The sequence below is a fragment of the Simochromis diagramma genome, unplaced genomic scaffold, assembly GCF_900408965.1.
Source record: "Simochromis diagramma unplaced genomic scaffold, fSimDia1.1 OVJJ01000362.1, whole genome shotgun sequence".
NCBI lineage: Eukaryota > Metazoa > Chordata > Actinopteri > Cichliformes > Cichlidae > Simochromis > Simochromis diagramma.
Window position 1 is genome coordinate 723,520 of NW_024386815.1, and position 59,142 is coordinate 782,661.

Below are 59,142 nucleotides of genomic sequence, written 5' to 3' on the forward strand. Positions count from 1 at the left end.
TCCTGACTCTCTGACCTGATAATCTCCTTCTACTCTGCAAACCACCGCATACCCTGCTTTCAGTCCTCCTTCGTCTCGGTGGCAACATCCATCGGTGAACCAGTCCTCAGCTCCCGGTATGGGTTCGGCCTTCAGGTCCTCTCTAATCTTTTCCTCAATCTGTGCTCTTTTGGCGCAGTCATGTGGTTCCCCTACACCCATTAAATCTGCCATGTTAATTCCTTCATGTGTAAATATCAAATTTGGGCCTCTAAGACTTTGCTCAGTCTCTGTTGTGCCCGTGGTGACATACAAAATGCTTGTGAATTGACGTATGCCACTATACTATGTGTAGTAAGTATTTTTAGTGGGTGTTCTCTCACTACATGTGCTGTTTTTTGAATAATTTTAGCGACCCCTGCTGCATATTGTGTGCATGTAGGATGCTTTGCTTCTGTTGGATGTAGTTTTACACTAACATACATGAGCACATCTCTACCCCCCCCTTTTTTCTGAAACAACACTCCATTTACAACTGAGTTTGTTTCAGAAACATCCAAATAGAATGGCTCATCATAATTGGGTGTGGCTAAATCTGAGGCCCTTGACAAATCCTGTTTTACCCTAATAAATGTGGCCTCGGCTTCAGGCGTCCGAGGCAGCTCAGCCTTAAGGTTTCGAACGCCAACTTGCTTCATTAGGCCCCTTAAAGGGGCAGTTTTGCCTGCATAATCCGGAATGAACTGCCTGCTGTAACCTGTTAAACCAAGAAAAGAAAGCATTTCTCTCACAGTCCGCGGTTTTGGGTGTGTCAGAATCTGGTCTCTGTGTGTGTTCATCAAACCCACTGATTTGTGTGCGATTACCCGGCCCAAAAAGGTCACTTCAGGCCGAACTAACTGCAGCTTGTCTTTACTTACTTTAAAGCCGCATTCTGCCAACCTATTCAATACAACGAGCGACGCCGCTGTACAATCCGCTGCTGACGGGGCTGCAATGAGAAGATCATCAACATACTGTATTAATGTACAATCATCAGGCAACTTACATGACGATAGGGTTTCTTTAAGCACCTGATTGAAAATGCCTGGAGAAAGTGCAAAGCCTTGTGGCAACCGTGTGTATCTGAGTTGTCGGCCTCTATATGTGAATGAAAAAATGTCTCTGAGTGACTCATGCAGAGGAAGACAAAAGAATGCATTTGCCAGGTCAATGCACGTGAACCACTTTTGGTCACATGTGATAGCTGATAAAGCTGTGTACGGGTTGGTACCGGTGCAGTAGTAGAGAGCAATATTTCATTAATGGCTCTCAAATCATGTGTCATGCGATATTTTCCTGTTCCATGTTTCTCCACTGGTAGAATTGGTGTGTTCCACAGCGAGTGAGAGGGCTCTAACACCCCGGCCCTTAACAGGCCTTCTATTGTTTCTGTAATTCCTTCCTCTGCTTCAGGTTTGTGTTTATACTGTGGTCTATTGATTGGTATGTTTGACTTGAGCTGGAACACGACAGGAGGACACTTAGCTAGGCCAACATCCGTGGGCCCTTTTGACCACAGACTGTCAGGCAGATTCGACAATCTAGCAACTGCATCAGAATGGTCTACTCTCTCCTCACCATGTGTTTTTGAAATTTCTTTATGTTCCAAAATCACTGTATCCTCACAGGCACAAGTTATGCGATAGGTTTTACAATTTGGAGCATAAGATAAGTTAGGAATTTGGGTTCTTTGCCACCCTGTGTCGTCCAGTGCTCGCCTGACCATTGGCCATTGACCATTGAACAGATCAAAACACTGACAGAATCCATGGATGGCAGGCTTTTGAGTGTCCTTGCAAAGAAAGGTGGCTATATTGGTCGCTGATTTGTTTTTGTTTTGTTTTTGAATGTCAGAAATGTATATTTGTGAATGTGGAGATGTTATATTGGTTTCACTGGTAAAAATAGATAATTGAAATGGGTATATATTTGTTTTTTGTTAAGTTGCCTAATAATTATGCACAGTAATAGTCACCTGCACACACAGATATCCCCCTAAAATAGCTAAAACTAAAAACAAACTAAAAACTACTTCCAAAAACATTCAGCTTTGATATTAATGAGTTTTTTGGGTTCATTGAGAACATGGTTGTTGTTCAGTAATAAAATTATTCCTCAAAAATACAACTTGCCTAATAATTCTGCACTCCCTGTATATCATGGCTAAAGCACCTTCTGGCTGGATGCAAACTGCAATTCTTTGCCTTGTACTTGTACGTGACATTCTATTTCTATTCTATTCTATCAACATACGATACAATGGAGTTTCTTTTCTTAACACAGTTACAAAAAGTGTGTGAATATTTATAATGATTTGATCAGATCCTGAGAGTTTATAGCTCACCTGCTAAAGCAAACAGATGTAGGGTGCAGTAATGACATCTTCTGCTGTTCTTGGCTTCACAATAATAACTCTCACTGTACTGATGTGTTTGGTAAGTCTGAGTTATCGGTGTGTGCTATCAAACAGAAATATGTCCATACGGAACCTGGTGCTTGTAGATAACAATAATTATCCTGTGATGCAGTTTAATAAGTAGAACAGGAACAGACTGTTAATGCATTTGTTAGTTTCCACTCTGATCACACTGCAGTCAGGTTCATGTCGAGTTTCTGTCAGTGTGAAAACCACAGGAAACCAATAATAGACTTAAGGCGTGACAAACTATTTACAGCAATGGAATAGGTTACAAAAATGTCACCTCTGGTGCATGTTTATACAATTAATTAAACTGTTCACATTTCCTTCATTTCTGAAGCTAAATGCAGACATACAGCACTCGATACAGAGAGAAGGACCAAAACAAATCCTCCCACTGCACCCAGTTAAACTCATAATGCTCTGGTCATCTGTCTATGTGACTTCAGAAGCAGTAAAACATGGCAGCAAGTAAATAATGTAACCACATGTACACACTAATAAACAATTCTACTTTGGGCGATCGTGGCTCAAGAGTTGGGAGTTCGTATTGTAATCGGAAGGTTGCCGGTTCGAGCCCCGCCTCGGACAGTCTCGGTCGTTGTATCCTTGGGCAAGACACACCACCTACTGGTGGTGGTCGTGGCGCCAGTGTCCGGCAGCCTCACCTCTGTCAGTGTGCCCCAGGGTGGCTCCAATGTAGCTTGCCATCACCTGTGTGTGAATAGGTTGATTACTGAATGTGTAAAGCGCTTTGGGGTCCTTAGGGTCTAAGTAAAGCGCTACACAAATACAGGCCATTTACCATTTCAAAGGCGAAGGGAAGATCATCATTTCTAAAGAGTCGTTTACTCTCTGGTGTGCAGGCAAAAGACAGAAATCACACTTCTGAAATATGTCAGCTTACTTCCTCTTCACAGCTTTCATGCGCACAATGAGCCAATACAAGAAAAAATGAACTTCCTGATTTAATCTGTACTGTTGAGTTGGTGATAAATATCTGATGTTTATCACCAACACAACAGTTTCAGCTTCTTTTAAGCTGCCTTGTTGATGCAGCTCTTTGGTCTTTGATCCACATTTGAAAACCACACACACAGTTTATAGTACCATTATCATACTAGTGATCTGTTGCATTGTGAACTGAAGCGCCTGCTGCTACAGGTGATCATCATACAATAAAAATAATGAAGTTATTGTGGTGAGTAAACAGTTATCTCAATCTTTATTTGCAGTCCCGCTGTTTCATTAACTGCTCAACTACAGGAATGCAGCTCTATTAGCATAACACCCCCAATCAGCAACAGTGACCACAGATCATTAAATGGCACAGCAGTCTCAGTCATGATGGCCATTACTCAGTACTAAACAAACAGCTGCAATTCACATGACAAATTAACAATAGCAATGAGAAATGCACACAGGATAACTGAAATAGCTCTTATTAACACTGTGACTCAACTCATGAATGTCTGCATGAACGTCCCATGAGACTTTGGGTTAGTGGCCCCCCTCCCTCAGCCACTACAATGTTCTATAAAGAAAACTAAATAATAATAAAAACATAAAAAATAAGAAAACAAGAAAAACAGGTTTTCTAACTAACAATCACATTCATGCTCTGATAAAGACATCAGGGAGTAACCTGAGGTTCAGTATCATGCCCAAGGATACTTTGGCATGCAGACTGGAGAAGCCAGGGAACCAAAAACAATCTTCTCATTGTCAAATGACCTGCTCTACCTTCTGAGCAACCAAAGAGGCTTGCCTGGGATAACACATTGGACTACCTATGAAACACATTGGACTACTGAAGACTGGAAGAAGGTATTATGGACTAATGAATGAAAATTCAAAATCTTTGGTTCATCATGCAGGATCTTGGTATGCTGCTGAGTAGAAGAAAGGATGGTTCCACAGTGGCTGTGTCCAAATTCAGCGGCATCCTTCGGAAACTGCATTTGTAGGCTGATTAAATCACAGTCAGGTGATGAAGGCTGTCCAAATTCGAAGGCTGATCCAAATGCGGCCCACAAACGCATCCACCATTTCCCTGGATTTGAAGGATGGTTTGGGTGTATCCTTTATGGCCCACCCTATCCCAGGATTCATTGCAATCCATACTGGAGAATTTTGTTCTTGTAACAATGGCGGTCGAAGTGAGAGATAAAGTGAAAGAGGAGTACAATTTTAACTGTAAGTATTAAAATCTGGTGGGATAAAAGTTAAATTCCTAAAGCAGTTGTGTTGTTATAGTTTGGGAGTTTGCATAGACATGTTTTTTGTGTTATTAATCTTTGTAAGAATTACCTCTAAACTAGCTTGTATGATGGGTCCTGTGGTTTTTCATTTATTGCCGCTTACATACAGCTAATTTAGATTTTCTCAAATTAACCTTTTTGTGATATGTTGATCACAATGATCACCTCTTCATCAGCCACTGTGGCATATAGCTACAAGACCCATTTATACATCTTATGCTTATGAGTAGTTTTAACCCTCATGCACTACAGAACAGCATGACCCTCTCAGACCTCTCAGTGAAGCCTTCTAAAGAGAGCTACTGTAAAAAGTCTTTTAAAGACATAAATTGGCTTAAAACAAAGACAGAAGAGGAAGCCCACACACAGGCTGTATGGTTTTACTGAATTGTTTTGGTCACATGCATTTCTGCAGTGTTGGTTGTTCAAAGTAAAAAAATAACTCAACTAAACCGGATGTGATGGTGGGTGCTAGTCGCTACATGTTGTGGCTTTTATTAGTGACTTAGAGAGCAGAAACCCACAAAGGTATCTGAGTGCAAAAAAACAGAAAACACTAAATAAATAATAATTTTAAAAAGCTGTTTTATTATTAGTTTACTCCTAACAAACCAGAAACTTGAACTTTTATTATGTTCTCACACATATTATAAATTAGGATTGAATTGTGACAATGAAAAACTGATACATTTGCATCACTGTGTGTATTAGAGGTGTGAAAAGGAAGGAAGGGCGCTTTTACTAACCTGAACTTAGTTTTCTGCCTGCAGACCACATCAGAAAGGCATCTTAAGAGACAGTGTGAGAATTGTTTTTTGATGTGTCTAATTCCTGGATACATTATTTACCTGCTAACATTTCTTTTCTTCTCTGAAGTCACACAGACAGATGACAGGAGCGGCTATGAGTTTAACTGCAGCACTCAGAGGAGTTTTTATCGTTCTGCTTTCTGTGTCAGGTACTGTATGTCTACAGATAAGACCATTTGATCTTTTTGCTCTGAAAACAAACAGGTGGTTGAAATGACAAGTGAGTCAGTGATATAATAACACAAAATGTTGATCAACAGATGCAAAACCATTTTGGAATTCTGCTGTCATTGCACTAAAACAAATTCATTTACTCCAGATACAATAGCACATGTGTTATTGTGTTTTCTGATGTGCTCTGTGTTACAGTGGTACGGAGTCAGAATGGCTGGGGAGTGACTTACACTTCTACTCAGATCTGTGCTGTAAAAGGATCATCAGTGGAGATACGCTGCACCTACACATACCCACCCAGAATAAATAATGAAACTATTGAAGTTCAGAAAAGATTATGGTTTACTAAATTGAAACAAGATGTACCTGTGGATCTAAAAACTGATCCAAACTATGACGCTCGAGTGGAGTATTATTTTTTTCGGAACAACAGCACTCTGAGAATCACAGACCTGAGAGAGAGCGACTCAGCTCAATACAAGTTCAGGTTTGAGACAAACAATCGTAGTGGACGTTATACTGGCTCTCCTGGAGTCACTTTGCTTGTTGCAGGTAAAAAAAAAAAATAACATTGATGTTTCTATGTATCTGTAACTGTTGCATTACACGTGTTTATGGTTTTTTTTCTTCCTCCAGATGCTCCAATACACCACTCTGTGTCAGTGACTCTCTCGGGTGAGATAGTGGAGGGCAGCTCTGTGACTCTGACCTGTAGCAGTGATGCTAACCCAGCAGCTAATTACACCTGGTACAAGGAGGATGATCAGAAACCTCTCAGTAAAGACTCCCAGCTCATCTTCAGCTCCATTCAGTCTTCTGATGCTGGAGAGTATTACTGCATAGCTGTAAACGACCTGGGGACAAAAAGGACTGGTAACAACATCATCATTGTGAATTGTGAGTAAAAGACCATTAATATTTTAAAAAATACATTTCTTCATATATTGATATTCTGGTACTGTAGTTCATTCAGTAGCTTCAGTAGATTATTATTTTATTCACTTTATTCTATTGGCTTCCAGACATGTACTGCTCAATGAACACAAAGTCAAACTGCAGGGACTTTGGTACATTTAGGAAAAAGCAACCTCTGTGAATCCTTCATGTTAGTGTTCTCGTATCTGATGGATGCATGAGATGAAGGTGATAAAAGAGCATCAAAGAGTGTCTGGAGGAAGAGGAACAACATTGCCAGAGAGCTATAAAACGAACCTGAGTGAACTACTCATGTGCATGTTTATGTAACGGACAAACTGTCAGAAACAGACTGCATCAGGGTGGAGTAGGAAATCCTTTAGTCAGACTTGTAATCACAGCCTAGCACTGTGCAGATGCACTGGCTTTAATAAGATAACACCAGAACTGGCAGGTCCACCACTGGTGATGAGACCTGATGAGAATTCACACTGAGCACATGTGACAGAGTTTGGATTTGCTGCTTGTAATATTTATGTAAAATATCTGCCTCCTTGATTTCTTAGTTTTTTGCATTTTTGCCACTTGTTTGTTTGTGGTCATCAAACACATTTTACCATTAGACGAATGCAAAATGCAGCTTTTAAATAGTGTTTTAATTGATTTCATTTCATTTAACCCTTTAACCATCTGAATCAGCTGTGTTAGATCAAGACTACAATTAAAACATGCAGGACACTGGTCCTCGAGGCCTGGAGTTGCCCACCCCTGGTTTAGGTCAGGGTTTAAAGGGTTATTAAGAGAAAAAGCTATCCAGCTATCGATTTAAGTGGTATCTTTATTCAAAAGTTCTAGAGGTGTGATAAATTAGTAACATTTTTAAAAAGAAATCTGTAAGGGGGGAAATACTTTTTCATAGTACTGTGCCTGATCTCCACGTGTTAGCGAATGACATATTCACTGCTGGATAAAATCGTCAGACCCATTTTCAAACCTAACTCTGGGGCTCATAAATCAGGAGATTCAGACCATCTTTGGTCTAAAGAAAGCATTAAAGAATGACCCATGAGTGTTTGTTTAATGTGAGCTGTAGTGTTATTGGCGGGGCATGTAGTTTTATCTTCTACTATGAAAACTCAATGATAATGTGTAATTAAACATTAAATATGTTCATGTTTCCTCCTCCAGATGCTCCAAAGCTTCCCTCTGTGTCAGTGAGTCCCTCTGCTGAGATAGTGGAGGGCAGTTCAGTGACTCTGACCTGTAGCAGTGATGCTAACCCAGCAGCTAAATATACCTGGTACAAGAACAATGATCGCAAACCTCTCAGTGAGAGCTTCCAGCTTGGGTTCAGCTCCATTCAGTCCTCTGACTCTGGAGAGTATTACTGTAAAGCCAGAAACAAGCTGGGGATGAAGACGTCTAGGAACAAACTTCTTGATGTAAAATGTAAGTAAAAACATGGCTAGTTGTTCACTGTGCAGCTTCAGTAAAGCACTCTGGATTCCAAATGGCTTCTGGATATACATCCCTGAGATGTAAACCATCAGTAAGACATGCAGTTAGTGGGGTTGGGTTAATTGGTCATTCTAAATTGTCCATAGGTGTGATTGTGAGTGTGAATGGCTATCAGTCTGTCCCTGCAACACCTGCCTCCTGCCCTATGGCAGCTGGCATAGGCTCCAGCCCCTCCGTGACCCTTACAAAGATAAGAGGATGGATAGATGGATGGATGGATGGATGGATGGATAGATGGGTGGTACTGTAATTGTCTGAATGCCACAAAACCCTCCACAACAGCACAGATTTGTTTCTGCTTTGAACATATTTTTTGTGATTCTGGTTGAATCTGTAGGTTTCTTTTGGTTGGGTTTGGTTTCATTTGACTTTCAGAATGATAAGTAGAAGACTTTCCTATATTTACATCCTTTGTATTGATTTGAGTGGTTGAAGGACAGAAATTAGACTCTTACATGTCATGAGAGAGACCTGATTGGCAACCAAAGGATTATATAAATCCAATTACCTAATCCAACGATCACACTACATGAACATGCTTAAGTCATCAATGGACAGGCAAACTCTCTGTGTCTTTACCTTCTCTTTCAGATGCTCCAAAGTTTCTGTCTCTATCAGTGAGTCCCTCTGATGAGATAGTGGAAGGCAGCCCTGTAAATCTGATCTGCAGCAGTGATGCTAACCCAGCAGCTAATTACACCTGGTACAAAGACAACAAAGTACTGTCAGTAGGACAACAGGGTGTTTATCACTTTATCTCCATCAGGTTGGAGGACAGTGGGGATTATTCCTGCAAGTCTGAGAATGTGCATGGAGAGGCCAACTCTACCTCTCTATCAGTGGATGTACAATGTGAGTGTTTTTTGTCAGTCTAAACGTTCAAAATACTTTTTAAGAATCTTAACAGAATTTGAATATAAATTTACATAGTTTTTAATTTACTGTTTGCTAGATCCTCCGAGACTTCCCTCTGTGTCAGTGAGTCCCTCTGCTGAGATAGTGGAGGGCAGTTCAGTCACTCTGACCTGTAGCAGTGATGCTAACCCAGCAGCTAACTACACCTGGTACAAGGAGGATGATGAGTCACCAAAGGCATCAGGACAGAACTTCACCATCACTGACATCCAACCTGAACACAGTGGGAGTTATTACTGTGTTGCCCAGAACTCAAGAGGACATCAGAACTCCATCTTACAGCTGGATGTTGTGGCAGGTCAGTCTGATGCTCCTCACAGTTGAATGATCTGTGAAACTAGATGTGCAACTCAGACTTGCATCCTGTTTGTTTGTCTTCTTTTTAGTGAAATCAGTAATAATCGCGAATATCATCAGGTTGAGTCTGGTGGTTCTGATGCTGATTCCTTTGTTTTTGTTGAGTATACAGATAAGGTAATATATATGTATATATAAAATCATCAGTTCCATTACTTTTCTTTTTCCCCCAACTTTATCTTTAAAGCTGCTGATTAAGTTTCAATAAAAATTGATTTGTTATAGGAATTTATCCAGGAAGAAGAAACGGGCAAACTTACATACTGGAGCAGATGGAACTGCTGATATGATCCAGGTAAGAAGTGCTACACAACAGACAGTTTTTGCAATATGAATTAGAGCCAGTAATAATTTTACCACAATGCAATACATGTTTAAAGAAGCTCTTTTAGTCTTATCATTATTTTAATCTCTCTCCATCAGTTAGATTCTCCTTCTGTTTATGAGAACCTTTCAGCCTTGAAGGCCTTCGCAGCAAGCACAGACAGACAAGAAGGTGCAGGAAGATCTGGAGTGAAGTCCAACTAGCTGAGAGTCCTGCATGGAAGAAACAAAATGAACTGAAATCACGTACCTCGTAAATATTATTTACTTGTTGAACCAGATTAAAAATGATTTAAAGAGAGAATTGTCATCCTTAAAGTAGTACAGGAGACTGAGGTGAGGCGGGAATGAAGTGGACACATTAAACTTAAGCTTTTTTCTTTTTCTTAAATTTAGCAAGACATTTCAAAAAAAAATTTGTATTAATTTTATTGCTACCGCATGATGATGTGATGCTTCAAAGAGCTAATGAGATATTTGTAAGACGTTTTGCTTTCTACTTTATTTGCCCTTTAGATCAGTGAGCTTTTGTTTGCTGTTAAACTGTGAGATAAACTGTGGGAAACAGTTTCAGCCTTCTGTTGTATACTTCTGATGTTTTTGTAAATACAAAATGTAAAGTCTTCTTTACATCAAACTCACACCATGTATCTCCCCTCCTTCTAAACAACAGCAACTTCTTCAACTGAAGTTGTAGCATCATTTCGGTTTTCTCTAAGTGCAGGGTGAAGGTTTGTAGAAAGTTTTCTTTTTTTCAATTTAGCTTTAGATTGTTTTAACGTTTATTTTCAGATTGCATTCTCCTATATTAAAGACAAATACAGTTTACATGTATTTTTTTTCTTCTGAATCCTTCTATTTTGTCAACAGAAAGATTAATTTATCCAGAGACACTGTGTGTTATGTACATCTTTGAAACCAGCGAGGCTTTGTGCAGATGTAAATTATAAACTCATATACATTTGTTGCATAAAATAGTTGATGTCAATCAGAAGAGAGGTGATAACCTAATGCTGTAGCAGGTATAGTCATCCAGCTCTGATGTTTATCTGACCACTCTATTTGCATTAAATCACATATATTTGTATATTTCCTCCATAAGCACTTCTTGAATAAAATCTCTGATATATCTTTGATATATTAAACAGGGCTAAACATGTAAAATAAAAATGGTTCCAAAGAAATAATATTAAGATGAAGCTCCTGTCTCCTCACATCTCAACACTGTCACCAGTGCTGTTTTTTTTTCAGTTCTCAGCTATTTTTGTCATGGTCCTGAGTCTGACAACTTAGTGTTTTGTGTTTCTTTATATTTCTTGTTCTTGTTTATTCTGTTATGTCTTTTGTTTAGGTTTGCTATGTGTTAGGGTTTTGTTTCATGCCTGCCTGTGTCCCCTCTGTCTGTCCATGGTGTCACTGTGTCTGCTCGTGAATCTGTCTAAGTTCAGTGTCTTGTCTGGTTCTCTGTGTCTGCTAGTTTCCTGTTTTATTCTGAAGGTCTCTATCTCATGTGAGTGTGTTCAGTTTACGTTTCCCCTGTCTCGTCAGCTGTGATTTCTCCCAGGCGTGTCCCCCCGTCTCCCATCCCTTGATTACTGCTGTGTGTTCTTCTGCATGTTGCCGGTTCGTCTGCGTTAATCTCCCTGTTGGTGTCATTTTGCCACTTTGAAAATAAACATTCACTCATATCATCTGTTCTTTGCCTGCGTTTTGGGTCCTTTAATAAGTCCACATGGCTCATTAGTGTTAATTCCTCCCTGAGGGTGTCCTTTCCTCTTCATTCATGTTTCATTTGTCTTCCTCATTTAGTTATGTAACTCCCTGTTTTGCTTTGAGAGTCGTTGTCCTTGTGCTTTGCTTTGTTTGTCTCATCTCTTGTGATTTAGTCCACCTGTGTCTTGTTCTCTCCAGCTCTTTTCACTTCCCCTAATTAGCCGTCTGTGTATACATTTTCGCTGTCCCCCATATCTTATGTCAGAATGCCTGTGTATCTTCTCCAGGGCACCTTATGCTGAATGTGGGTTCAAGTTTTGGTTTTAGTAGTTAATAGTTTTCATTTTTTCATGTATATATTTGTGCAATCAGCCAAATAAATGACTTGCTTTTAGTTCATTCCAGTCAGCCTTTGTGTATCTGCCTTTAGATCATCATACTTATTGGACTCAACCCATGACAGGATGAAATCATTAGATCTATTTTCATAGCATTGTCCATTTTAGAACTTTTAAAGGCTTAAATCCCATGTACACTCTACCTAGCAGAAAAACACCATCCCTAACAATGATCCCAAAACTATATGACACAGAACGTGCATTATGGCAAGACAGGGTGAAAAAACTTCCATCAGTTTGCCTGACAACTGACTGCTGGACCTCTAGAACCACCTGCTCTTTCATGCCTGTCACTTGCCACTTTATTGAAATTTACAAGATGACATCTTTCCAGCTGGACTGCTTTGACTTCACTGACAGAAACACTGCAGAAAACCTGGTACAGGAGCTATTAAGAGTGGCAAATGAGTGGCAAGACAGGACAAAGTGGTGTACTGTTATGATAATGCTGCAAACATCACCAAAGCCATAAAAATTCTGAAGCGGACTCACCACCCGTGTCTGGCACATACATTAAACCTGATGATTTAAAGATTGCCTGAAGGTAGTGAAAACAACCGTGGACAAGGTAAAGGCTATTGTGGAGTTTTTCCACAGAAGAACAGTAGCGATGCCTATGAGACTGTCCTGAGGTTTCCAGTTGTGTATAAAAGCTGCCACCTCTCCATGCTCTGTTTTGTTCCTTGTCTTGTCAAAGTCTGTTGTTATGTAAAATCCTTTCGAGAGTACAGGGAGTGCAGAATTTTTTGGCAAATGAGTATTTTGTCCACATCATCCTCTTCATGCATGTTGTCTTACTCCAAGCTGTATAGGCTCGAAAGCCTACTACCAATTAAGCATATTAGGTGATGTGCATCTCTGTAATGAGAAGGGGTGTGGTCTAATGACATCAACACCCTATATCAGGTGTGCATAATTATTAGGCAACGTCCTTTCCTTTGGCAAAATGGGTCAAAAGAAGGACTTGACAGGCTCAGAAAAGTCAAAAATAGTGAGATATCTTGCAGAGGGATTCAGTAGTGATGGGCAGATGAAGCTTCATGAAGCACTGAAGCTTTTCATCCAATTGGTTCATCCCAGCACAAAGCTTCTTGAAGCTTCATTTGCTCTAGTAGGACACCTACTGGATAAATATGTAAAAATATTAGTTGGCATGAATTTGAAGAGTGTGGCCTTTTGCACACAGCCTGTAAATGTCAACAACAAAAGGAGTGTGTAAAACATCTATATTGTAGTGATGCAGTATACTTTGTATATTTATACTGGCAGTATGGAAAATGATCATTTGGAAATGCTTAAAATGGAAATGATCATTTACTGTGAGGTGAGGTGTGGTTGGGGTGTGGACAGTGGTTGTGCTTTTGTAACGTTGAGGTATGGACAGCTACACACTGAGGCGTCAGTCCTGCCTGTTCACATTTTATTCTGTAAAAACTAAATTTTCACTGCTTTTATGACCTTTTTAGTGGGGAGAACATAGCTAGGATTTAATGATTTAACAAATCTTTTAAATCCTTTGTCCTCCACAACACTAAATGGCTGTGAGTCCTCAATCACCATGCTAACCAGGTCTTCATCTATTTGAGATTGTTCTCCTGAGGAAAGACAATAAATCAAAGCACAAATATAAATATCACACACGTAACTTATAACAGTTGTATAATATTGTTATATCATTTAGTAACATTACTGCATCCTATATTATCATTGCATTTGATGCTCACCTGGTCTTGCTCCACAATCGGTGTTCCCCTTATTCTCATGCAAAGCTCTGTAGTGCCTAAGCATGGATGAGGTGTTGTTGTTATATCCCAGCTCCCTGGCACATAGCAAACACTTCACCTTGTACAAAAGTACAGACAGCTTAACATAAATTGTATTGCACCATCAGTATTATGAAATACATCTTCTGTAGAAATTTACATATCTTGTTGGGAGGAAAAAGATCAAAATGTTCCCACACAGGGGAGGACATCCTCCTCTTCTTAGCTGGCTCCATTCTCTCCTGACTTTCTCTCCTCACTCTCATAAACCTCCAAACTGTCTCCAAACTCTCACTAACCGCAACTCTCCATCAAACACCCACATTTTTGAATGAAGTCTGAGGGGTTTATATCGCTGTCATATCTCACGGCAAAGTTCGAACCACTTCATGAACCAGTCACGTGGTACAGCCGGGCAGCGAGGCTTCGGACGTCATCATTTTCAGCTCCTCCCATAAATGAAGCAAGCCTCGATACGCGCATCGCGGAAACGCCCCCTCCATTACTCGACACAAGCTTCGAAGCCTCGATACATAACGTCACATCACTAGGATTCAGCAGTCTCAAAATTGCAAAGCTTCTGGAGCGTGATCATCGAACAATCAAGCATTTCATTCAAAATAGTCAACAGGGTCGCAAGAAGCGTGTGGAAAAACCAAGGCGCAAAATAACTGCCCATGAACTGAGAAAAGTCAAGCGTGCAGCTGCCAAGATGCCACTTGCCACCAGTTTGGCCATATTTCAGAGCTGCAACATCACTGGAGTGCCCAAAAGCACAAGGTGTGCAATACTCAGAGACATGGCCAAGGTAAGAAAGGCTGAAAGACGACCACCACTGAACAAGACACACAAGCTGAAACGTCAAGACTGGGCCAAGAAACATCTCAAGACTGGTTTTTCTAAGGTTTTATGGACTGATGAAATGAGAGTGAGTCTTGATGGGCCAGATGGATGGGCCCGTGGCTGGATTGGTAAAGGGCAGAGAGCTCCAGTCCGACTCAGACGCCAGCAAGGTGGAGGTGGAGTACTGGTTTGGGCTGGTATCATCAAAGATGAGCTTGTGGGGCCTTTTCGGGTTGAGGATGGAGTCAAGCTCAACTCCCAGTCCTACTGCCAGTTTCTGGAAGACACCTTCTTCAAGCAGTGGTACAGGAAGAAGTCTGCATCCTTCAAGAAAAACATGATTTTCATGCAGGACAATGCTCCATCACACGCGTCCAAGTACTCCACAGCGTGGCTGGCAAGAAAGGGTATAAAAGAAGAAAAACTAATGACATGGCCATCCTTGTTCACCTGATCTGAACCCCATTGAGAACCTGTGGTCCATCATCAAATGTGAGATTTACAAGGAGGGAAAACAGTACACCTCTCTGAACATTGTCTGGGAGGCTGTGGTTGCTGCTGCACGCAATGTTGATGGTGAACAGATCAAAACACTGACAGAATCCATGGATGGCAGGCTTTTGAGTGTCCTTGCAAAGAAAGGTGGCTATATTGGTCGCTGATTTGTTTTTGTTTTGTTTTTGAATGTCAGAAATGTATATTTGTGAATGTGGAGATGTTATATTGGTGTCACTGGTAAAAAAAAATAATAATAATTGAAATGGGTATATATTTGTTTTTTGTTAAGTTGCCTAATAATTATGCACAGTAATAGTCACCTGCACACACAGATATCCCCCCAAAATAGCTAAAACTAAAAACAAACTAAAAACTACTTCCAAAAACATTCAGCTTTGATATTAATGAGTTTTTTGGGTTCATTGAGAACATGGTTGTTGTTCAATAATAACATTATTCCTCAAAAATACAACTTGCCTAATAATTCTGCACTCCCTGTAGTTTCACCTTCTTCTAATTCAGGAGAATAATGTAAACTAAAACTACATAATAGCTTCACAATCATTAATCAGGGGCATAACGTGGCATAAGATAATATAATAACCTCACAGTCCCCCTTGATCTCTTTTAAAAGAGATCACTTACACCCTAGAATCCAGGTTTGCGAGGTCCATTTCTTCTTCTTAGTCCTGAGGCCCTGTGTCCCCGTTTAACGAGTGGACCATATTGGATGACCTCTGTGATTGTTCAGTTCAGATGCAAGAAAAACTATGATTACAACAACAATAGTAGTTACAGATGACACTCCCATCGCTCTCCAATTCTCCCACAGCTTTATCTTGGTGCTCCAGTTTCCCCAACCTCATTTTGGTGCCACCTTGTACCTTTCAAACGTACTCAGACTAGAACCTCTGTCCAAGGAGCTTTTAACCTTTACTTTATTGCTGCAGCTATCAGTGTCTTCCAGTCGGGTGATTCTCTGCTCTTCTTTCTTCGACCTCAAGGGTTAGACCACCCTTCAGTCGTTGCACAGATCAGGGGATTATTCTGCCCCGATTTTCAAACAACGATCTGTGTATTCTGGGGTCACAGCCGTGTCCCCCTTTTTACCAAGAGCCTCTCGAACCTCGTTGGTCTGGTGTTCCTGGTTTTTTGCCAACCCCTTCATGGTTATTGCTGTGTTTATGGGATCCATCCTTTTGAGGTGACTAACTAGAGCCAAAACTGCATGACCCTTGGCCCCAGTTGCTGTCTCGGCAGTCTCCACGTCTATCTCTGCTGCGAAGGATCCTCATATCTCCATGACCTCGTCTGGTGTCTGTTCCTTTCTCTGTAAGACAGAAAACCAAAACACCTCTCTGCCTAGCCTTAATAATCTAATGTTGTTATTCATTGTTCCTCGAGTGATTCAAAAGTTGGTTTAGAATATTCAGAATGTTCAGGACTCTCTGGCCCAGGGACTTATTCTAATCATAATCTATGTGTGTGTAAGCGTGTTTGCATTTAGCCCTCTGCACTCAAAGTCAATACCTGCAATATATCAGTCTGGACCATCACGCCGAATAAAGCTTATGACCTTCTAAAGACTGAGTGCCAACTCATTATGAGCACATTTGCAATGCGTATATGAAAATAAAAATAACCACTTATTTTAGTAAAAGAAATCAAAAACAAATTAACCATTTTTACTTCTAACCTTTGCCACCTTTTTACAAAAATCATGTGTTTCTTTCAGCCTTCCGTCCTACGATTTCCTCTCCAGTGCGATACTCAGCTTCTCATGAACACAGGCATTTTATCCTCTAAACGCTATTCAGTTTATTTCAATATATATTTAAGATATTAGATATATATATATAATAGATATTTAAGGTAGACACACGTAATTAGCTGCAGCTGTGTTGTTGATCGGGAGGAAGCAAACAGTTTGTGACTGCTGCGCTGCTGTTAAATCCTGGAAATAAAGAATCTGAAGGACAAGATGAGTAAGGCTGGAGTTATTGGACTGTATCAAGTTTAATAACTTCATGCATACCAGGCACATCGCGTCACCCCGCCAACGAACACCCCAGTGGCTTCAACCCTAGGCTTAGCCTCTACAGGAGAGGTTTCAGCCATGAAAAGTGTGTCCATCACAAGCCCACCACCATGATCTCAGGTCTTGAGGCAACAATCATGAAAACTAATCTTAACTGAGAGTGTTGGATGTCCTCATTATTGCAGAGCACATGGACAGCATACTCACCTGGTTCTGTGGGCCAGCAGCACATGTCACACCATCCATCACCCTTGTCATCACATTCAATCTTGATCTGAGAGAAACCTGAAGACAGAAACGTTCAATGATAAAAACACACAGTAGAATAAAATTGTAAGAAGTCATCAGTTGATGCAGTTTAAGGACACTTGTTCTTCTGTGCAGTCTCACCTGGAGCTCACGTTTCTAGTTCATGCCATCATGACCAAAGATTCTTCAATTAATAGTTTAAAGATGTCCGTGAATGCACTGCTAACTGCTCTTCACCCTTATAAAAATCAACATGCATTTAGAATAAGAAACAATTTTACAAAACCAAAAGCTTCACTGTACTTAGTGATTTATATGTCTAAGAAACAGGTTCAGTTTGTAACTGAGAGAGCGGCTCAGTGGTGCTGAATTATATTTCCAATAGAAACACAATTTCATATGTTGTAGTAACAACACACTGCCACAAGATGGCAGCCTAGGCCTACGTTACCATGCTGTTCAAGTAAAAAAGAAAAAGTGACAGAGCCTTGAAAGAGTGACAGAGACACTTTTTATGAACTCATCTGTAATGTGTCACCTTTTCTGTAGGATGAAGAAGGGCTTCCCTTCTTTTAAAGTAAATACAGGCTTACAAAGATCCTCTAAACATGTTTCTGAAATAATCCTAAACACAATCATTAAATCAAAAATGCAAGAAACTATTTATTTAATCACTCTTCTTAACTTAATTCCTTAACTTATTACAAAAATGTGCATGTGCAGATCCACACATGCACTGCTTAAACTTCCCTAGTTTAATAAATGGTGAGCAATAAACAGAAGTTTTCTGCATTGTCAACATTTTTAAAGATGCTTCTATCCCCCGCTGTACCTCCTCCTTCTCGCTGAGACTTCAAGACAAACCATTCTGCTGCTGACAAGGCCATTGATACTGTTTTGTCCCTCTCTGGACCCTGTAGACGCGCGCAACCACAGAGAAATAAATCAGAGGAATAAATGTGAATGATATTGCTTACACTGAACAGCAACACCCAGGTGAGGATTATCTAATGGCAAATTTTCCAAACAATGAAAAAAAACGTGCCCTTTTTCTCACCGTGTCTAGAGTGTAAAGGTCAGCCAATGTCGTTCGGATCTGCTGCACAGCTTGAGGCTGGTCTGGGAAGAATCTGTCCAGGACTCCAGGTCTGGGGAGCACTTGCTGAACCTTCTTGGTACCAGCCAGGTGAGCGCTGATATCTGGACACTTCACAGCTCGAGAGCGCTCCATGAGGAGACGAGCATCCCAGCTCTGCAATTCAAAACAGACAATGAATTCTCTGCTTGTCTTTTTATCATTAGATGAATTTCTGTATTAAAAAATTCAGTTTATTGGGCCACTTTGTGCTAGAAGAATTTTTCTAGCATAAAATAGCCTCTATCATTTCACTAACTTTTGGAATCTTATTTCACTGCTGCTAATGACGTTTCACAAACTGTCACAGGTTTTTTAGCTTCGTTCGTATAAACTTTCTCGTGGTTGAGATTCCTGAGAAAACAGCCAGCACACTGAGCAGCAGAGGGTGACAACAGTTGGTTTATAATACGCTGAGATTTGACAGACAGAGACAGAAGAATGAAGGAGAACAACACAGAGTCACGCTTTCAAGGAGCACCTGGACGGTAGATTCAGCAGTTTGGCTTGAAACTTGCAAACTGTTTTAACTTGTTATGTCCGATTAAGTTTTCCTTCCAGGATGCAGTTTTCTTTCACTTGTTTCCTGTTCCTGCCAGCAGAATGCACACACAGCTGCAGTAACTACACACAATGTTGCAGAAAACATGGAGCAGCAACAAACATGTGCTGGTCTCTAATCACCCATTCAAACTGACACAGCGACAGGTCTGTTTCACTTATATCAGCCAATCAGGGCTAGACTTGGTGTTGCTTAGCAGGGAAAGAAATAAACTCAATGATAATGACGCTCCAGTTTCTCATGAATATGAATCACTTTAAGCAAGTCTACAGGTTTCATTTTAGTGTTTTTAACTAAACTCTTTGATGTAATCATTCTGAGTGCAAATCAAAAGTTGGACCTGTTCAGAAGTATAGTTGCCAGGCATGTAACCATTCCTGAAATACACCACAGTTTGCCGTCCCTGAAGTGAAAGTGACACAAAAGACACATTAATCCATGTCGACACACAGCGACCTCCATCTCCTCTTCATCCAGTTTGGAGGCCTTCCTTGAAGTCTCTCGTGCTGCTGTCCACTGGGAATCCCCACATGTGCCTCTTCCCCGTGTTTATGACATGTAACAAATATTAAAAAAAAAAGCAAGAATTATAAAGTAAATGACAAGATTTTCCATTTACTCTAATTTAACAGTAGTCATCTTGCAGAAGACAGTCGTTTGGTTACTACAGTAAAAACTATTATGTCAAATTAACCAAAATGAAAAACAAAATCACCTAAACTTGCATTTTTCACTGCCTTCTGTAAAGTGTCAACAAATGCAGACATTTTGCTGTCTTCAGCAACAAAAACGCCATCATTTTTCCCTCTATTAGTCCCACATATGATCATTGTAAACTTGGAGAAGCCTCTCTCACTCATTTATTTTGGACTTGCCCCAAATAGCATAACTATTGGTTGGACATTTTTAAATGTTTTTCTGATATCTACAATTGCACATTAGAGCCGGACCCAATAACTGCATTGTTTGGATCTTCCTCTTCCCTTTTACACCTCAGCTCTGCTGCACAAACTACATTTTTGTTCGGAATGGTAATTGCTAAGAAAATGATCTTGACTCTCTGGAAGTCGGATATTGTAGCTCAATTCAAAATGTGGCTAACAGAACTGACTGCTCTGTTGCACGTGGAGAGGATTAGGTACACATCAGCGGACAAACTTAGTCATTTCTTTGATGTGTGGCATTTTATTTCTGTTTATTGCTGGTGCTTAAGTAGTATTTTTGTTGTTGCAGCGTAATATTTTGCCTTATTTGTGTGTTTTTGCCCGTGCTGTTGTGTTGTCTGTTTTGTTTTATTGGGTTTTTTGTTTGTTTCTTTTTTTTGGGGGGGGGGGGGTCTTTTTTTGTCTTTTTTTTCTTAGGATCAAAAATCTCACAAGAACACATACTTAAAAAAAATAAACGCACCATCAGCCATCATGCTAAATTTGCATCTTCAAAAGTCAATGCAGCCAGACTCACACCTGATTATAAATGTTCAGGAGACACTGTTTAATGTTTAGTGTTAACTTAAATCACTCATCATTTACAGTATTACAGAGTTCGGGGTTATGGGTTAGCACTGTCATGTTACCCGTAACTGTATTAACTATGGTAGTAACTTAACTAGCAGTATTGGTCAAATTACTTGAAAAAAGTAAACCAGTAACTATTACTGATTACTTCCCCCAAAAAGTAATCCCGTTACGTTACTGATTACTTATTTTCAAAAGTAATTAATTACTTAGTTACTTAGTTACTTTTTAAAAACATGATTTACAACCTGAATAGGTGATAAAGCCATAGATCTTTCAGCTCAATTCTACTTTTTCTGCATAATCCATCATACAAAATGTAATCAAATGGAAAAGTCTGTTTTTAAAACTTGTTTTATTAGTTTTAATCTTTTAACTTTATGCATCAAGCAAAAATTAAATTATATGCAACATTCTGACTAGAAGAAATTTGTTTAACATTTAAACCTATTTTCTGCACATTCCAGCACATAAAATAATTTTTTTTGTGTTTACACTCAGTCTTTCAAATAAATGCAAGTGAAACACAGCAGAAAATAAATAAAGTCAAAGACTCAGCTGTCCTGTTGCTCTATTTTCACCTGTATAGCAGGCAGGTGTTTGCTGGATTTCTTACCTGTAAACAGTGGGTCATGTGTGATAAAAGCTTGTGCAGGAAGTAGCAGGTGTAGACTGGCCCATAGCACTGTATGAAGTGATAAGATGTGAAAGGACATATATAGGGTACCTTAAAAGTGTTTCCCTGAGCTTTTACTTGTGGCTTGAAATCTAAATAAATCTAAATAAATGTGAATTTAAAAAAGCGAGAAAAAGGAGGAGCCCGGAGCTTCGTCTTTCGCTCGGCCTACCCCGCAGTAGCAGACGAACCGTCAGAGACTCGAACTTGGTCGTTAAACTCTGGGGTCTGAATGCTGGCCTCTTAACGCTGTGCACCACACAGCCGGCCAGTTAATGCTATAAAAAAAGGACATTTATCTTTTGTTCTTCAACAATTTTTTTTCGTTTTTCTAAATCTATTTAGCTTCTTGTGCAGTATTGTTCCACACAAATGACACATGGAAACCTAGCTATTTTTTATTGGCTTTCACAAAATGGGACTGCCAATGTTGTAGGTGTTACTGCCAAAGTCTTCCTGCTAGCCGGAAACCTGCTGGCGGCGCCACTATGTTCTCACCACACTCTTCAGCTTCAGCTTTGTTGCCTCTTTTCGGCACACCTACCTAGTCCCACTCATCCACTTTATCTGCTCATGGCAGATTTACCCACACTGACCACTCCTTGGATTAAGGTAAATTCAAGCAGGTCATTACAAAAAAGACACACAGTTTATCATCTTATCCTTGTGCAACACCTAAAAGCACTCTGTTCATTTGTTTGCTAGATTAGCCGCTAGCATACACACACTGTGTTAGAGGCTTGTTGCTACACACCTGTTACTGTGTATTTTTCAATGGTTCAGCACTCCTTGGATTTTTAGACAGTAATGAGATCATGTGCACGCTCCACAGAGGTCCAGAGTCCAAATGTGACCTCTAGCACCAAACGCTTGCTGCAGTTGTTGGTGTCAGAGGTGACACACAAGGTATCGGTTTTCGTTGAGATTACTTTTTCATATAGGACCAAGTATGTTTGGATAGCTTTTTGCCCTTGAAAACTGCCGTTTAATATTAGACATTGTTGTCTAATGTTATAAATGGATTGATCTGAAACGTGTAAGTGTGACAAATATGGAATAAAATACGAAATCAGAAAGGAGGCAAATACTTTTTCACAGCGCTATAGTCTGTAAATGGCCTTCTTTTGGCTATAGTAGATCTTTTACTTGTTCTTTTTTTAATTGTTTGTTAAAATTGTTTTTTCGATCATATTGAGTATAGACGAATGCAACTGTGAGCTTTAGCGATTAGCCCGTTTCAACAGGACCATGATCCCGATGTGTGAGACAGCAGGGTGCTGCCATTGGTGTTGTAATGTGTGATTTAGTTCCTCCTAACATTTCAGTTTGCTTCCAGTATCTATCCTCTGTGATTACTGGCTCTACAGACAGATTTAATAGAAGTGTGTGAGCTATTGGCTCAGTATAAAGGGTCAGTAGTGTTTTCATGTCACCTATCCATCCTCCATTTAGTCACCCAAAGCATGTAGTAAATACTGCTCACTTTTATTCATCTTCTCTTAAATTCAGACAAATTCCCAGTTGTTAACGTTGAGCTTGTGTGTGTGTGTCAGTTGCAGCCACCAAGTTGAACACCAACACCAAATCCAACCTGGGTCAGTGTGTCAGCAAGTACGACCTGCTGGTCTGGTTTGAGATCAGTGAGCTGGAGCCCACTGGAGAGTGACTATCCACCTGGAGTGTTATATTCACGCACAAGCTTTAAAGGAACCATAAAAATGATCTCCAGGAAGAACATTATAAGTTGGGATGTTGTGTCACCTCCTCCCTCCATGCACAGGTACATCCCAGCCATCGTGGATCACAGTGGAGGCCTGCCCTGTCATGGTACCTATCTGCTGCACCAGGTACAGGATTGGTGCACATGTTGTTTTCTTATTACTCACACAGTGGTAACTGCTTCCTTTGTACACAGTTGAATATTTTCTTTTAAAGCGTAATGTTTCTCTAGCTGTGCTCACTGTGATCCTGAGCTCCTGTTATGTTTGCTGCAGGGGATCCAGCGGAGGATCACAGTGACCCTCATCCACGAGAAGGGCAGCGAGCTCCATTGGAAAGATGGTCATGAGCTGGTTGTAGGTGAGCAGCCTACCTTTAGGGTCTAGTCGCACTATACCTCTGTGTAGAAAACAAAAACCCAAAGCACAGAAACAATGTTTTATAGTGTTTGTGTGCTTTTGATAGAGGAAGACAGGACAGAACATCATTAAAGGGATTTGACTTTGTGAGATGACACTGAAAACGCAACACTCGGTTCACTCTGAGATTTTTTCAGTCTGGAAAGATGAATCTGTCGGGCTTTAGGCTGCTTCTCACTTTAAGCAGTTCATGCTGTAGCTGATGGACCAAAAAATGACATTTAATATTTTAGACATTCAGCTGCTGACTCTGAAGCCAACAGGCTCTTGAGTGTGGATGATTGTGTTGGTACTGGATTTATTTATTTATTTAGGACAGTGCATGTTAATGAACATAAATGTAAAAAAAAAATTACATGAATGTAAACATACCAGATTATATCCAAGGGCTAATTTCCATCTGTTGTCCTTAAGCATAAAAATAGACATAATAATTCATAAAAATTCATCATTCATTCATAATAAAAACTCCATCACCAAACTTACACATACACACCATTCTGTTCCCAAATAAAACATTAAAACTATACAACTCATACATGATCACACACTTGATTTGTCCATAACCAGTTTTTAACCTTTGCCTTAAACAAATTGAATGTCGAGCATTCTCTAATGGGTTGAGGAAGACTGTTCCACAGATGGCCTCCCTTGACAGAGAGGACGTTCTGCCCAAATGCTGTCCGTCTGTGGGGTATAAACAAGTCTCCTCAGATTGAAGCTCGAGTGGTCCTGTCTGAGCTTTCTTTATGCCTAATGAACTGCTTTAGTGGTGGTGGAGCAAGGGAGTGTAAGACTTTATATATTAAACACACTCTTTTAAGTTTCACTAAGTTATTGAAGTTCAGTAGCTGTGATCAAACAGCTGTTCTGATCTGTCTTCATTCATGCCTGTTGTTATTAAGCCTCCTAAGCTCCAAACCAGTAAAAGCAATCTTTGGAGGCAACACCCTTTTTAGTACTTTGCTGTATTTGTTTGTGATTGTGTGACACTGAACCACAGTGCTATGTATATCCTCTGTAACACTCAGACGTCTCCAGATCAGCATTTTCCCCCTCAGCTGTTTCTCACTATAGCGTCTTTCCTCTGTAGAAATGAGGCCAATGAGGCACCAGCAGAGCATATCTGGCTCTCAGTCTGTGGCTGATAGTGCCCCCTGCTGTTAATAACAGGAAGAGTGTAACTAGGGCTGGGTATCGTCACTGATTTCTAGAATCGATTCAGATTCACAAGGTCCCGAATCAATTCGATCCACGTTTCGATTCAATTCGATTCGATTTAAATCAGGGAAATTTTGCCTCAGACAGTCAGAAATATTATAATTCAGATCAGTACATTTACATATTTTTGTATCTATAAAAAGGAAGCTGACACTCGCAAGACTTTGTCAAAGGTGTGAGCATCACAGCAGATGCCTTTGTGTCAAAGTAGCTGAAGATAAAACACAGAAGGTGATTTTCCTGGCCCGGGATTTTATAAAAATATTCTGCAGTACATCAAAAACGAAAGAAAACCATTAATCAACACATGAACATTACCTCTGAAGTTACAGCGGTTTTATTACAGACACAGCATTTTGCATAACTTTAAAAAGTTTACATTTGTTCAGAAGCCTATTGAAAAGCAGAAATTAGGTTTTCTTTTCAGAAGTAAGTAAAAGGGAAAAAAACATCAGCCGACAGCCTGTAAACAACGGTAGACTTGTGCGTAACAAGCAAGCGAATAATGTAGAAAACAGATTTTTGGACTGGAAACTGTTCTTGAAGTACAGAGAGAGAGAGAGAGAGAGCTGTGCATGAAGTGTGGTGGAAGCAAAACAGCAAAGGTCAGAGTGAATTCATTACGATGTTTATGTGAAGCGCAGTTTGGATCTTCTTTTGCTGCTGGTTCGGTCAATATTGTTTGGAGAGAGATAAAACTAACAGCTTTAGAATCAGCGCAAAAAGGGCGTAAACACAAAGCGCGGAGCCGCCGAAACATCGGAATCAGGAGCTGTCGGCTTTCAGCCCCGACCGTGTCCGTGCCGTTGGGTGAGAAAGGCGACATCTCACTGATTCTGATCCGCGGGTCCGCGCTGTGTGTTTACGTCTTTGTGTAGAATCCGTGTTCCTGCTCTCATTTACTATTTTAGCTGTTTGGTGGTTCTTGAAATTTTGTGAGGTTTAACCTGAGAGTCTGGCGTTTTGGGCTAAATAAATCTATATTAATAATATTCTCCTCCATCCCAGACACCACAGATCCGCTGCAGTTCGCCTACAGATCCAACAGATCCACAGAGGATGCCATCGCCCACGTCCTACACACCACTCTCAGCCACGTGGACAAGAAACAGGGTAACTATGTGAGAATGCTGTTTGTTGATTACAGTTCAGCGTTTAACACAATAGTGCCCTGCAGACTGTTCACAAAGCTCAGGGATCTGGGACTTAACAGCCGTCTGTGTGCATGGGTGTTGGACTTCCTCACTGGCAGAACTCAGGTGGTGAGGGTGGGCAGGTGCTTCTCCAACAGCATCACCATCAACACAGGAGCACCTCAGGGATGTGTCCTCTCGCCACTGCTCTACTCCCTCTACACTTCAGACTGTGTGGCCACCCATGGCTCCAACACCATTGTGAAGTTTGCTGACGACACAGTGGTGTTGGGTTCCATCTCCAACAACGATGAGGCGGCCTACATGGATGAAGTGAAGAATCTGGCATCGTGGTGCCAGGACAACCACCTCCAGCTGAACGTCGGCAAGACCAAGGAGCTGGTGGTAGGACTTCAGAAGGGGTCAGCACAGAGACTACAAGCCCATTATCATCAATGGAGCTCCAGTGGAGAGGGTGCAGTCCTTCAAGTATCTTGGTGTCCACATCTCCTCAGACCTGACATGGGCTGCCCACATTCAGGTCCAGACCAAAAAGGCTAGGCAGCGCCTGTATCACCTACGACAACTGAGGAAGTTCAGGGTCTCTCCAAAGATCCTCAGGATTTTCTATACAGGCGCTGTGGAGAGCATCCTCACACAGAACATGACATCGTGGTTTGGGAACAGCTGTGTGAAGGACCAAAAAGCTCTCCAGAGAGTGATCCGTACAGCAGAACGCTGCTGCAGGATTGCTCTCCCCCCGCTTCAGGACACCTACACCAGGAGATGCCGGACTAGAGCAGCGCAGATACTGAAGGACACGTCCCATCCTGGCAACAAACTGTTCCAACTTCTGCAATCTGGTAGAAGGTTCCGCATCATCCGGGCAAGGACAGAGAGACTCAAGAGGAGCTTCTATCCCCAAGCCATCCGTGCCCTAAACACACACACCCGCCCTCTCACATCATCTATAATTGACTGAGTCAGGACTCTTCCAAACACTCTAAACCAAGGCACAATGTACATTTCAATTCCTTTAATTTTAAATATGTTTATATTGTCTATCCTGTAAAATAGTCAGTCTATTCATATTAATGTATAGAATTCACCTGCTTGCTGCTACTACTGCACATTCACCCAATGTATATACTGTATATATAATGTTCTTCCTCTACCCCCCCACCCCCACCCCCACAATTTTTGCACATGTCGAGGAGCGTGTCAGGCTACATTTCACTGTGTGTTATACTTGTATAACTATGTATGTGACAAATAAAGAACCTTGAACCTTAAAAAATCGATTCAGGATTTTAATGAATTGATATCACGTTATCCAAGCCAGAATCAATTTTTATCGATAAATCGATAAATCGTGAGCTCAGACCATTTTATTTCTTTCTGCATAAAATACAAATCTGCATCATTTTTTAAAACAGTGCTTTAAGCTGAACTAATTGTCCCTTTTTTCTAGAACCTGGTGAATCACCCTCTCTTCACTGTGCAGAGACTGAGGTTGTCAGCTGTACAGAGCTCAATGATATTTTATAGAAATAATTCCCCGAGGTCCACCGAGTCAAGAGCTATCAACACTGGTTCTGTGGACAAAGTCCTGGGAAAGATATATGTCGAGTGAGTTTGCATGATCCCTCAGCTCACAGCTGCATTTATTAAACATTCAAAATACAGAAAGATTTTATAAAACTGGGAAACTGTATTTCTGTCTTGGAGGGAGACTCTGGTGGAGGAGTGGTTCATAATGGCAGGATTTATGGGGTCTCTTCTTTTGTGGGAGATCCGGACTTTGTATGCAGAGCACCGGCTGCCTTCATGGACCTCTGTGATCCTGAGTATGCAGATTGGATCAGGAAAACTATCAACCCATAAAAAGCTGTGAGGTGTGGATAACTGTAAACAAGCTGAAATAAATAATCTTTTAGAGTTTAGCTTTGGTTTCTTTTATTCTGTTTGATATAAGCAGTAGAGGATTTCAGAATTTCTGTGTTATTTGCCAAAAGACGTTTTTTCAGCTGCACCCACACACAGTTTCTTTAGATAACTTCAACTGCAGAAAGTAAAAACTCAGCATTAAGTTTCAAATGCAGTTTTAAAGATAATGATAATATGGTGTCCCTGAAGAAAACACCCGTCAATAGAAAAAGCTGCAAAATCCTGCAAAATGTAACAGAAGTTGAATAAAACACAACGGAAATAGAAAAAAATGCAACAAGGCTGAAAAACTGAACAAACAAACAAAAAACAAACACAAATTACAACAGAAATAATAACAACGATATAAAAAAAAATAGAAGTAGAAAAAAAAACGTTCTCATCCTAAAACTTGGTGGCAAAGTGGAATATGGTAAGAAAACACTCATTTAAGTGCTGTCATTACTCAAAGGTTCCTGATAATCATGCATGAAGTGATTTCTGGAGGGGAATGAAACTTAACTGAACTGCTCCCTGTGACATTTTGACCTGTCAAACGCAGGCGTAACTCCTGTTATTCATTGTTGTATTGCAGGTCTGCTGTGCACGACGTCTGTGAATCTGAGTAATTTGGTACAGATGAAGGAATAAGACTGCTCAGATGCTTTGGGTGTCACGTAATGATCCCTCAGGTTTGGGTGTCTTTGGTGCCCTTTGATTTCAATCTACCTGCACATTGAACAGAAATCCTGCCATGACAGAACACACTAATGCCTTTTCAAGGGAGAACCGATTCTAATCTGAGCTGTCAGCCCCAAGTTCTCTGCAGTCATCAAATCAAGCATAATCTGGTTTGAACAGGCTCCCTGCCTCCCTGCAAAAGCCTTTTTACCAGCTGCTGTTTGACAAATTGCAAAGCCTCTGAAGAGACTTTAGAAAGGGGGAAAAAGGATACGAAGAAAAAGCTGAACAAAAAGCTATCCATGCACTCCTACTGAGTTTATTGACTGTATTCTATCTGTGGATTGCATTATAGCATCTCTGAGAGCTTTGCTCCCTGAAGATTTTATGATCTGTGAACGCTGAGTCTCTCTTGTGGCTGTAAACCAGTCTGCTCAGCATGGCAGAGCTTCTCTCCATTTTTTTGAATCACCTTTGCTCAGTTGTGCTCCTAACTGATCTCCTGAGTTTGGCTGTATTCCTGGACTTTGCCCTTTAGTTACTCTTCAGTCTCTTTGACACACAGGCTGCCAAATTTGAAATAACATTTTTAGTTTTGGAAAAAGAAGAGCGTGTCTAGCAAATTCTTGCACATCCTTGTTCTTAAATAGCACTTTTCTACTCAAGCACTCAAAGTACTTTATACACCTCATTCACCCATTCATACAAGCACTTTTCTGTACCTAAGTTCTTTCTATCTAACATTCATACTCTGATGGACACATGAAAGAGCAGTTTGGGGTTCAGTATCGTGTCCAAGGATACTTTGAGATACAGACCAGATCAGGCAGCGATCGAACCTCCAACCTTCTGATCGGTACTAATTGGACGTTTGCTGCTGCACATGTAGCATCACAGCTTAGAAGATGGTGGTGTGGAAATGTGTTTCCCATTAACAATTGACTAAGAAACTCTTAGTCAAGGGTTAACGTCACTAATGTCAGTATTTTCACTGACTCTAAAAAGGCACTGATCTTCATTAGATTAGATCAACATTGTGCCTTAAACCTGAGCTGTACAGGAAAATAGATTTCTGATACACATGTACATAAACAAATAAAGAGAGATGTTTCCCACCTGCTGAGAAGACAACAAATGCATAACCTGATTACCACCATTAATCTCACATCCACTGATTTCTGGCAACTATAAGTGAGACTGATTTCACTGTCCTGCTGTCTTGGCCTTTAGGAGAACACAGTGAGACAGATGAAGCTTGCACCAGATGGTGGAAACACAATGATCGTGGTCTTAGACACAGCATCCACACTCTGCTCCGTACATGATAGTGTGTGTGTGGTGCTGTTTGCAGGAACTTGATGAGGCTTTGCTTAAGTGGAAATCCACTGATGTTCAAGCCCCAGGGAAGTGGGCGGGGGGATAGGACCTCTGGGGCCCTCTTCCTGATGGAGCCCTACCTGACTCCTTTCACTGCTAAAGCAAGAATGGTGCCACAACTCATTGAAACAATACTTCATTTCATCAGAATCATCAAATGATTCTGTTAAAAACAACCACCCAGTGTACTTGCATGGCAAACATCGTGATTAGATATTCAAGAAGAGCCTCTTAAAGATGAAGGTCTGTGTCTCTTGACCTAAACACATAATCCAGTTAAATCTGATTTATGTTCATTAATGCCCCTCACACTGTAACTTAAAGTAATAAATCGGTCACTGATTAATTACAGAAGTACGTCTGTGAGCATAAAGATGTAAGCCTTGGACCATCAGGATAAAATGTGGTTGGGAAACTTAACAAGCTTTGATAAAACTTCATCAGTAGCTCAAGCAAGACCTCAAAACCTTCGATCACCACGGGTGGTTAGCAGACTGTGGTTGAACCATGCAGCCTAACAACATGCAGTAAATTGCAGGTTAAAGCAGTCTGCTTACACATTGTTAAACGAGGGAAGGGAACTAATGTGGCTGTCACATTACCCTTTTGTCCCATTTCATCCCAGGACTTGATTCAATTGCTGCTCACTTTCTACAATACTTAAAACTGATCAGTAGGACCTGAAACTGCAAACATTCAAACATTCAGGCCAAGAATCTGCTGGTGAACATATTAATCTACTACAATTAGCAAAAATGAATAAATAAACATAAGAAAGTTAGAGTGATATCAGAGTCATGCAAGTTTTTGACCAGGAGGTTAAACTCATGCAAATTAGCTTCACCCAGGCTCATGAAAACACTGTCCTGCTTATAAACAGCAGATCATTTGTATCAGTGTGTCAGGATGGTTTATATTTGAGCTTTTAGTTCACACAGAACAATATTTATTAATTGTTTTTAGCGATTACCAAAGTCTGTGAATCCCCAAATTGTTCAGTTGTTCTCTTTGCTCCCCATGAGGTCACTTTCACCATGTGACAAAAACAACACCCCACTCTACACACTCGGGCCACCAGCAACTTTATAAATCCTCAATAAAAAGCTGACAGGTTGCAATGATGTTCCAAATAACCTATTAAGAAAACAACTAAATACACAGAAAATGTTATGAAAATTGGTTTATTTTATATCTCATAGTTTTAAATGACGCAATAAAAATATGTATAAAACATCACAAACTGTAATATTATACAAATGCTTACGTCCTGCTGATGCAATGGAGACATCTTCCAGTGAAAGTCTTCATCCGTGTGTGTGTGAGGAGGATCCTAAACCCACCGACACAGAAGTGCATGTTCACAACTCCCTCTGTGCAGGCGGGGTCAGGACCCTCCTCACCCTGGGTGAGGAGGGGTGGTGCTGTGGCCAGTCAGGTATGAAGTGCTGAGAGTGGATCTTTGGTCCTCTGTGCAGCTCTGTCCACTCTCAGCTTCCCTGCAAAGCAATAACACAAGAACTATGTCATTTTAACACAAAACAGCATTTTCATTGTTGGTAGCTGCAGCATGTTGTTAAAAAGCTATTTTAAACCCAACGTATACGCATGAAAAATATAAATAAAGCTAAACCTACAGTGCTGCTGACATAGGATGATGATTTATACCAACTATTGGAAGAATTTTGTCTTCAAGACAGTTTGTTGTCAATGTGAGGTGATAACTTACATAGTTGGAACACAGCACCACTCTCCCGTTTTTCACTTGGTCATCCATCCTTCTCATCGGGTTGGTCGGGGTAAGGCTGTCTTCTGGGTGGGGTGTTTGCTCCATCTTGGACGTTGAGCGTCTGAAGTGTTGAATTCTTAGCCACAGGCTATACCTTATGTAAAAACAAGAGACTACAGTCAGTTCACTGCATCATTTTTAAACCTTTTCTACTTATTTGTGTTGAGATTAAGTACAGACTTACCTTTGTCCTGCATGGTGAATTAGGGCTTGGGAAAAACATATATTATTCAAGAAAAAAACAATACATTTCACATGTGCGAGTCAGGTGTTCTTATATCTGTAAAAACAAAAACAAAAAGGCAAAGTTTAAAAACACGTTCTAACATAAACTAATCAGAGTCACTGTCATCAAGGGAAAGGCTAAAAAGCCTCTCCCAGAAACGTCTGACTCCAAAACAACCTGAGGATGTTGAAGGGGCATCAAACTGGTCACTCACCTTGCACCTCTTTGCACTTACCTCTTCGGTGCAGATGTCTTCTCTGCTTCTCTTTTCTGAGGAAGGAGCAGCAGAGAGATCAGCTGAGGAAGGAGCACCAGAGGGAGTAGCAGAGGAAGGAGCACCAGAGGGAGCAGCAGAGAGGAGCAGCAGAGAGAGCAGCAGAGAGAGCAGCTGAGGAAGGATCAGCAGAGGGAGCAGCTGAGGGAGCAGCTGAGGAAGAAGCAGCAGAGGGAGCAGCTGAGGAAGGAGCAGCAGAGGGAGCAGCTGAGGGAGGAGCAGCTGAGGGAGCAGCTGAGGGAGCAGCTGGGAGGAGGAGCTGGCGGATCACCAACTGGGGCAACAACTCGAGGGAAGAGTGGGGCGTTGGCCTGGCCGAAAGGCGGCATGGCGATGGGGGCAGCACCTGGAGCAATAGGACGTTGCCAATCGTGCCAAAACGGTTCTGGAGGGTACTCCCGGATGAGAGGGGAATCATCTCTCTCATCCATGGTGTCATACCCCGAGTCATCGCTAAGCCAATCCCCCCACTCTTCTGAGTCGTTCCAGTCAGATGAACTGTCAGTCTGTTCACTCACCTCTTCATCATCTACAGGTAAGTAGGGGCGGTACTTACCATACTCACCTTGCTGTTCACCATCATCTGCATCTGATGCTTCATGAGAAGAGGGTGAGGGTGAGAGAGGGATAAAATACTCACCATACTCACCTTGCTGTTCACCGTCATCAGCATCTGGTGCTTCATGAGAAGAAGGTGAGGGTGAGAGAGGGATAAAATACTCACCATACTCACCTTCGCTGATACGCTGGGTATCAGTGTCCTGAGCTTCACCAGAAGAGGTGGTGCTCTGGAGACTGTCATCCAGGATCCTGATGACTCAGGAAGGCCTTCTTCTGCAGGGCGTTCAACCACATAGTCAAGACGCCCTGTGAGGAAACAATTTTTAAAATAACATTAGGAATGTAATAGACACCCAGTGTTAAAGCAACAGACCTACATCTGTTAGTTTGAGCAGAGGATGAGAGAAAAGCATTTTATGTCAGACTGAATGACACTTCTACTTGTTCAATCTTTAAGTGAAGTTTTTTAATAGAAGACCACCAAACCTCCACCAAGGCAGCTCACTCTGTGTACTTTTAAGGTGACACTATATTGACACTATATATGACACTGTATTTTGTGTACATTCAATTTGTTTTATTTGTTCTTTGTAAGCCTTTATGCAAACACTATGTTGGAATAGGTAATGGATAATAAGTATTGATTTGTAAATAGCCGGACATGAGTAACTTATTATATAAATATACTACAGTACATTTATAACTAACCATGCAGCTCATTCTCCTGTTTTATTTACAATTCACGATGTCACACATTTTGAAAAAAGCTCATAGGTTAAATATGTGGATGCAAACCATAATGTAACATTTAGACCACATGTACCAATTGCATGTCCTAAAAATAATATATATATATAGATATATATATATCTATATATATATATGTTTATTGTTTATTTATTTATTTTTTATTTTTTTTTAAATAAAAACACAACCTCCTTGGCAAGAGTAAAAATTGCACACACAAAGCTCTGCAGGTATGTCTGAAAATGATGGTCAAGTGAAAAACAAACATACATACAAACAAACAAACAAACAGAAACTCTTAACTCAGAATCCACATTTTTAGAAATGTACACAAGGACTGTATCTGCCATAAGGACAGACACATCTAATCTGTGGTAAACATGCTACCCCTGTGGAAATATCCCTGTGTACAATATCTCTCTCTGCTATCCAATAAGGTTAAAAGCATTACCGTAACAGAAGATAGGTCTTAATGCCATTATTACTACTGTTTTCATATTCTTTTGATATTATTTTATTTGTATTTTTTTTTTTTTTTATCTTTGTGTTTTGCAGCAGAGAAAAAATATAGTTTGTCAATAAAGCCTTTGATCCAGAGAAGAAAAGGATGTTAGGAGGGGACCTGGATCTGTGTGTTTACACCTGGGTGTTCTGACACTATGGTTACCACAGAAACTGATTTTTGGGCATTTTACAAATTTTAGTCCATTAAGCTATTTTTAACCATTTCATTTTAAAGAAAAGTGTCAAATTTGAAGCCTTCAAATCAAAGTAACACCTTTTTTTCATATTCATACACCAGTCGTTAATAATTTCTACACCTCTCCCGGAAAATTTAAAGCATACAAACAATTTACGGGAAAACATCTTGGAATACACATATTTGATCGCGTTAAAACTTGATATTCACACTGGAACTTGTTAAATTATTACAGTAATTTACATATAAAGAAATTTTCAAACGTACCTGCAGCGAAGTCCAGGTGACAGTCAGGAAGTCCGGGTCCACGGTGAGCCATCTTCAAACTTGAAAAACAAAAACAAGTACAAACGATCCACAGATGAAGTACTTGTTATGCGTTCAAGTTATATCCGCTTTTAGTAAAATCTTTTGCAAAACTTAGCTTTCCACAGGCTGAGGTTGGAGCAGGTCGAAACAAGTCCACGAGCAAGTGTAAACGGACGTTTGGAACCTTGTGCAGCATTTATATACCCTTGGCGGCCATGGTTACGGTTGTCAACGTGTACAGTGCACGTGATAGAACTATAGGAATGGAGCTCACCACAGTGTAATTTACAGTTAATTTATGGTCATTTACTGTCAGGGGTGGAAGTAATGAATTACAAATACTCACGTTACTGTAATTAAGTAGATTTTTTGGGTACTTGTACTTTTATGAGTAATTTTTCAAGTGTGTAATTTTACTCATACTTGAGTACAACTTACACCATGTAATCTACTGAGTACTACTGAGTACGCCCACAATTTGAAATAATATTCAAACCTTTCATCTGCATTTTTGCAGCCAATAAGGCCGTGCAATCGCTACAGCGCCAATTTAAGACGTAAGCAAAGAATAAACTCCGCTGCAGCAGCAGGCACAGGTGTCTAGAGGTGCTAAATGGTGGAGTACAAACTACTTTATAGACCGAAGATTTGGAGACAAAGAAGCCAAAATGGAGACAGAGGACAACACTGTCAACCATGAAAACGACATAGAAAAGACGGAGGACGCGTGCCCGTGGCCATACCTGGAGGAATTTTTCATGTGCAGAGGGAGAAAAGGAGACAGCGTCCAGATGCAGTGCAAACTTTGTTTGACCTCTACAGTCATTTCAGCTTACAAGACTTCAGCGTCTAATCTTAAAAAAACACATTGAGGTAAGAGGTTTTACAACTATGCGTGTACAATATTGCCCTCTTATTTTTCATGTGTGTTAAGGTTATTAGTTTGGCTAAGATATTGTCACCGCCATTGGTTAGCCTGATATTAAAATAAGACGGAGCTAGCTAATGTGCGTGTGTGCATGCATAATTGAGCTAAATTCGTAGGAATGTTTTAGCTTATTATTTGGATAACCACCGTCATTACAATAAATTACATTTGTAGTCATTTAAAACTCACAGGCCTACAATCAGCTGGCCTATATAAAAAAAACAAAAACAAAATTTGAACACAGTGCTGAGCTGCATCTCAAATGAATCTTCCAGCTCTCAGCTGACATGTACCAGAGCCCGATTGATGGATCAGTTGATCAGGATCATTGGCCTGATATAGGTCTATCATAGTGACATGGCTCTTAATCAGTAGGGTTATATGTTTCCCAATATGATATATTTTTTTTAAAGAACATAACGTGGATTGTTTTTATTTGTTAGCTGTATGGGCAGCATTTTTGTGCATGTGATCCCTTTTCTTAAATTACATTTGCTATATACACATATTTTGCTCTCTTAGTATTTTTAGAACCTGACTAATACTGAAAACTTTAGGGTGATACTGATAAAAAGGAGTTAAAAATTTAGATACTGATACATTGGTCGATACTCTTTTTATAAATAGTATACAGATTACAGAACTTAGAATGTATACAGAAATTCATGTTTTTTGCAATGATCGTTCAAAATTGGTTTACATTTGTAAATAAATACAGCAATATATCTGCAAGATTTGACCAAATTCACCACTCTTTTATACTATGCTAAACAATCAAAGATTAGCTCATGTCTAGTTGAATGATGTTTTAAAAATGTGTTTTCCTGTAGTGTTAATCACAGTGATGTTATGAAGTAATGTATGAACCTGACGTATGATAATATTTATCTCTACAGAGGAAACATCCATCGAAGATTGAGCAGTACAATATCACTGTGGCATCAACATCTCGTCAGCGAAAGACCACAGCCACACCAAACAAGCTCTCAGCAAATACACAAGCCAAGTTACCAGACCTGATGTTGAGAGCTGCAAACAAACATGTTCCACAAGCAACTGTTGACATGCTTGTCATCAATTTCATATGTGAGGGTCTACAGCCATTTGCAGTGGTAGAACAGCCATCTTTCAAAGAATTGGTTACCACATTACAACCTCAAGCCAAAGTCATCTCCAGACCCACTGTCCGTGCCAGAATCTGTGAAGCTGCTGATCACATGAAGATGACTTTGGTTGAAGCATTGGATAAAGTCAAATTTGTTGCTACCACTACTGATTGTTGGTCAGCTCATCTGAAAAGTTACCTTGGAGTCACATGCCATTGGAGGAAGAGTCCCTGGAAAGAAGATCTGCAGCACCAGCATGCAAAAGATTGAGAGGGTCTCACACATTTGACATGCTTGCTGGTGCGCTTGATGATATCCATTGCCAATACAAGATTAGAGGCAAAGTTGTAAGAACCACAACTGATAGTGGATCTAACTTTGTCAAGGCCTTCCACATGTTTGTGGCACAAAATGATGCAGATGAAGCTGAAGATGAAGCAGACCCAGAAACTATTGACCTGACTGACCATATTGACTACCATGAGGCAAGTGCAATTCTTGATGAAGACTCTGGTTTGGAGTATCAACTCCCGCCTCATCAGCGATGTGCATGTCACCTGCTAAACCTTGTGGCAACATCTGATGCTGCCCTAGCAGAGAGCATGAATGAAACCTACAAGAGGCTCTCCCGTGCATCCTTTGCAAAATGCCAGGCCATTTGGAACAAAACTCATTTGGCTAATGAAGTGGTAGAGGACAAGTGTGAACTACAGATCATTCGTCCCAATGCAACACAATGGAATTCAACCTACCTTGCCATTGAAAGGATAATACGCATCATTGATGAGAAGGGGGAAAATGCCATCAGGAGCATTTGTGAGGAGTTCAAGGTGAAAATGTGAGTAAAATTGGACACCTACCAATATGGTTGCAAATTTTGTGAATTTTCCTTAATGGATGGTTAAAAACGTGAGCAGACTCTTAATATTAAATCAGAAGATCCCTATTATAGTCATGGTGGGTTTTGTTGTTGTGTCTTACAGGTTGAGTCCTGCAGAAGTTGCATTCCTTAGGGAGTACTGTACCACCATGAAGCCACTGGTGAAAGCTTCAAACATTCTTCAGTCTGAGTCCACTTCCTTTATGGGATGGCTCCTGCCAGTAATCCAACAACTACTGTCCAAACTTAGCAGGCTGGAGACATCAAGCAAGACATGCGTGCCACTCATCAGAGCCCTGCAAAATGGCCTTCAAAAGCATTTTGGAGCGATGATGGAGGATCCAGAGTTGGCTGCAGCTGCAGTCCTCTTACCCAAGTTCAAGACTTCCTGGACTGACAGAGCAGATGTAACAGAGGCTGGTAAGGATTCATGTGATCCCATTTTTGTGTATTTTTACATTTGAACACATGCTTAAGTGAGTATTTCACCTAATACATTGTAAGTTATTGATGGTCTGTCCTGAATACTAAACAATCCTTTTTGAGAATTTGCCATTTTTTAATTTGTGTTCAGGAATAATCACTGAAATGTAAATAACAAAACTGTGTTATCTACTTGCAATTACAGCCTTGACATACATCAAACAACATCTTGAAACGACAGAGCATGAGAGTGAGGATCAGCAAAGAGAGTCATCTGATGAAGATGAATTCTTCTCCAGACCAATCTCCAGAAGGCTGCAAAGTGCAGTTGAGCTTGATGGTTACCTTGCTTGTGCCACAGACACCATGGAGCTGCTGCACTCCTTCTCACGTATCAAAAACCTCTCTCTTAAACTGAACACAGCTCTGCCTGCTTCTGTCTTGTTTGTTTATCGCGCATTTCGAGCCAGAAAGAGGAAACCAGCGGTGGTCGCTCTAAACAACAGCAGCAGGTTAAAGCTTGATCAGCTGTTGTTAGAATTTATTTAATATTACTTTCTAGTATCAGCTGATGTTTGCTGGAGCCACAGCTGTAACAGCTGCTGGTCATGATATCGGTTTGGATATGTGGTGAGAGGGAAACGTGAAGATGAAACCAGGAGATGTCCTTACTAAATCATCAGAGCTGAACAGGTGATGGAGAAACAGGTTTACATTTTAGGTGACATGGATGAGTTGAAGGGAAGTTATGAACTGTTTCTGAGAGACAAATAACATCAGGATCCTTTTCTACTGACAGCTGGTAACTGTGCAGGGACGGGTCTAGCAAAGTTTTGCAAGGGTGCAGGTAACCATATACATGCACTGTTTATAAGATTGGGGAAACCTGCAGTCAGCTGAGACTGAAGAAGTCAATTGGATGAGTGACGAAACGTTTTTCCCACAAAACGTAAAGTCCAGATGAACAGAATCAACTTTTGGAGATACTATATAGCTCATGCTAACATCACATCTTCACATTTTTCTTTTTAGAGGTAACAATAACTTTGCATTCTCGCTACTCACCATGCTCTAAAACAGGTATGTGTTAGCAATGACAACATTTAACAAATGTTTTGAAAATTCTATTCAAACTTGTGGTCTTCAAGGTCAACTTTAAGATTTATTGGTTGAAAATTGACAAAAAGCTTTAGAACTTAGAAACTATCATTCCTACAACTGTGCTGTGTATATGTCACAACATATAGCAGGAACCTATAAAGGTAACTGACCTTTGACCTCTCCTTCAAGAAGGTACATGTAATGTCCACAGTGATTAGACATACTTAATAAAACAGTGTGGGGCCCAGAGTATTGTTGTGCATCAGTGTGGAACATGTCAGTAACACTGAGGGTTACACACACTTTGCCAGGTACACCTGTTCACCTGCTCGTTAAACACAAATGTCTAGTGAACCAATCAGACGTCAGCAAATTAAAGTATTTAAGCATACAGACATGTTCATGATGACCTGCTGAAGGTCAAAGCAAGTATCAGAATGGGGGAAAGAGATTGCGTGGTTGCTGGTGCCAGATGGGCTGGTCTGAGTATTTCAGAAACTGCTCATCCAATGAGCTCACAAAATTACCTCTACAGTTTACAGACTGTAGTGGCAATCCAACCAGCAAAAGGCCACCTGAGGGAATTTGAGGTATTTCCAACTCATCCTGGTGATGAGGTCAAACACAACCAGTACTTTTAACATTTTATCAATTATTTACCAAATTAAAAAACAACATGTGGTAACTTATTTTTAATTTTGCTGCATACAAGTTGAATGAATGCTTACTGGATCTAGAACACCATTTAGATCATAACAGCTCCTGATCAGGATGAATTTCATTTTCAAATCAAATTTCATGTCGCAGTTTCACAATTTTGTAACATATTATTTCAAAGCTTGCTTATGGGCTTGTTTTGGAGCAGACCAACAGTCAGGCTCGTCTTCACCCTTACTGTCAGACTCTGAATTGATGGTTCTGCTATATCTCACCTGGCTGAGTGGGGACACATGTACTAAACGTTAGAGTTCCCACTGCAGGAGCTTGGGTTTGAGTCTGCCCTCGACCGTTTCCTGTGTGCCATACCGCCTCACTCTCTCCCCACCTTCCTGCCTCATGTTCTGAAATCTCTTCCTCTCCATCATCTTTGAGTTTCTTTGAGTGGAGCTTCTTTTGCAGCTGTGACAAAATATAGAATGGTTTCTGCAACCAGGGGAGTAAAATGTGCTGCAGTGTGAGGGCGCACAGGTGTAGGTGTGGAATTTTACATATAAATATTATAGTTTACTTCATGCACAAGAAATGTAAACATTTAATCTAACCCACTTTTCATCAGCTACATAACCTTTATTGGAGAGTACATTCATAAATGTTGTATCACACACACAAACACACATCCACTAAACTCTCTCGTTTTATATCTCTCCCTCTCTCTGGTGAATGATGGAAGTTTGGTGGACTGTGTGGTTTCTCTGGCTGAAAGTTGTGTTTGTTTTATGTGTGGCGTGTTGTGAGGCTGATGATGAGTTAGTGTAATTGTGTATGGTGTTGTTAGTGTAGTTTATGTGGCGTTAGTGGTTTTTTCTGGATGCAGAGCAGGTCAGTATGCTGTGGACTTTTACACCACCATGTTAGGGATGGAGTAAAGTAATAAAGCTTGAGTGGAGAAGCTGCTGCAGGGGCTTCCTCAGCTGAGCTCTGAGGACAGAGCTGTCCTGGATGCTAACTTTTCTTTGGAGGAGATTAGTGCTGCTGCTGGTCAGCTGGCTCCTGCACAGGGTGGGCTGCCTGCAGACTTCTGTAAAAGACTGTTACTGGCATCGAGTCATCGTGTGGGGCTCTCTCTTCTCCCTAAAAAAACAGAGATTTGTCTCTGCTTAGAAATGGAGACGTGGCTCTGTTATGCACAGATTACTAACTTCCTTCCTTGTACTTGTGTGTTACAAGTAGTAATTTTAACAATTAACAAAGTAATTGTTAACAAAGTAACTAACTAAAGTAATTAACAAAGTAACAATTTCCTGAACACAAATTTAAAGTACAGCATCCATTTTTGGTTTAGACAGTCTGTCTAAACCAAAAATGGATGCTGTACATACACTGATAAATGTCATTTCAGGAGTGGCCAGATTGAAATCCAGAGAAAACTATGCTAGAGGTGAAAGGTCAAACGTTGGTCATCATGTTGAGATTTTTTTAATACCACAGACTGACAAAGAAAACTGAAATTTGTGAATTTTAAAGGTGTGCAAGATGTGCTGTGTTCAGTCGCAGGGCCTTGCCTTTTTATTTCATTTGTCTTTGGTTTCGAGTTTTTATTTGTGCTCTTGTAATTATTTTGTGATAAAACTTTTTCTATTTTGAGATCAAGATTCAAGTGGAAATCTTTGTGTGTCTGTCTCTCTCCCTTGGTTTCTGTAGAGGTACAGTGTGGGGGCGCCTGGATAAATGTTAAACAGAAGCTAGATGTAGTGTTCCTCCACTGTCCGTTAAGGATATGAGGAAAAGAAATGGTCAAGAACAAAGTGTATGGTGTATTTATAAAAGAAAATGGCTTTTAAATTGTATACCAAAACCACCACCAGAAAGTCAACTACAACTTGTTACATAATCATCATGACTGTTGTATCAGTTTAACAGTTTATGGGTTGACTTCTTTTGGTTCATTCACTGTTTACATCATGAAGGAAAAAGAAGGCAACAGGCTGAGAAATGAAGCTGTTGTGTGTCTTTGTGGCCACACGGGGGCAGTGCTGCATAAATAGTAGAATCTCTTCCTGGACACTTTTTCTGGACCTCTTTTTAAATGACTAATAAAGACAACAACAACATGAATTACATCAGGATCTGATATGGTTTTGTTTTTTTGTTGAGCTTTATATATTTCAGAATGCCTAGAGTTTGTTTGTTTCCCATGTTTTGTGATACAGAACATCTCCTCTCAGACGGCTGTTGTCTCATAATGGGTCATTACCTGGTCTGATGGGGTGTTTGTTCCATTTATAAATCAAGTGATTGATTTGTGAAATGAGAGATGGCCTCTGACCTGCTGACTGGTGTCTGATCTCCTCTGCTCCCCTCAAATTTGACAACTACTCAGCCAATGTGATGGTGGACAGGAAGTCACTAAACCTGGGACTCTGGAAACACATTTCTAGGGATAAAAAGTTAATGTAGATCGTTTCAGGAGATAAATACGAAATAATCGATTTGGTGATTATACTAATATAGTAAGAAAAGAATGCATGAAAAAAAGATTTTTTATCTATACACTTAAGCAACGACCAGAGTCTTAGAATTGCGCTTTCACCAGGTTTTACTTGATTTTTATTACCCCTTGATTCAGCTGTGACCTGCTTATCAAGTCTTTTTACAAGTACATCATAATTATCTGCTCTGTGCAGACATAAGTTGAGCAATGGTTTAACAAACTTTCCCATCAAAAACATGAAGGTTTAGCTTTAAGCTTATTTGTCCAAACAACAAAGGATAAACTGCCAGCACCTGGACTGAAACAGAACATAGTAGTGTTGGATGTAAGTAAAGGAAATACAAGTATAACTGTGACTATGGAACAAATCTCCTTCAATGTTAAACCTTAATGTTAACCTGATTGTGTTTATTAGAAAAATCAGCCATTACAGTGTCTGTGATTGCTTCACATAGTTAACTCTGGTTGTCTGTGGGTTTGTGTCAAATTTGGAGCGAACAAAAGCATAAAAACTGTGGAAGATTCAGACTGTGAAAGTCTAGTTTATTTCATGAATACAATTATTTTTTACAGTCGCTAGAACAAAGTAGCGTACATTCATGATAAAGTAAATACCACAACACAACATGGACAGTAAGAAGTAAACTGAATTGTCTTAGAACTTATTATATTCTTTAAGCTTAAAAGCAACACCCAGGATTAGACTGTTTGTATTTTAAGCCTTTTATTCAAAACTAGTATGTGTCAACACTTCTTTCTGCCAGCAGCATTATTGAAGTGACACTTTAACAACACTTTACCTGCTGATGCTTCACATCACAATCTTTATGACGAAAAAGCTCCGATGTCTGTGCTGTCACTTGTTATGAAAATGGACAGAACCTGGGCTCAGGCTTCCTCTTCTTCTTTCCTTCCTCTTTAATAATAACCATAGATCAGTAAAATAGCCATATTTTTAAACAAATGATTGTGATGAAGAGAATTTTTTTTTTCCAGTGTGCATGAACTCAAAATCTTTTGAGTTTAAATCTTTTTTGTTTACCAACAACTGGGGAAATCCAAACTTGATGTACCAGGTCAACTCAGCGAGCTCCTGTCTTGACCTCCCCTCTGCCGAGCGTACACACACACACACACACACACACACACACACACACACACACACACACACAGAGTATCATCATAAATGCCATGATATCTTTCTTGTTCAAATAGTTTATTCACTTAACAAAGAGGTAGCTCGGAAACTCAGTAAGAAGGAGGAAAAATAGTTTAAGGACACTTTCTCAAATAAAGAGGATTTCATCATCTTTCTGTTCATAATGGGGCGATCGTGGCTCAAGAGTTGGGAGTTCGCCTTGTAACTGGAAGGTTGCCGGAATGAGCCCCGGCTTGTACGGCCGCGGTCGTTGTGTCCTTGGGCAAGACACTTCCCCCGTTGCCTACTGGTGGCGCCAGTGTCCGGCAGCCTCGCCTCTGTCAGTGCGCCCCTGGGTGGCTGTGGCTACAATGTAGCTTGCCATCACCAGTGTGTGAATGGGTGGATGACTGGTTGTGTAAAGCGCTTTGGGGACCTTAGGGACCAGTAGAGCGCTATACAAATACAGGCTAAATAAAAGAAGAGATACATCAGAAACAAATCAGTAGATCCAGAAATTATACAGTCAAACTCTTTTCAGCTGTAGAGGTACACTTCATGCACTCATTAGCCTACAGTTCAAATGCCTGTGTTAAGGGTGCATTGTTTCAGTTTCATTAAGTCTTCTTGCAGTTACATGATAATTATTATGCTGGAGTGATCAAAGCTCATAAACATCTGAGTTACACAATGAGTCTTTCAAATGTGTGGAATATCCCAGCTGTAACCTTTGCTTTCAGTTTGGTTAAATTCATCATTCAGATCACAGACTAAACAACAAGTACAGTAGGTCTTCCACTCCACAATTAAAAATAGCAACACTCATGTAAGGCTTTATTCTCCATAGAGTCAACATAAAGCAACATTAAATAACAGATATTTCATCTGAAATAATTACAGTTTGTATAAATTTACACTGAAGACCAAAATACACACACATACAGTGGGGCAAAAAAGTATTTAGTCAGCCACCGATTGTGCAAGTTCCCCCACCTAAAATGATGACAGAGGTCAGTAATTTGCACCAGAGGTACACTTCAACTGTGAGAGACAGAATGTGAAAAAAAAATCCATGAATTCACATGGTAGGATTTGTAAAGAATTTATTCGTAAATTAGGGTGGAAAATAAGTATTTGGTCACCTCAAACATGGAAAATCTCTGGCTCTCACAGACCTGTAACGTCTTCTGTAAGACGCTTTTCTGTCCCCCACTCGTTACCTGTATGAATGGCACCTGTTTGAACTCATCATCTGTATAAAAGACACCTGTCCACAGCCTCAAACAGTCAGACTCCAAACTCCGCCATGGCCAAGACCAAAGAGCTTTCGAAGGACACCAGGAAAAGTATTGTAGACCTGCACCAGACTGGGAAGAGTGAATCTACAATAGGCAAGCAGCTTGGTGTGAAAAAATCAACTGTGGGAGCAATCATCAGAAAATGGAAGACATACAAGACCACTGATAATCTCCCTCGATCTGGGGCTCCACGCAAGATCTCATCCCGTGGGGTCAAAATGATCATGAGAACGGTGAGCAAAGATCCCAGAACCACACGGGGGGACCTGGTGAATGACCTGCAGAGAGCTGGGACCAAAGTAACAAAGGTCACCATCAGTAACACACTACAACGGCAGGGAATCAAATCCCGCAGTGCCAGACGTGTTCCGCTGCTGAAGCCAGTGCATGTCCAGGCCCGTCTGAAGTTTGCCAGAGAGCACATGGATGATACAGCAGAGGATTGGGAGAATGTCATGTGGTCAGATGAAACCAAAGTAGAACTTTTTGGTATAAACTCAACTCGTCGTGTTTGGAGGACGAAGAATACTGAGTTGCATCCCAAGAACACCATACCTACTGTGAAGCATGGGGGTGGAAACATCATGCTATGGGGCTGTTTTTCTGCCAAGGGGACAGGACGACTGATCCGTGTTAAGGACAGAATGAATGGGGCCATGTATCGTGAGATTTTGAGCCAAAACCTCCTTCCATCAGTGAGAACTTTGAAGATGAAACGAGGCTGGGTCTTCCAACATGACAATGATCCAAAACACACCGCCCGGGCAACAAAGGAGTGGCTCCGTAAGAAGCATTTGAAAGTCCTGGAGTGGCCTAGCCAGTCTCCAGACCTCAACCCCATAGAAAATCTGTGGCGGGAGTTGAAAGTCCGTGTTGCTCGGCGACAGCCCCAAAACATCACTGCTCTCGAGAAGATCTGCACGGAGGAATGGGCCAAAATACCAGCTACTGTGTGTGCAAACCTGGTAAAGACCTATAGTAAACGTTTGACCTCTGTTATTGCCAACAAAGGTTATGTTACAAAGTATTGAGTTGTATTTTTGTTATTGACCAAATACTTATTTTCCACCCTGATTTATGAATAAATTCTTTACAAATCCTACCATGTGGATTCATGGATTTTTTTTTCACATTCTGTCTCTCACACTTGAAGTGTACCTCTGGTGCAAATTACTGACCTCTGTCATCATTTTAGGTGGGGGAACTTGCACAATCGGTGGCTGACTAAATACTTTTTTGCCCCACTGTAAGAGCAGACCTTCAGAGAAATAGCTGGTCCGGTACAGGCAGGTTCACAACCACCAACAAGCACACCATGAATCTTGTTGTTTTTGGCTATCACTCCACCACCAGAATCACCCTGAGAGAGAAAACATAAATATTTTGTACCAAAACATCTGATAATGATACAGATAAAATGTTGGCAGCATGGTAACTCACCGGACATATGTCCACTCGAGGTTCTTTGTAACACATCGTGTTTCCATTTGGCCATAATAATGGTGAATTATATGGATGGAGGTTAAGCTTACACTCAACAACATGCATCTTTGCACACTGGAGATGAGGCGGTTCACCAGGGACTAGAGAAAAAAGGAAAATAACAAAAGCTACTGCATGTTTCATGCAAGGAAATCAGATATTGAAAGAAATATGCTTTGCCTCATTTCTGGAACAAAATGTGTTCTTTAAAATAAGCTGAGCAGCATTTAAAAAGGAGGGAAATTGACAGTATATCCACAAAAAAATGAAATAAATACTTTATGTCATCACAGTTTTCAAATAAAATGAAAATGTAACTATAACAGGCACACAAGAAAAATTTAAATATTATATAAACTAAAAAATTGTGAAATAATCAAAACAATACTGGTCTTACGTTTGTGGTAGGTTGCATTGACTGTATAACCACCAAAACCTGCAATCTGAATGACATCCAGCCTACAAATTAAAAAAAATAAGAATTCCATAACCATGTCTTGTCAGCTAAAAATAAATGAAGAGGTCATCTGAACGGAGTCTGCAGGCTGAGTATTTCCAGTTCACTCTAAGTCAGCTAATCTAACTTTTCAGATTCAAACATTTTATTAAAACATTACATTTCCTTCCATTTCCTCATGCTCGTGTTTTATTGTCAATTATTATAGATCATGGATGTAGCTCCTAAGCAGGTACCTAAAATCAAAACCAGAACCCTCTGCTCAATATTCAAGTCTCAGTTACATTATTGTTAATAAAGAAGCTCTGCAGTCACTAATGGGGGTTTGTAACTTCAAAAGCATGATGTCATTTTGTTCATAGACTACAGATGTTGCTACATTTTTTTGCTCTTCCTGGATCTTAACATCTTCTCCTGCTGTATTAACTTTGATTTCTAAGTGTGAAACCTTGTGACATTGGGGATTTAAGTATTTTAAAAACTTTGAAAATGTGAGTTTTGAAAGAGAAAAGATTTATTTTAAAACTCATACTGAAGCATATTTGCAGATTTGTTTCATGCATTTGTGAAAATGTGAATAATTTCTGTCGCTGCTATAGTGTAAAAAGAATTATTTTCATGCTAGTGTTGGATTAATGTAACACTTCGAGAACATAAATGTAACATATTCACTGTGTTGAGTCTAAAGGCCTTTGTTTTATTCATTTAGCCTGACTGGTTCCTCCTGTGAAAACAGAATCTGTCTCTCTTTATTACAGAATAAACTATCACAATATCTAATTTAAAAACAATATCTGATCTAAAAAAAAAAAAAAAAAGACATTACACTCTGCCTTAAACATATTATATCAACATCTCAAGGACCTCCAGAATTCAAACTTTATACTTAAAAGGTTACTCAAAACTCACTTTTTGCGACGTGTACATTTAGGTAAGTCAACAGGCTTAATCTTATTCTCTGGTGGGTCGATTTTCAGAAGCATGATGTCATGTTTTCCTGTTTGGTCCTCAAAGATTTTGTGATCAATAATTGTCACCATTCTTCCTGGACCTGGATGAATTCCTACATATGCAGACATAGTCCTAAACAATGGAAATGGTAAAAGAACAAAATACCAGTAATGATTTTTGTCTCTGGACTGTTTTTTGTTGGGGGTTTTTGTTTGTTTGTTTTTTTAAGTAAAACAGTCATTTCTCACCATCCATTTCCATTTTTCCAGCAGTGAGCTGCAGTTAGAACCCACTCGCTGTGGATCAGAGAGCCGCCACATAGATGTTGGCATTGTGTTCGATTGGTTTGAATCATTTGCACATAATACAGACGATCATTTTTCTCACAGCTATGGTCGTGAAAGATTCTCTTGTGCAAATCCACCTCTGTGCACACTGTGAAACCTGAAAGAAGAGAATTAAACTTACAAATGGTTGGCTTACCACCCGAATAACGTATTCTATCAGCCAGGAGCCAGTTATTATGGTTGTAACCAGCAACATGGCTAGAAAATTGTACTGACAAAATTCACACTCTGAGACATTCTGAAAAATGTACAAAAGTTAATGTAATGGAGAGACAAAGAATTAGAACAAAAAAGCACGACTTAATCAAGCCAAGTTAAACGAGTCTTTATAAACACAGATATGTCATAACCTAAGGTATGGTTCAAATACACAAAGTTTAAAAATAAAAGCAGAAGAAACGAGTTCACTTACCAACCCACAGGAGGAGAAGGAGGAACTTCAGATGAGCCATTGCTGTCATTCAGCTTGCAGTGAATGCTGTGCTGGGACACTTTTTAAGCCTGTTCTCACTGTGTTGGTGAGAATAGATCCACCAATCACACAGCCCAGTTTTATCAATAAAATGCCATTGGTTGGGACGGTCTTCATGCAAAAGTTAAACGTCTCATCCTATTAAAAAGAAAAGTGTTACTGTAGTCTTTGTCATCCACATACTCCAGGAAATGATACTGCAGTGCAAACAGAAGTTATCTTTTCATAGAATTATTACTAAGTTGGGCTTTTGAATGTTTGCTCGTGTGCAGCAACTATACTCGCAGTCCCAATTGTTCTGTTTCACAAACTCTTTGCCTTTTTCAGTGATATAGATGCAAAGCTCAGTGACAGTTATTTATTTGCTTCAGTAGCTCATTAGGGCCTGTCTCAAACTTTTCATAAAAGCAGTATAAAAAAAGCATGAAACATCAGTTGTTCAGTTAATGTGATATTGGCTCACTTGATATAACAATTTATTTTATTTTATTTGTCTTGTACATATCGTTATTGCACTTCCATAAGTGACAACATTGAACACCGATGTTTGACAGAAACGAATCCACAATGTCTCATTCACTCAGTACAAAACCTTGAGGCTGTTTTTCTGCCTTAGTGAACAAAGATATGAAATGCTATTTGATTATGAGTAAGCTCAAAATGAAGTTCATTGTTCTGTGACATACAGCTGTCTTACAGCCTTAAAACTTTTTGCGTGGGCCTCTTTCAGTGGTCACTTATTGCACTCTTAGTTGTTAATACTCAATATTCAGTTTTTCCCCATGCAGGTTAATCAGTCATTGTCATGAACCGAAGTTCCACGCACAAGTTGGACCCAGGAGCAGAACACACACACACACAGCGGTACGAGAGAACAAAAATAAACTTTATTATAACTGAGGGTGTCCCGGGAGGGTAGAAGGGAAAAAACGCACGGAACCAGAAAAACCGAGGGACCGGGAGGTGAATCGCGCAGGAACGCCGAGAGCGGGACTGTGGGAGGCTGAAACAGAAAAAGGAAAAAAGGATTATTGGGGTGCGGGGAAAACGGCAGTATACGAGGGGAAGTAGAGTACGCGTCTTACGATGATAGCGGGGCCGAGGGAACCGGAGGGAGGGGTGAGGGTCCGTGGGGAGAAGCTTCAGAAAGGTCGAGGCGGCTGGGGCTGATCGTGATCCAAATTCCGGACAGGCAGGTGGACAGGCTGGTGGCTCAAACACGCCGAGCTGTGATCTGAGTATACAAGGCAGAGTTAGTGTTAGTTCACACGGATAGGTTTGCATAAGGGCTTTCCCGCAGGTGTACGTTACCGCTGAAGGACGACTACGGACTGGCGTGGAGCAGCAGGCTGGGCAGGATTAAATAGTCCACCTGGTGATCGCCTGGGATGGGATGCAGGTGTGGAGTTAGCAGCCACGCCGACGGGAGTGGGCATCCCATCAGCACCTCGGACGCCGGGGCCCTGTTTCAGGAAGCCGGTTTAGTGCAAACTCTGAGTAAGTATACCCTGAGTTAACGAAAACTCTGGTTTTTCGGTTTCACAAAGCGAGTTCAGCTGAAGCCTCAGTGAGTCACTATGACGACACACGCCGTGAAGCTAACCTGCCCCCTAGCAGGTTTACTACAACTAACCCTGACTGTCTCCGCCCCTTTGTCGGAAACCTGACTGTAGGAAGTGTCAGACATGGCGTGCTCCTTCCTTGAAGAGCCAGTAGATGTTGAAGCCCAAATTCTCCGCAGAGCTCTCCGCCGGGAGAGAGTGATTAGAGCGTGTTTGGACATTTTATCATTTCCTGATGATTTTCTGTGCGAACGTTACCGTTTTTCAGCACAATCTATAATTTATTTGAATAACATCCTCAGGCCATATATTACGCATGTGACACATCGCGGACATTCTCTCAGTTCATTACATATTATTTGTATTGCACTTCGGTTTTTTGCAAACGGGAGCTTTCTGTATAATATTGGTGACGCTGAGCACGTTTCCAAGGCTACCGTCTGTCGGGCAGTCAGGAATGTTACAGTTGCACTGAAACGTCTCCTGTACTCGTCTGTGGTGTTCCCCGGTCACAGACCCACAAGATTTATCAAAGAGGGATTCCACAAAATTGCAGGTATCAAGGTGACCAAAACGTAATGTATGATGTGGTGATACCTGGACTACTACTTAAATTTCACATTTATTTTCAGGGTTCCCAGGCGTGATTGGCTGTATAGATGGCACTCACATTCCAATCATTGCTCCTTCAGTAAATGAAGGAGACTATGTGAACAGGAAGTCTTTCCACAGCATTAATGTACAGGTACATAGTTCCCTGTAGCATTTCAAACTAACAAATTATTTCATCATAGTAATGGATGCTAATTTGTGTTCTCTGCACTGTGAAGATCATATGTGATGCTGCCAACATTATCACAAATGTGGAAGCCAAGTGGCCAGGCTCTGTCCATGACTCACAAATATTCCGTGAATGTACACTGAGCACAAAATTTGGACATGGTGAGTTGAGAATACTTTAAAATATATAAAGACCAATTGCTTCAGGGACATTTGAACTGAAGTGTATCCTTCTGTCTTAGGAGAGTTCACTGGCTACTTGCTTGGTGATAGGGGGTATCCATGTTTACCCTATTTGCTTACCCCTTACCCTGACCCTGAACCGGGCCCACAGCAGCGATATAATCTGGCTAATTGCAGGACAAGAGCCAGAATTGAAATGACTATCGGAATGCTTAAGGCCCGGTTCCAGTGCCTGCAAAGACTCAGGGTCACCCCAGAAAGGGCATGTGACATTATTGTGGCCATGTGTGATTCTTCACAACATTGCCACAATTAGGGGAGAACGCTGTCCTTCTGAACCAAACATCAGCAGTGATCCAAACCATGAACATCCTGACCCTCCCACGGACATACAAGATGGAAGCGCAGTCAGAGACACCATATGTCACAATCATTTCTTTTGACCCATCACCTCAACATGTTGAAAGAAGAATAAACAGATTTTGTGTTCAACTGGCTTTATTGGTCGCCTGTGTTTCCTGTACACAAAGTATTAAAAGATGTAAACCTCATAAAGTGTCCCTGTTGCTTCCTCCTCTGTAACAGCTGTCAATGTTTCTTCATTATTTTCCTGTAGTAAATAAATAAACAACATTGCTGTTTTACTGTAAACTCATATAATCTGTGGAGTATTACTCACAACTGCATGTTGGTCTGGCTCAACAGGAGGCTGCACCAGATGCAGTACACCACCACCATCAACTGATAGTATATGAGGTTTATACAGGTCACTTATAACTTACAAGGGACCAAATGGCAATTAACAAACATACCAATCACCTTACACTTCATTGTCATTATGCTCTCAAAGACAACCAAGACTGAGGGAAGGCAAAATCAGTAGGAAAATAACTTCACTACAAAATAATCCATTATGGTAAAGAGTTTATCAAATGAATGAGTAGCACTGCAAAGGTGACTGTGAAGACAGGATGTATGCACATCATGTCTTATTTTGAATTTACCCCCTATGTAGGCACTTGTGTCTTGCGGGGTTATTGACTCAGAGGATGTCCCCGCAGAGATGCCTTCGGCCACAGGGCGCCCACTGTTTTGGCTGAGGGCCAACTGCTCAGCCTCTGTGAGCGGTGGTGGTGGTGGAGGACCCCCACCTGTTTTTCGGGCCTCCGCTTTTTTTCTGTTGGCTATAACGGGTCACATTTGAGCATACAGAGTAAGCAAATATGTACTTGTAATGTGCTCAGATAATTTCAATAAGTGCTTACAGAAAGAAAATTAATGTAGCCTCTAACTGCAATTGATTTACATGGGACAAACAGACCAAGCACTATGGCCCATAATACAATTACACCTCACCTGTTTGGACTATATTTTTATATTTCATTTTTACTTGCTGCCAGAAACGTTTGGGGCCTGTTGGGTTGCACCTGCGCTCACATCACGTCACAAAATAAAATGTATAAAATAAAAAATAAAAAATAATAAATAACGTGTTAAATGGGTGGAAATCCCTAGATCAATGTTTAAATTAACACTCACGCATTGACTCTGTCGGCTATGTTTTGCCATGCATGCTCCCTTTCTTTTGCAGCTGGGGCTGTGTTACTTTTTTTCTGCAAAATTTGCATGTTATCGGCATATGCTGCCATCAGAATTTCGGCGTCAAGCGCTGTAAAATACATTGACCGCGCCTTCTTTCCCTCCGTCTCCATGGTGACTCGCTTAATCTGTGCTCCACTGATCAGGGCTTTATGTATCCTCGTGCGCGAGCTTAACTTGGGGTTAAAGCAACTCCGCGTTGACTGAACTAATTGTTATCAGCCTTTCTGAAACCGAATATTCCGAGTTGGACAGTTCGGGGTTACTCAACCCTGAGTATCGTTTTTCACTCTGAGTTTTCTAAACCGGCTTCCTGAAATAGGGCCCCGGGCCGCGGACCATGACAGTCATGTTTGCATGGTTGTAAAATAAACATATTCATTGTTAATTATTGATAATCAATAAGTACATAACCTAAGAAGTTGTTTCACATCCTCCTGAATCATATCTTGATATTGTTACCTTTTTAATAATAGCACAACTTTAATCATTCTTTCACCTCAGGTGTCTATTTCCAAATCCACTCTAAGCTTCTTCAGAGCGGTTGGTGATGTGTCCAGGTGGCAAAGACCTTAAGGTCAGATTTGTGATATTTGGCTGTATAAATTAAAATATGCATACTATGTGATGTGATTGCAGAGAGATTCAGATGGTGCAAGAGGAGATTTAATGGTCCATTACCTGGACACAATTTAAACTACCATTTATCACAACTAGCTTGTAGCAGTATTTCAGAACTCAGGAGACAAAGGATGAACTCAAAGATCAGCTTCAATGCAGTAGCAAAAAATACAAAAACACAGTGGCAGGGCAGCAGCAGGGAAACAATACAGAGAGGGAGGACACAGCAACCAATTAAGACAAACTGAGGGAGTAAATACACAAGGAGCTCAGGACAAACAGGAGACACCTGGGAGGGCAGCTGAAGCTAAATAAGAAAACGAGACAAGCGACGTAAAACAAAATAAAAACCACAAGAGACAACAGACTAACACAATAAGTAACTTGGTGTGCAAGAACAGAAACACAGACGTGACACAGAACGCAGGACAATGGAGGAAAATAAACTCACTGAACTATTTTTTACAAATTACAAAAGGAGATAGTCTGAGAAATAAGCTCGAGGCTACAAAATTCAAAGTAACCAGAACAAACTAAGCATAAAGATGAAAGGTGAAAATTTAAATCACAAATAAACTAAGAAACAAATTGAAACTATTTAATAATAACAGTAGTGTCTTGTTTTGTGTTTCTAGCTTCTAGGGATTCTAGAAATGGAAAAATGTACTTGATGGAAGGGAAGAGCAGTCATGCTGTCCAAATGTAAAGTAAAACATGAGTTGAATCTATTAATTTACACACTTTTCTTATTTGCCTTTCCATCATACTGTGTCATAATGTGCTATTTCTTCTCTGCTGTGCTGAATTTCACAATAGAAGACGACCATTTGGCAGCCACTGTGCAGAGCTGTGGCCCAACTCCAAATGTGACCAGAGCTCTTATCCATCCATTTAGTGGGTTTATCAGCAGTGATCAGTCCCATAGATATGGGCTAGTCGGGCTTTCTACACCTGCTAGTCAGTTCAGAAGGTTGTTATCATCCATTCAGATGGAGGATCACTAACAGGAGGATGGGAAGACTCCAGAATCCATTCTCACTGATCTCCGGTGGATACGGCAGTGTTTACAAGTGAGATGATTTAAAGCATTTATAGAGTGACTATAAAAGTCAGCGAGTGTCAGTAATCACTCACTCAGTGTTGGGAAAGTTACCTTTAAAATGTATTCCACTACAAATGACAGAATACATGCCCCAAGCTGTAGTTTGTAATGTATCCCATTAAGTTACTCAATGTGAGTAACGTATTCTGAATACTTTCAATTACTTAATATATTAAAAGTCTAAAGAGCTCGGAAAGAAAAGCGTCTGGACTTCTTTAAGCTGCTTGAAAACGTTTCACCTCTCATCCGAGAACATCTTCAAGTAACTTAAAGAGGTCCAGACGCTTTTCTTTCCGAGCTCTTTAGACTACGATGACCTGATGACTGAGAACCTTCACAGACTTAATATATTGTCATGCTTTTTACAACTACATGAATGTAGCGATCACATCCTGCAAATTCTTGTTTGTTTTTCTGTTAAGCCCAAATCTCCCTGAATATTTACTGTAGAGGAGCAAAGACTTATGTTAACATAAGTTAACATAAGATGTTAAGATGAGATTTGATGTTAGCTTGGTGGTGAGAAGCCTTCAGTAATAATAAAAATATCACACAGCAGTAGTACATCGTAGATACTGACGGTAGTTTCAGTAGGCTAACATTAGTTTTTAAAACAAACTTACTTCCAGATGTTTCTTTAGGTTGGAGGTGGAGTCTTTGATGCTGAGAGCAGCTTGGTTGCTAGGAAACAGAGTTTGCATTGCAGGGTCAGATTTCATCCTTTTCTTCTTTAAATGTGAAGTGGTGTTGGAATTTCCAAGTAAGAAATGCATTCCTGCCCTGCTGCTGGCTCTGTTGTGCTGGCTCCGGGTCCATTGTGTAACTGACGCCATCAACATCAACAGTACATTCGAGCCTCTTATTACGTGTTTTATTTGGGTTTCCGGCAATGCGTTTAATTACCAAACTTAGAGATGGGATAGCCTAACATATGAAACAGAAAATGACCGCTGTGTAATCCATTTATTTCAGTAACTGTATTCTAATTATCACCTATTTAAACGGTAACTGTGACGAAGTGGTTACTCATATTTTGTACTTTACATATGTAACACCTGTACATGTATTACTCCCCAACACTGCACTCAATAATGTTAATGTGGTTGTGTTGAGTAATACTGCGAGTGCTGATATAAGAGCTTTGAGATGCATTTGTAGATATTACAGTTTTTCTCAAATGTTAAAACACAAAAGCCAATCCTGTAACCCAAATGACCAGTAGTCTAAACACATTTACTAAATGTAGCCACCATATTCCAGTACCATAAACACATGTCACATGAAGACACAATTCACAAAACACAACCCTCTGTACTCATAAATCTAAACACATTTTTCCTTGCTAAAACACATGTTGCAAAACAACTCTGCTCATATTCTCAAATGAAAGCCCATGTGATGCAAAATGCTTGCCACAGTCACCAATCTTTGAACACAGGGAACACACCTGGCGTCATTCACTACACACAATGACTCAAAATTGAAGACACTTGTTGCTAATGCTGTACCCACATGTAAAAGCAAGTTCAGAGTGCACGTATGCTGAAGATTCCAAACAAACACAATGGATGAAGGCAGAGTCAGGGGAAGAGGAATTTGATGCAGAGGAGGGAGAAGAGCTGGCCCTGGAAGAAGAGGAGCAGGCCAATGAGGAAGAGGAGTTCAAATGACAGGAGGAAGAGGAGCGACCAACGAGGAAGAGGAGAAGGCCAACATGGGAGAGGAGAAGGTCCAGGAGGGAGAGCAAGACAACCTCGCACCATCATTATGGACGAGATGCGAGCAACAGCTCAGCGACATGATGCCGCACAGTGATTGTGGGTGTGTGTGTGGTGTGAATAACGTAAATAAAAAAACTTCACACCCTGTTCATGTTTTCAAGATTACTGTTTGTGTGCAATAGATTCTGTTTTTGCATTGAGTTGTGTTACAGTAGTGTACGTACATGCAGGTTTTCTATAGATTTATACTACTCATATGAAACTCACAAATCTAAATGCCTAATCCTCTGCAGAGATCTACGACGATCCGTTACTGTATAGTTTCTAAAATATGCTGTAGTGTGTAATGCTGTGTATAGTGTTTACAGTTTTGACAGCTTCGAGCTGCTCTCTTGGTGTGGGAGTTTGAGTTTTGAAGTGGGAAGGTGTGGTTGTGTTTATGTAGCTTTAGAGAAGGGTGTTGTGTTTGGACATTGGGGGACCTGGTGGTAACGTTTGTGACATGTGTTTTAGCATTTGAGAAAAACTGTATTACATGTTTTACAGTCTTTATGGTGCTAGCTTAAAGTTACGGTGTAAAGGTTAGCTTATATTGTGGTAAAGCGGTTACTATTTAAATGGTGTCTAGACAGAAATATTAACTCCTGTTATGACTAAGTTGCTAAGTTACTAGTTAATGAAGTTACCAGTAACATGATTAATCGCATCCACAGATTCACAGTAAATATCCTGATTAGCTTCAATGGATCTATAATAAATATCTGCTAGTTCTAGTGCTTCATTTAAACCGTATGATACTCATACTTACCCAGAGTCAGTGCCAAAACTAACTAGTGGGGGTATTTACACACTCAAAACCAGTGGGATAAAAAGAGCAACCAAGAAACTGGCAGCTTGCACAGCCAAAGATGTGCTCGAAATCACTATACATCACATTGCCGTGTATGAATATTAAATAAAGACTGTGAACTGAAGATAGTCTGATTAGGGCAGTCGGAAAATCAAACTTATTTCAACTTAGGCAGCCGGCTAAAATAAGCCAATTCTTTCGTGGCAGCACTTTGAGACGGTTATCCACACCTTTGTTTGCACTCGGCTGGATTATTGTAATGCACTTTCCATAGGGAGCAGTGCATCATACATTGCTCATTAACAGAGGGTGCAAAATGCTGCAGCTCATCTTTTAACTGGCACTCTAAAGTTTGAGCACATCTCCCCTATTTTAGCTTCATTTCACTGGCTGACACTTTATTTTGGATTCATTTTTAAATTCTTTTATTTGCTTTTTAAAGCCCTCCATGGCCTAGCCCAGTGGTTCCCAAACGTTTTTTGCTGGGCCCCCCTTTGTTTTATAAGAAAAATGTCGCGCCCCCCCCTGCGCGCGCAAGCACGCACACGCACAAACACATCCTCCAACCCCACACACCCATATTTTGCTCCATTGTAGTTTATTCACACCTCAAACATTTAGTAAACAATTAAGCAAATACAAGTAATCTGCAATAAATTACAGGTAGTAATAAATGAACTACTAACTCTTTTATGCTACGTCCACACCTGCATGGATATTTTTGAAAACGCAGCTGTTTCGTTCACACGTAAACGACGTTTCGAATCACCGAAAACTGAGATTTTTTAAAACTTCTTTTTTGCGTTTACGTGTGGACGAGGAATACAGAGTTCGTCACACAACGTTAAAGATATGTGCCTTTTTTCACGTCACGCTGTGTGCCACGTTATTGTTTACATGAGATGAATTGCAGAATGGCAGATAGAGACAAAATACTGTTAATCTGACTATCTGCAGGTTTTATACGCTTACATACACACACGCAGTTAGTGTCCCTCTATTTAGAAAGGCAGAGGCGTCACGGTGTGATTATTTTACATGTAGTTGTTTTTTTACTGTGTAATATAATTCAACATTGCTATCAATACATTTTTCAAAAAATGCCTCTCTGTGCAAAATGGGTTTAAAAACATAAACAGCTGTTGGATGCTGTTTGTCCGTGATTTGAACCGGGGGAACAAATCGTGGCAGGATCAGCCTGATATTTTTTGTATCGCACTCTAACTTTACTGTATAAAGAGCTAACATCTCCAAAATGTCAGGAGTAGTTAGTCATTACAACAAGTGTTTGTGAACTAAAAATCAAGAATGTGGGATACTGTTTGTCCTGTGATTTGAACAGCCCAGCGCTGCTCCCCCGACGAAGGGAAAACCAATCCTGCAGGGGAGACCTACCTCAGCACTTGTGGCAGGTGAAACCAAAGGGAAGATATGCTTCACCATATTTTCTAGTCTTTGGCTTGGAATAAAGTTGGTTTGGAAACATATTCAGCGATGCTTCATCTCCTGCTTTGCGTTTGTGTAGGCGCCCCGTGCTAGCAGTGTCCAAGCATTTGGTTTTTTTTCCCCTTTTCATACCGCCCCCCTCCTCCCCCCACCCTGCAATGGCTCTTGCGCCCCCCCTTAGGGGCGGCCCCACACTTTGGGAAGCTCTGGCCTAGCCCCATCTTATCTCTCTGAGCTGCTGCAGCCTTATAACCCACCTCTCTCTCAGGTCAGCTGATCAGCTGCTCCCAAATGCATCTGACTGAGCGTAAACTTAGAGGAGATCGTGCTTTTGCTGTAGCAGCTCCAAAACTGTGGAACGATCTGCCTTTAGAGATAAGACAGGCCCCTTCTCTGCCTGTTTTTAAATCACTCCTGAAACCCATCTATTCACCCTGGCCTTTCACTCCTTGTGAGATGTTGGTTTTTAGTTTTAGTTTTACTTCAGTTGTTTTAGTTGATTCAATGCTGTTTTATCTTGTTTTTAATATAGGGCTGTTTTAATTTTTATGTATTATGTTTTATTTTTTACTGTTTGTTTTAAAAAAAAAAAAAAAAAGGGGTGTCTGGCCCATTGCTACGGGCCATTCGATCCCTATACAACCGTTGCAAGAGCTTGGTTCGCATTGCCGGCAATAAGTCGGACTCGTTCCTGGTGGGTGATGGGCTCCGCCAGGGCTGCCCTTTGTCTCCGGTTCTGTTCATAATTTTTATGGACAGGATTTCTAGGCGCAGCCAAGTGGCGGAGGGCTTTCGCTTTGGTGGACTCAGAATCCCATCTCTGATTTTTGCAGATGATGTGGTTCTGTTGGCTTCATCGGGTGATAGCCTCCAGCTCGCACTGGAACGGTTCGCAGCCGAGTGTGAAGCAGCGGGAATGAGGATCAGCACCTCCAAATCTGAGGCCATGGTTCTCAGCCGGAAAAGGGTGGAGTGCCCACTCCGGGTCGGGGATGAGTTCCTTCCCCAAGTGGAGGAGTTCAAGTATCTCGGGGTCTTGTTCGCGAGTGATGGGAGAAGGGAGCCGGAGATCGACAGACGGATTGGGGCTGCAGCTGCAGTAATGCGGACGCTGCACCGGTCCGTCGTGGTGAAGAGGGAGCTGAGTGTAAAAGCGAAGCTCTCAATTTACGGTCGATCTACGTCCCTACCCTCACCTATGGCCACGAGCTGTGGGTAGTGACCGAAAGAACGAGATCGCGGATACAAGCGGCAGAAATGAGCTTCCTCCGAAGGGTGGCTGGCCTCTCCTTAGAGATAGGGTGAGAAGTTCGGCCATCCGGGAGGGGCTCAGAGTAGAGCAGCTGCTGCTCCACATCGAAAG

The 59,142-nt window shown here is 40.6% G+C and overlaps 3 protein-coding genes and 2 long non-coding RNA genes across 5 annotated transcripts; 3 read left to right on the top strand and 2 right to left on the bottom strand.

Annotated features, from left to right (window-relative positions):
• The first annotated feature begins 5,461 nt into the window (after nucleotides 1–5,461).
• Nucleotides 5,462–10,955, top strand: LOC120730726 (B-cell receptor CD22-like). The gene is made up of 9 exons (XM_040027186.1): nucleotides 5,462–5,659; nucleotides 5,880–6,236; nucleotides 6,321–6,581; nucleotides 7,788–8,048; nucleotides 8,709–8,969; nucleotides 9,070–9,330; nucleotides 9,419–9,506; nucleotides 9,615–9,684; nucleotides 9,813–10,955. Exons 1-9 carry the CDS (start codon nucleotides 5,590–5,592, stop codon nucleotides 9,915–9,917), a joined length of 1,734 nt encoding a protein of 577 aa, XP_039883120.1. The 5' UTR covers nucleotides 5,462–5,589; the 3' UTR covers nucleotides 9,918–10,955.
• Nucleotides 10,956–26,961: 16,006 nt separating this feature from the next.
• On the top strand, nucleotides 26,962–29,194 carry LOC120730728. The gene is made up of 3 exons (XR_005695187.1): nucleotides 26,962–27,223; nucleotides 27,323–27,489; nucleotides 28,116–29,194. It is a non-coding gene; the product is annotated as an uncharacterized LOC120730728 (long non-coding RNA).
• Nucleotides 29,195–30,771: 1,577 nt separating this feature from the next.
• On the bottom strand, nucleotides 30,772–31,947 carry LOC120730727. The gene is made up of 3 exons (XR_005695186.1): nucleotides 31,549–31,947; nucleotides 31,305–31,458; nucleotides 30,772–31,074 (listed from the first exon to the last, which is right to left on the bottom strand). It is a non-coding gene; the product is annotated as an uncharacterized LOC120730727 (long non-coding RNA).
• Nucleotides 31,948–35,537: 3,590 nt separating this feature from the next.
• On the top strand, nucleotides 35,538–38,593 carry LOC120730730. Its single transcript, XM_040027189.1, has 4 exons — nucleotides 35,538–37,053; nucleotides 37,199–37,515; nucleotides 37,724–37,961; nucleotides 38,551–38,593. The coding sequence occupies exons 1-4, from the start codon at nucleotides 36,425–36,427 to the stop codon at nucleotides 38,591–38,593; spliced, it is 1,227 nt and encodes a 408-aa protein (XP_039883123.1). The 5' UTR covers nucleotides 35,538–36,424.
• A 3,058-nt stretch (nucleotides 38,594–41,651) lies between these two features.
• On the bottom strand, nucleotides 41,652–48,318 carry LOC120730731 (cationic trypsin-like). The gene is made up of 7 exons (XM_040027190.1): nucleotides 47,856–48,318; nucleotides 47,345–47,540; nucleotides 47,055–47,228; nucleotides 46,086–46,147; nucleotides 45,647–45,789; nucleotides 45,452–45,566; nucleotides 41,652–41,713 (listed from the first exon to the last, which is right to left on the bottom strand). Exons 1-7 carry the CDS (start codon nucleotides 47,902–47,904, stop codon nucleotides 41,652–41,654), a joined length of 801 nt encoding a protein of 266 aa, XP_039883124.1. The 5' UTR covers nucleotides 47,905–48,318.
• Nucleotides 48,319–59,142: the final 10,824 nt, after the last annotated feature.

What these genes read in the sequence shown, in the direction of transcription:
- LOC120730731 (XM_040027190.1), bottom strand. Translation starts at nt 47,904, where the DNA reads ATGACAGCAATGGCTCATCTGAAGTTCCTCCTTCTCCTCCTGTGGGTT. An exon ending in AAATGTACACGTCGCAAAAA is followed by an intron (nt 46,148 to 47,054) that starts GTGAGTTTTGAG and finishes TTTAATTTGTAG; the next exon opens with GCTGGATGTCATTCAGATTG. An exon ending in TCTGAAGGTCTGCTCTTACA is followed by an intron (nt 41,714 to 45,451) that starts GTGGGGCAAAAA and finishes TTTTATCCCTAG; the next exon opens with AAATGTGTTTCCAGAGTCCC.
- LOC120730726 (XM_040027186.1), top strand. Translation starts at nt 5,590, where the DNA reads ATGACAGGAGCGGCTATGAGTTTAACTGCAGCACTCAGAGGAGTTTTT. An exon ending in AGTCACTTTGCTTGTTGCAG is followed by an intron (nt 6,237 to 6,320) that starts GTAAAAAAAAAA and finishes TTCTTCCTCCAG; the next exon opens with ATGCTCCAATACACCACTCT. An exon ending in GAACTGCTGATATGATCCAG is followed by an intron (nt 9,685 to 9,812) that starts GTAAGAAGTGCT and finishes TCTCTCCATCAG; the next exon opens with TTAGATTCTCCTTCTGTTTA.
- LOC120730730 (XM_040027189.1), top strand. Translation starts at nt 36,425, where the DNA reads ATGCCATTGGAGGAAGAGTCCCTGGAAAGAAGATCTGCAGCACCAGCA. An exon ending in GAGGAGTTCAAGGTGAAAAT is followed by an intron (nt 37,054 to 37,198) that starts GTGAGTAAAATT and finishes TGTGTCTTACAG; the next exon opens with GTTGAGTCCTGCAGAAGTTG. An exon ending in GCTCTGCCTGCTTCTGTCTT is followed by an intron (nt 37,962 to 38,550) that starts GTTTGTTTATCG and finishes TTTTCTTTTTAG; the next exon opens with AGGTAACAATAACTTTGCAT.